The sequence below is a fragment of the Arachis ipaensis genome, chromosome B10, assembly GCF_059453495.1.
Source record: "Arachis ipaensis isolate K30076 ecotype BB chromosome B10, ASM5945349v1, whole genome shotgun sequence".
Classification (NCBI taxonomy): domain Eukaryota; kingdom Viridiplantae; phylum Streptophyta; class Magnoliopsida; order Fabales; family Fabaceae; genus Arachis; species Arachis ipaensis.
The window spans coordinates 93008960-93081048 of NC_142435.1; the positions used below are offsets into that span (position 1 = coordinate 93008960).

The following is a 72089-nucleotide window of genomic DNA, read 5'->3' on the forward strand; positions in this document are numbered from 1 at the left end:
TCATTAGGGGTAGTGAGGAATTGAGGTCTCTAGCCCAAAGCCAGAAAGTTCCTGCTGTGGGGGATAATCTTCTTGCATTCTACAGCAGGTGGCTTCTCATCAGCATCCTCCCAAGGCACGTCAGCCTGACAATTGAGCTAGGTAATCAGATATAGAAAGGGGAGAGTGCCTCTGACGTGGACCCTGGCCACGTAGTACCGGATGAATCGTGGCAGGTACAGGTCCTTACCCTCCATCACACACCAGAGGAGGGTGATCATAGCGGCAGGTAGCTCTGTCTCATGAGTACTCGGCATAATAAAGTTGCTCAGGATCTGGTGCCAGAGCCGAGCTTCATCATTTAAGTATACCCGCTTGATTCCCTTAGGCATGGTGGTGTTCTAACCCATGACCCATGGGACAGTCGGGTCAAGGGCTATCTGTGCCTTGACCGCATCCCAGTCAAACTTCATGAAGCGCATGTCTTCCTCAGCCTTTTGGTAACCATCAAGCTGATCGGATTTAGGCTGAAGCTGCAGAATATCCTCAATGGCCTCTTCAGTGACCAGTATCTGCTTCCCTCTTAGGTTCACTGCATCTAGGGAAGTTTTGAAGTAATTGCAGTAAAACTCTCTTACCCAAGAAGCATTGACCTCTGTCAGGTTTCTCTCCAGGAAGAACCAGCCTCTTTGTTTGATCTTATTGGAGGTGTATTACTAGAGTTCTTCCAGAATTTTCAGAATCTGCTCCAGGTACAGGTTCCTGGAGGTTTCAAACACCGGATACTTCAACTCGCAGTATCTGTTTGCAAACTTAGTGGGATCGGTGGCAGGGAGTAGCTAGTCAGCCTTCTTCTGCGGGGTAAAGTGTTTCTCCCGCCAGGAGTCATCATGCATGATGTCCAGGATGGACATAGAGGATTCTCCTCTTTTCCATTTGCCAGTTGTTGCCTTTCCTTTTCCTTTTTTTTGAGTGTCAGACATCCTGAAAAACAGAAATCTATGAGATAATAAAAACAAAAAAACAAGTAGGCAAATAATAAAATAAGAACAAAGTGGCAAAGGAGCAGTAGAATTATTAAACGAGTTAAAGAATTGTGCATTTTGGATTGGTTCGGGAATAAAAAGTCGAGATGAGAAATTTCAATCCAAAAAGTAATAGAATTCATGTTAATTAGGAAAAACCAGAAACATGCCTTGAGTTAAAAAGTAAAAGTGAAGAGTGAGTAAAAAAGCATAGGGGATGTTAGAAAGGTTAAAAGTGGTTTTAAATTGAAAAGTGGTTAGAAAACAAAAATCAATGAGTTAGTAAAAAGAAAGTTAAGGTAAGCGGCATGATGATTGGTTTCTAAGTAACAAGAATTTCACAATTTGAAGCAACAGAAAACTCATATTTAAGCAAGGAAATCAAGGTGTTGATGATTCATATAGATATTCCAACAACGAAAATTTGAAATCAAATCATCAATAATGTGATTTATTAATCGGGGAAACAAAAGGAATAAAAATGATGGCCCGTGCATTCATGAATTGGTTTGGTGAAAGCTAAAGAAAGCAAAATTGAAAATGCCAAAACCAAGACATGAATGAGAATCAAAACGATTTACAAAAAATTGGGCAGCATTCCGGCTAAAATTGGATGTTCCCGGAAAATAAACAGCAAGCAGAATAGTTCATATAAACTAAAATAAACTGCAAATAGATATAAATAATATGAACATGAAAGAGCAGTCGCAATAGCAGCATGAACAGTAAGAACATCATATGAACAATACTTAGATCATAGCAACAGCAGAATTGCAAAAATTATAAAACAAGTAGCAAGAACAGCACAATTAAACAGGCCTAGATCCACTAACCATATCCTATGCTACCTAACCACATAGAATCCACTACAACATGCATATCTAACTAGCCTAAATTTGAACATAAACGGAAAAAAATATGCAATTAACTACGAATTGAAAGAGTGGCGTTTGGCGAAAACTGGTGGGCGTATGAATGAAAGTAGGGCAAAGAGATGGTAGGGGGTGGTTGTGGTGGTGGCTGGCGCGGTAGTTGAGGTGCGGTTGGCGCGGCGGTGGTGGCTCTTCGGAGGCAAGGGGTTTCGGGTAGGGGTAATGAGATTAGGGGTTAAGGGGGAAAGATGGGACGGGGTGAGGGTAGTGGTGGTGGGTGGAGGCGCGGCGGTGATGGTGGCGCGGTGGGGGTGGTGGTTGCGGAGGGGGCAGCGGTGGTGGAGGGAAGAAGAGAAGAGAATAAGAAAGAGAGGGAAGGAAGAAGGTGGTGGTGGTTGTGGGTGGCGAGGGTGGTGTGGCGGTTGAAGGTGGTTGGCTGGGGGTGGTTGCGGTGGAGAGGGGGTGCAGAGAAGAGGAAGAAGAAAGGGGTTGGGGGGGCGCGACAGGGTAGGGTTTGTGCGTCACTGGGGAGGTTAATGAATTTGAATCCACGCGATCGTGTGGGGCACGCGGTCGCGTGGCGGTGGTGGAATGGGGGTTGACGCGATCGCATGGGTGGCGCAATCGCATAGAATGGGTAAAAGGATGAATGACGCGATCGCGTGAGGCACGCGATCGCGTCACTGGAAATTGTGCTAAACGCACAATTCCAGCGTCATTTCAGCGCAACTCTCTGTCTCCACTGGGGTGTCATGATATCCGTGCTACGCAAACGCGTCGCTCACGCTATCGCGTGGGATGAGTGTTGTGCAAGTGACGCGGGTTCCTTCAGGGACGCGACCGCGTGGGTCGTTTTGTGCGAAACGCACAACATCCGCACGATTCCAGCCCAACTTTCTGGGCGTTGGATCTTTACGCCGATTTCCAGATCACGCGGCCGCGTGAATGACGCGGACGCGTGGGAGGTGGTTTTCGCAACTAACGCGATCGCATGAGGAATGCAGTCGCGTCGCACGCCTTCTTTTTTTAATGCAATTATGCAATTATGCAGTATGCAATGCTAATGAATAATATTCAGGTTCAATTGAAAAAGAATAAATAACATAAAATAAAACTGAAAAAGAAACGACCATACCATGGTGGGTTGTCTCCCACCTAGCACTTTTATTTAAAGTCCTTAAGTTGGACATATGGTGAGCTTCCTGTTATGGTGGCTTGTGCTTAAATTCATCCAGAAATCTCCACCAATGCTTGGAATGCCAATAGCCTCCGGGGTCTCAAACTAGGCATGTAAAGCTTCTGAGCAGCTTTAAACAGATTCTCAGGCTCCCGGGGTGACGAATGTCAGAATAGATTCCAGAATCCCAAACTTTGCTTTTAAATCCACCTTTGTCTTGATCTATATTTTTCCATCCGGGCGGTTTAGAAATTAGATTCTCACCAAGATAACCAAACGTTTTCCGAGATCCATTCGATTGAACATGATGCCAATCCGTGCACTTTGAGTTGAAGCGTGGAACCTTATTGAACCTTGTGCACCAGCTCTGAGTGTGAGCCATTTCCCTCTTACTCTTAAAGCCGTAGAGAGCTCTAAGTTGGCCATCTGTTTCAAGCAAACCATATTCAAGTGGAAAAGTAAAGATAAAGGTTAAGGATTGTACCCACTTTAAGCTTGTATTAGGTGGTAATGGCCTTGGGATAGGTGTTTCCAGTGGTTCTGTAAGCACTACTCCCTTGTGCTCTTCTGTGAATTTTGCCACTTCCTGGCAGAATTCTTCAAATGCAACATCGTCCTGATCAAAGTCTTCTATGTCTTCTGCATCACTCAAGTCATAAGCTGGAGGTTGAGAGAAATTTACCTCCGCATCTTCTTCGTATTCACTTGGATAAGGTTCTTCAATCTCAGAGAATTCACTTGCGGATGCAAGTTCATTACTAGGAGAACTTGACTTGTGACTATCATCATCAAGAAAACTTGCTTCTTGGATTATTCCGTCTAGTTCTTCATAAAAGACTTGCCTTGGGGGTTGTGCACTATCCTCCTTAGCATCAATTGTAACGTCCTTGACAGAATTCTCCACAATTCTGGATTCCCATGGAAGTTCAGCGTCTCCTAAGTCTTCAACCAACTCTTCTTCTTCTATAATGACAGCTTCCTCTACTTGTTCCAGTACGAAGTCATGCTCTGTTCTGTCCACTGGAGTTTCTAGTATCTCCTTCATGCTACGCTCTTCATTAGATTGTCCACATGGGGTTGTGGAAGGTTCTTGAATGTTCGAACGTCTAGAAGATAATTAACTGATTGCTTGCTCCAGTTGATGAAGGGTTGTTTGAAGTTGATCTACTGTTTCCTTGAGGCGAACCTGTGATTCTGGAGGTGATGGATTTGGACATGGTACATAGGGAAGTGGTGGTGTTTGGGAGTAATCGGATTGGAATTGGGGTAAATAAGGATCATATGGTGGTGAATGGTGAAAAGGCGCTTATGAGTATGGCAGTTCAAAGCTATGTTGAGAGGGTGGTCTATATGCACAGGGTGGTGCTTGTTGGTAGTTACAAGGTTGTCCACCATATCTGTCAGCTTGGTATGCATTGTAGAATAGCCTTTGTCCATGATATCTTGGAGGATGTTGTTGCCTAAAGGGTTGATCAAATCCTCTTGGCTCCATCCATCTTTGATCTCTTTGACCTTGATGCATATTCCTGTTATAGCTTTCACTCCTTTCAACAATATTAAAACCAAACTCAAAGCAAGAGGGGTGAGAATGCATAGTAGCTAATAAAAATTAAAAAGCAAAAATAAAAAAAGATAAATAGGCAAAATAAAATATTTACAATAACCAATAATAAGGCACACGTTTGCAGCTCCCCGGCAACGGCGCCATTTTGACGTTAGGAGTTTTGCTGGTAAAGAATTTTATAAAAATAGTCGCGTTGTAAGTATAGTTTCTAAGCCAACAGAAAATCCCTTCGTACAAACGTTTTGGTTGTCACAAGTAACAAACCCCTAAATAAATTGATAACCGAAGTATTTAAACCTCGGGTCGTCTTCTCAATGAACTGCAGGAGGGTATGTTCTTATTATTGGTTATGAAGATTTGTAAATTGGGGTTTTGAAAGTAAGGAGCAAGTAATTTAAATGACAGGTAAAATAAATAAATAACTGTAAAATAAACTCTTGGCAAGGTATGAGAAATTGGAAGTCCTATCCTAGTTATCCTTATCAATGGAGATGAGAATTGAATCTTAATCCCACTTAGTTAGCCTTTACTAAAGCAAAGGAAGATTAAGTGGATTAATTAGTCTGATCTTCAGGTCCTAGTCAATTCCTAAGAAAAAACTGAAATTATTGAAGTTCAATTCAATTAGCAAAGATAACAATTATCAATCACGTTGAGTTTGATAACTCCTGAGTTACTGATTTCTTAACCAAGGCCAAAAGGGAAAATGTAAATCTACTGGAATAAAAATATCTTCAGATTGGAAGCAATAGTAACATAAATAAAAGAGAGCAACAATAAACTGAAATACTTCAAATAACATTAATTAAGAGAATTATCTGTAACATAGGAAAGTTCATAAATTAAATTGAGAAAATAAATAATTAAAATGAATGTTGAACCTGATAAAAAGGGACAATCATGAAAGCAAGAAAAATCCAAGATCCTAATCCTCTCCTCTCTCTAAAAACTACATCTAAATCATGAAAAGTGAATAATTAGAGACTCTCCCTGAATGGATGCATTCCCCCACTTCATAACCTCTGATCTATGCCTTCTGGACTTGGATTTGGGCCAAAAAGGGCTTCAGAAATTGCTGGGAGCATTTTCTGTAATTTCTGGTGCGTGGCCTCTGTCACACGTCCGCGTGGGTCACGCGGTCGCGTCATCTGGAGTTTTCCTTACCACGCGTTTGCTTCGGTCATACGTCCGCGTCATCTGCGTTTTGCTCGTGGCGCCCGATCGCATCATTCACGCGTTCGCATCGCGCTCTCTTCGTGCTGGGCATGCGGCCGCGTCGTCCACGCGTTCGCATCGCTGTCAGTTTCTTCAAAAACTCCATTTTGTGCTTTCCTTCCATTTTGTATGTTTCCTTTCCATCCTTTTAAGTCATTCTTGCCTTAGAAGATCTGAAACTACTCAACACACAAATCACGGCATCGAATGGTAATAAAGGGTAATTAAAATAATTATTCTTAAAGCATAGGAAACATGTTTTTCACATATCTCACAAAATAAGGAAGGGAAAGTAAAACCATGAAATTAACATGAATAAATGAGTGAAGGATTGAATAAATCACTTAAATTAAGCACAAAATATATCATAAAATATGGGTTTATCAGACACCCCACCATGGTAACATTGTTCCAACTTTATCTTTTTTGTTTATAGCTTTTTGAATTAGTTGCTTTCTTGTGGTATGATGATTAGCTTAGTTTTGATTTGGTAATTTTTTTGGATTGAATAAGTTGAATTGCTTGCGGATCATGAATTTATGCTTGTTTGAATGATTTGGGGTTGGTATGTTGTTATGCTATGGGAGGGAACCTTAGTTTTGAAAAGAAAAATTTTTGAGAAACAAGGCACCTGTGCATGCACACAAAACTGCATTTTTCACCTCCTGTGCGAGCGCACGACTTTGTGCGCCCACACACCCTTTGCAGCACCCTCTGGTGGCAGCGCCAGCACGGCTTGTGCGTACGCGTTGCCCTCTTTTCTGAGCCCTGTGCGTGCGCATTGCCTTATGCGTACGCACATAGTTCCCTTATTGCACTTCCTGTGTGGCCGCACAGACGTGTGCGCCCGCACACCGATTGACAACCCCTCTGGTGGGAGTGTCGTCATGAGTTGTACGCGTGAACAACCTCCCCATATCATGGTTCTTGTGCGTGTGCACGGACCTTGTGCGCACGCACGCCTAACTCTGTACCTCAAGCGTTCTCCAAAAAAAAAGGGAGATAAAAAAAGAAAAGCTTTCTGTGCGTGCGCACGCCTTTGTGCGCCCGTACGCGTTGTTGCAACCCCTCTGGTGGGAGCACCGCACGCTCTGTGCGCCTGCATCCCTCCCTCCTTTTCTCGATCTGTGCGTACGCACCAGCTTATGCGTACACACACACCCTTCTATCTTGTGAACCCTGTGAGCGCGCTCCTTTCTGTGCATCCGCACATGCTTTTACGCTCCCTCTAGTCGCGGCGATCGCATGCTGTGTGCGTTTGCAAACCTTCTAATTTCTCCCTTCTGTGCGTCTGCACAGGCTTTTGTGCACCCGCACGCGTCTCGTTTTAGGCGTTAACAGGGTAACCTTCCCTATTGAGTAGCATTTTCATTTCTTTCTTCTTTCCACTGCTACTGCTCCTCTCAACCTCAGCCCCCCTTCTAAGCGACCTTGCCGCCGGCCACCGCCGCCGTCAAGCCACTGCCCTCTCTCTCTCTCTCACACACTCTCTCTCTCTTACTTCTCTTTTATTTTCTTTCTCTCTTTCCTTTCTCTTTTCTCTCTTTACCACCAGTGAGTTTTCCCTCTCCGACGTTTTTTCCGGCGAACTTAACCGCATCAAATTCGCAGTGGCTATAAGAAGTGCCATTGTTTCCTTACCCATTCTTGCTTGTTTCAACCTTTAATTTTCAGGTTCTTATTTTCCTTTCCCTTTTCTTTTTATTGTTGATTTTTGCAATTGTTTTTATTTTCTTTTCACGTTGCTTAGATTAACTTTATTGCTTTTCTTTGTCTCTTTGTATTGCAAGTGTTGATATTTGACCATGGGTTGCTTATGATTGAATTTGAGCATTAATTGTGATAAGTTTGCACATTACATATGACATATTTGATGAAATGCCTCAACGAATATTTTGTTTGATTCATATGACATGACCATCATATGTGTTCAATTTATCTCTTGTTAAGCATATTGTATGAATTGTGCAACTTAAATTATGACTTTTGATGGTAATTAAGTGAATTACCAATACATTCCCTTGTTTGTTGATGTCCAATTTTAGTTAACAAATGCATTGTGTTATATGAGACTCAATTGTCATTGTTCATCTTCGGTAATCATTTTATAATTGTTCAACTTTAGATGATGTCTTGATCAAACATCTTTTGGCCTCAACTTAAGAACATTGCACATGTGGTTACCACTTCTTGAGAATGAGCAATTGACACTTCACTTTGAGTGAATGGTTATTGTTGTTGTACACTCTTTTGCCTCTGAATTTCTTGCCAACAACCTCAATGACCATTCCATTCAAAGCGTGTTAATGAATTAATTGGTGCGAGCTTGAAGTTGCTTTTATGTCTATGCTTTAGCCTTGTAACTTCAGCATTTATTTGAGAAGCAGTGAGCTTTGACCGTTAAACAGTGTGGTTGCCGTGGTATTCGGCCGGTGTGTGTGTTCCACCCGTGCGCACCATTGGAATATACATGCCATGTTTTTTTGTAAATCACACTAATTTATAAGCTTCTTTTAACATTGTTAGTTCTTCCTCAGTGATTTTATTTCATTGTTGCCCTATGATCTCGAAAATATTTTATTTCTATTTTCAGGATGAGAAAGAAGGGTAAGGCACCGGTTACTTCGCCGGTTGAGCAAACTACCGATCGCTTTCCTGATGTTTGGTGGGATCGCCAAGGTGATAAACCGAGTACCTTGGTTAACCAAAGAGCCGACTCTCAATACGAAGCTATTGAGAAGCGCACAATCCATTGCGAGTGGCCATTGAAGGTTCCAAGTCAATACAAGGCAACTATTTACCAAAGTATTGCCTCGCTTCATTGGGGATTTCTCGAGCGATAACCCATTGAAGTCAATGAAACTATGGTGCGGGAATTCTAAGCGAACTACCAAGCTTGGGAACCGAAGTCAATATTCCTCCGGGGAAGGATGTTGGATACATCCGATCAAGCTCTAGAAGCTATTCTGAGCATCCCCCACATTCCGCTTGACAAGGATGATTATTTCAAGATAAAAGTGGATGTGTTCAAAGGAAGAATATCTCTGACTCCCATTCTTTAGAGAATAGGCCGTCCTGGAGCATCTTTGCAGTATAACAAAGGGAGAAATTCTATTTCCACTAGTATTGCATACACTAATTTGAATGCTGAAGCTCGTATATAGCATCAGATTGTGGCGGATTACATCATCCCGAGCACCCACACTACCCATGTGAGATTTAGAACTGCTTTGCTACTGTGGGCTATTATGGAAGGGAAGCATATAGCCATTGTACCTTTATTGCGCAAATCAATTTGGAAATTGGTTGAGAAGAAGAATATCATCATTCTATTTCCGTTAATGGTGATGCACCTGGCAAACGCAGCAGGGGTAGAGAGGCAACCAATGGATATAATGTTCGAGTTTCTAAGAGGCAACAAGTTCATTCCGAGGGGGGAATTGGATGGATCGTCAGAAAAGACACCCTCGAAGAGGAAGGCACCCGTAGCACCACCATCAAGTCTACCAACCTCATCGACTCCTTTACCGGTTTCCCGGCCTCTTCCGGATTTATTCCAAGATATCTTGCACGATATCCACTACATGGAGCACTTGGAGCAGAAGCGTTTTGAGTGGATAGTCGCAAAGCTAGAAGGAAGAAACCCTGGCCCAGCTCCTGAGGCATCATCCGGGCTAGTTGGGGAGGAGTATGATGACAGTGACCTGCCCATTCCCGATACCACCAGCTAAAGGTGGTCCCCAAGTTCTCATTCTCCCGGATCCTAAGCAAGCACGGAGGATCGTGCAAGAACTAAGTGTGAGGGAGGATCGATTTCATGGGGGTAAAAATTTCTTTTCTCAAAACACTTTGCAATGCTCTTTTAGTTCTTTTTACTTAATTTTAGTAGCTTTATCTTTATTGCATCTTAGTTATTTTGTCTGTATATATCTCTTTATAGTTCATAGTTATATGGTAGTTAATGTTTGCATGTTGCATGATAGAATGAATAAGTTTGGTGAAACACCAAGGAATTTCCATGAAATCTTACTTAGGGCATACCATCGGTTGAATTGATGAAAAAATTTGTGTTTTCTAACTTGCTTAAATTTTTTTGTTTGTGGAACATAGGAAAGAGCTAGAACAACATACCTTGTAAAATTTGAGCCTTAATAGATGGTTGCATTTTTCAACCATAATATTTTTTCTGGTGTGATTTTACTCCTTTTTTGTTGTGATCATTGATTTGCATGATTCTTTATATCCTGTATTTGTTGTTTGGATGCATTTCGCATGATTGAGGCCATCTTTGATGTTAAACTTACCAACCTATATGGCCAACCCTTGTACTCACCATTGTGTACCCCTGTTGAGCCTGTAATTCCCTTTTGTTCTGATTTCAGCACATTATTACCCCTTAAACAAAAAATCATTGATGTCCTTGAATTACTCTTTGATTAGCTTGGGTGGATTAGTGTGTATATTCTAAGTGTGGGGGGAATTGTTGGGAATCATTGGTGATAAAGGCATGGAACTCATTGTGAAAATTTGGCAATTGAAAAAAATGCCCATGTGCTCTTTGTTTTAAGTCATATGCATCTTTTGTGCAAATAAACACAAGAATTAAAAAAAACTGTGCATAATAGAAAGTGAAATAGGAAGTTGAAATAAAGGATGCATATGTTCATGTTTTGAAAAGAAAGCGCATGAGTAAGGTGAGATAGGAAGAATTTGGGTAGCTAGGTTGCATTGTTAATGAGTATATAGGTGATATAGGATTAGGTGGACACTTAAGCTAATCAAAGAACTAATTCTTTAAGTCCACTTAACCATATTTATCCTACCTAAACACTGGCCCCATTATAACCCTCAAAAGACCTCATGATATTTGTCTTTCATGCATCAAATACTAGTTGACTGTTAGATGAAGTGCAAATCTTTGAAAAGCATGATAAAAGGAGAATTGAGTGATTAATACCTTAAACACTGAGCGAATCGAGTGAATACACATCCGGTGAGGGGTTCGATCGCTCAATTCTATGCTCTTGCATCTCATGTTGTATCTTCTTGCAAGTTGGTTGTTGATTAGTTTTGAAAAGTTCAATTCAATTCCTTGGATATTGGTTTTAATGCATAAAATCTTTGCATTTGCCTGATGACAAGTCATCTTATGCTAGTTTTACAAGCATTTTTCATTTGTTTCATGAGGTTTTATGCACTTTCTTACACAATAAGTAAGTGATTGGAGTGAATTTTCATGATTATGTTGAATCAATCAAACATCATTTATTTTACACAAAATCATAGGTTTTATGCTAGAATTAATTGATTTTATGAATGATGCAAAGATCTTGTGATTTTGGTGAGACTTTGATTGGTTGTTTGGTTGCTTGTAGGTGAAGAAATGAGAAAGAAAGGGATGCAATCAGGGAAGCGCTACGTTCTCTTTGTGAACGCTGATAAACCCTAATTTTGTGGTTTATATTGTGTAGAATTTGGGAGGTTTTGTCAATATTTTTCACACTTATTCACAAGAATTGCATGGTTTTGTGTTCTCTTCCTAATATTGCTTTATGATGAAAAACATGCTTCTTTTGCCTTAAAATCGCTATATTTTGATCCTCTTTTATTACCATTCGATGCCGTGACATGTTTGTTGAGTGATTTCAGAATTTATAGGGCAAGAATGGCCTAGAAGAGAGAAAAGAAGCATGCACAAGAGGAAGGAATATGAAGATTTGGATTTTGGGTACTTCAGCATGGGCGCGCACGCGTGATGCCAGGGCATTTTGGCCAGTTTCACTGACTGTTTCTTTACTGTTTTAGGGTAGTTTCATTCATTTTCTTAGTTAATAAGCAAGTTTTGGGTAGATAATCACTTACATCTTGATTCAAGCAAACATTGTGAATTTTGAATGATTTCATGAGAATTATGCATGAATTGAATGATAAAGTGGATGATGCATGATCTCATGAGTTAGAACCTAGCTTTGATGCACTTTACTTGCTTGATTTCAGGATAAAGGAAGCAAGGAAGATGCCACATTAATGGCCACATTAGTCTAACTAACGTGACCATTAACGTGGAATGGGAGCTAGCTTGCAACGTTAATGAGAAAAGTGATCGCCAATAACGCCTTCGTGAGCCATCATAGCCCACGTTAGTTGCCCCGTTAACTATATTAACGTGGAAGAGAAGTAAAGCTCCAACGTTAGTGGTAAAAGTGAATACCACTAACGTTGAAAAAAGGGGCACACTTAGCCATGTTAAGAGTCACGTTAATTACATTAACGTGAACTCTAACGTGGAAGGAACAAAGAAGTGCCAACGTTAGTGACACTCACCTTTGTCACTAACGTTGGACCAAGCCACTATTAGCCACGTTAGTTACCACGTTAACTACATTAACGTGGAAGCTAACGTGGAGGAAAGAAATGATGAGCCAATATTAGTGACACTCACCTTTGTCACTAATGTTGGAGATGGCAATCACCACCACGTTAATACAATTAACGTGAGGCACTAACGTGAGAAGGGGCGTTTGGAGCGTTAGTGACAAAGGTAAGTGTCACTAACGCTCTCGAAGCTGAGGCATACCCACGTTAGGGGTCACGTTAGCAACACTAACGTGGACTCTAACGTAGGAAGGAAAGGCAACAAGAAAACGTTATTGAAAAAGGTGAATGCCAATAACGTTTGTGAAGGACCAAGAGGCAACGTTAGTGATCACGTTAGTGCCACTAACGTTGAAGTTAACGTTGACAATCTTGGGTTAGGAACGTTAGTGAAAAAGGTGATCGTCACTAACGTTCTCAAACCCACATTTTCACTTAACGTTAACACCACTAACGTCCTAACTAACGTCCATGCCTAACTCACATTTTCTCTGCAAGCAAAGCTGAGCCTACTGAAGACTGCAACTGCTTTAACTTAAGATCCAAAGGCCCATATCCAAGACTTGAAGAGCCAACTAGTAGATCAGAAGAGTAGTATATATAGGAGTAGTTTTGAACTAGTAAAGGGAGCTTTTGGCATTTTGGAGAACTACACTCTGTATACTTTACTTTCTCTGTAACTTCTAGTTTTAGTTTTCATAATGTACTTTACACTTACGCTTTCCATTCCCAGAGCTATGAACAACTAAACCCCTTTCATTGGGTTAGGGAGCTTTGTTGTAATTTGATGGATCAATAATAGTTTTCATTATTCTTCTTCTTTCTTTTCTCTTGATTTTACTAGAAATCTTTCAATCTTCATCCTATTGGGTAGTTAACTTGGAAAAGAAGCTATTCATACTTGGATCTCTTCGGACCTTGGAAGAGGAATGAAGAGATCATGCTAGAAATGCTTTCTCATGTTGGACCAAATTGGGGTTTGGATGGATATGGTGACATATAATCCTACCAATACTTTGATTTGGGAATATGTGTGGTATAATCAGTGACGATACTTCATCTCTTCTCATGAGCAATTAGACCAAGGAATTGGCTATTGATCAAGATTTGAAAGATTGGGTTACCAAGGAATTGGAATCCAATCACTTAAGATTGCCAAGGAGATCAATGAATGCATTGATTGAGGAAGAGATGAGAATGAACTTGATCCGGAGAATACAACATCTCCTGAGCCCAATGAATCTCCCATTTCTGATCTTACCCATTCTCTTTACTTTCTGCCATTTACTTTTATGTTCATCTTCCCCATTCCCTATTTAAGATTCTGCAATTTACTTTCCGTTATTTACATTCAGTTCTTTATTTCCAGTAATTACACTTTCTACCATTTACTTTCCTGCCAGTTAATTTTCTGCAACTCTCCAATCAAATTCTTCTTAGCACAACTAGAACATTCCTCCAATTAAAGTTGCTTGATCAATCAATCACTGTGAGATTCGACCTCACTCTATTGGAGTTTTTACTTGACGACAATTCGGTATACTTGCCGAAGGAACTCTGTTGAGAGACAAGTTTCCGTGTATCAAGTTTATGGCACCGTTGCTGGGGATTGATTTTGTATCAACAATGATTAAATTGGTGGATAACTAGATTGAGCATTTTTCTTTTGTTTGATTTAATTTCTGTTTAATTGATTCACTTTCAGATTCAGTTATTTTCTTCCCGTTACCCTTACCCGTTTGTGGTGTTCTCTTATTTGTTACAATTCAATTCACTAACCCACTAACTGTTTGATATATTACATCACTCACACTAACAGCATTTTTAACAAGAATACTCTCCATCTCCCTTTTGCTTTGGCCTTGTTGGTTGTATGACAGGTAGAAGAAGTGGGGCTTCAACTTCTTTTGATTCTGAACCTGAGAGGACCTTCCTTAGATTAAGGAGGGAAGGAAGAGGAAAGAGAGTTGTTGGTGCTAAGGAAGAGGAAGAGTAATTTGAACCAGCCATGGATGAGAATATGGAGAACCATCTTGAAGAAGAGGCTCACAACCATGGCAGAGAAGGTCCAGCGCATCATGCTGGGCAAGAGAGAAGAGTTCTGGGATCCTACATATATCCAAACCCAGGAAACTGCGGAAGTAGCATCCAAAAGCTAACCATACATGCCAATAATTTTGAACAAAAGCCACAGCTCATCACCCTTGTTCAGAACAACTGTTCATTTGGAGGAAGTGTCCAAGAAGATCCCATTCAATATCTCACTACATTCCTGAGGATATGCGATATTGTGAAGTCTAATGGTGTTCATCCTGACACCTATAGACTACTTCTGTTTCCCTTCTCACTCGAGGACAAAGCATCTAAATGGCTGGAATCCTTCCCGAAGGAGAGTTTAACAACCTGGGAAGATGTGGTGAACAAATTCTTGGCGAGATTCAATCCTCTTCAAAGAATCAACAGGTTGAGAGCTGAGGTACAAACCTTCAGGCAACAAGATGGTGAAACTCTCTATGAAGCATGTGAGAGGTTTAAGGACTTGACAGGAAGATGCCCGCCAGATATGTTCAACGAATGGGTGCAGTTACACATTTTCTATGAAGGTCTTTCTTATGAATCAAAGAAGGCAGTAGACCACTCATCTAGGGAATCTCTGAACAAGAAGAAGACCATTAAAGAAGCCATAGATGTCATTGAGACCGTAGCTGAGAATGACTACTTCTATGCTTCTGAAAAAGGCAACACTAGAGGAGTGATGGAGCTAAATAACGTGGATGCACTGCTGGCCTAAAACAAGATGATCACCAAGCAGCTGGCTGATCTTACCAAGAAGATGGAGAGGAACCAAGTAGCAGCAATCACCACCTCATCAGCAACTCAAGAAGGAGTGAATGCAGAAGCAGAGGGTGATCAGGAACAAGCCAACTACATTGGAAACTCACTTAGACAGACCCATGACCCATACTCTAAAACTTATAATCCTGTTTGGAGGAACCACCCAAACTTTGGGTGGGGAAATCAACAAGATCAAGGCCAAGATAAGAGACGTCACAACCCCAACAACAATACGGCTCACCAACATTCCACACAGAGACCATATCAGCACCCACCTAACAACACATCTCAACATCCATAACAAAGCCAAAATGGCCCTTCTCATCCCTCCAATCTCAACTCACAATCATCTGAAGATAGACTCTCAAGGATTGAGACTCTACTTGAAGGCATATGTAAGGAACTCCAAGATAATAAGGTGTTCAAGGAGGAGGTGCGAGCCAATATCAAAAACCAGGGAGACACCATTAAGAGGCTAGAATTTCAAGTGGGATACCTCTCTGAGAAGATTCCCAAACCTACTGACAGCTTCCCAAGTGACACAAAGAAAAACCCAAGAGGTGAAGCAAAGAAAGTACGATGGAAAGAATGCAAGATGGTCACTATAAGTGATAGGGAGACTGAGGAAGAGCTGAACAAACCCTTCGAACACTATGTAAATACTTCAGCAGAGAAGCAGAAAGAGGGTCACCAAGAAACCAAAATTACACAGAAGGAGATGCTGAAACTCTATGCACCTTTTCCCCAAAGACTCAAGGGTGGTGTAGAAAAGAGAATATACTCAAAGTTCCTTGATATGTTTGCATCTCTCCATGTAAATATACCATTCATCAAGGCTCTCCAACAAATGCCCTCATACATTAAGTATATGAAAGAGCTGCTGACCAGGAAAGGCTCACTCAAAGGAGGGCAAATAATAGTGATGAATAAGGAATGCAGTGCTCCTATTCAACCAGAGTTGCCTACAAAAAGGAAGGAACCAGGGAGCTTTCACATCCCCTGTGCCATAGGAGAAACAATATTTGATAAAGGACTCTGTGACCTGAGAGCAAGCATCAACTTAATGCCTTTATCCCTTATGAAGAAGTTGCAGATCAATAAGCTAATGCCCATAGACGTAGTCATCAGGCTGGCTGACAAAACTCAAAAACAAGCAGTAGGAGTGGTTAAAAATGTGTTGGTGAAGGTTGGGAACTACTTCCTTCCCACATACTTTGTCATATTGGAAATGGAAGATAGTCACCTTCACCCAATCATATTGGGAAGACCATTCCTAGCTACAGCCAGAGCGCTCATAGACGTGGAGATAGGAGAGCTAATACTGAGGATACATGACGAACAACTCGCATTCAATGTCTTCAAATCCTCACAAGAAGCAGATCAGGAAAACAAAGAACCAAGGGGAGAGCACGATGAAGCACTGATGGAAGAAACAAGCATTGAAGCATGGTCTCCAGGCTCAAACGAATCCTGGTAATGGCTCCAAAGCTTGGTGCTCTGATCTTAATTCATAATATGTCACAACTTCGATACAACTAACCAGCAAGTGCACTGGGTCGTCCAAGTAATACCTTACGTGAGTAAGGGTCGAATCCCACGGAGATTGTTGGTATGAAACAAGCTATGGTCACCTTGTAAATCTCAGTCAGGCAGATATAAAGTGATAATGGTGTTTTCGAATATTATATAATAAAATAGGGATAGAGATACTTATGTAATTCATTGGTAGGAATTTCAGATAAGCGCATGGAGATGCTTTTCGTTCCTCTGAACCTCTGCTTTCCTGCTATCTTCATCCAATCAGTCTTACTCCTTTCCATGGCTGGCTTTATGTGATACATCACCACTGTCAATGGCTACTTTCGGTCATCTCACGGGAAAATGATCTAATGCCCTGTCACGGCACGGCTAATCGTCTGGAGGCATCACCCTTGTCAATGGCTTCATCTTATCCTCTCAGTGAATAATATGCTCACGCACCCTGTCACGGCACAGCTATTCATCTGTCGGTTCTCGATCATGCTGGAATAGGATTTACTATCCTTTTGCGTCTGTCACTAATGCCCTGCAATCGCGAGTTAGGAGCTCGTCACAGTCATTCAATCATTGAATCCTACTCGGAATACCACAGACAAGGTTTAGACCTTCCGGATTCTCTTGATTGCCGCCATCATTCTAGCTTACGCCACGAAGATTCTGGTTAGGAGATCTAAGAGATACTCATTCTAGCTTAATTCATGTAGAACAGAAGTGTTTGTCAGGCACGCGTTCATAAGGGAGAAGGATGATGAGCGTCACACACAATCATCACCTTCATCACGTTCTTGGGTGCGAATGGATATCTTAGAAGCGAAATAAGATGAATTGAATAGAAAACAGTAGTACTTTGCATTAATCTTTGAGGAACAGCAGAGCTCCACACCTTAATCTATGGAGTGTAAAAACTCTACTGTTGAAAATACATAAGTGGAAGGTCCAGGCATGGCCGAGATGGCCAGCCCCCTAAACGAGATCACAGGATCAAAATACAATCCAGAATGGTCAAAAAGACGCCTAATACAATAGTAAGAGGTCCTATTTATAATAAACTAGCTACTAGGGTTTACATGAGTAAGTAATTGATGCATAAATCCACTTTCGGGGCCCACTTGGTGTGTGTTTGGGCTGAGCTTAAGTGTAGCACGTGCAGAGGCCATTTGTGGAGTTGAACGCCAGTTTCTGTGCCAGTTTGGGCGTTCAACTCTGGTTTTGGATCCTAATCTGGCGCTGGACGCCAGATTTGGGCAGAAGGCTGGCGTTGAACGCCAGTTTACGTCGTCAATTCTTGGCCAAAGTATGGACTATTATATATTGCTGGAAATCCCTGGATGTCTACTTTCCAACGCAATTGGAAGCGCGCCATTTCGAGTTCTGTAGCTCCAGAAAATCCACTTTGAGTGCAGGGAGGTCAGAATCCAACAGCATCAGCAGTCCTTTTTCAACCTCTGAATCTGATTTTTGCTCAAGTCCCTCAATTTCAGCCAGAAAATACCTGAAATCACAGAAAAACACACAAACTCATAGTAAAGTCCATAAATGTGAATTTAACATAAAAACTAATGAAAACATCCCTAAAAGTAACTAGATCCTACTAAAAACATACTAAAAACAATGTCAAAAAGCGTATAAATTATCCGCTCATCAAAGCACAAGCTGTACACCTGGGAATCCCTTTGGATGATGAACAAGACAGTCAACAGTTGTCACAGCTAAAGGAAAACTAGGAGGAACCTAAACCACCAAAGTTATATGAGACCAGCAACAAAATTTCCTTGGAAAAAGAAGCCACAAAGAGCAGGGCAACATCAAAAGGAACAAAGAAGAAGGCACCAAGGAGATGGAGGAACAAGAAGATCCCTACAGAGGACTTCTCTCCAGGGGATAAAGTGATCTCAGCCTATTTTCCAGTAATCCCACCTCATCTCCCCACCATCCCATCTCAGCTACCTAAAGTGTTCACCATCAACAGAGTTCTCTCCTTAGAATATGTGGAGATTCTTGATGAAGCCAATGGAGATAGATTTACTGCGAGGGGGGAAGATTTGAAGCATTACCAACCACCTTGACAAAGTCAGAACATCAAGCTAGTGACGCTAAAGAAGCGCTTCATGGGAGGCAACCCATGTTTTATATGCTTTAAAGTAGTTAATAATGCAAGGTTCATGAATTCCAAATCAACTTTGACATATACTTGAATGAATCCTTTTATGCAGCACATAGTGAAGAACAAGTTTGGTGTTCAAGGCATACTAAGAAGAGCATAAATGCAATTTATATCATGTTACTCTTAGAGCCTTGAACAAAACTTTGTACACCACATGGACACAAACTAAGTTTGGTGTCACCAATGTTACATACATGAACAATTAAAAAGTCAGTTGGTTTGCATTCATGAATAGCAATTAGTTAGTTAGAAACAAAAACTTTAAAAAGTAGTTATCCGAATTTTTTTTAAATTTTGCCGCCACTTTCCACAATTCCATTAATCACATCCCTTTTGTTTTGTAGGAGAATTGATGAGACAATTGAAGGAGGAGGGTTCGGCCACCACAAAAGGAGAGGACTATACACGTGTCTTCAAGGGGAATACATTGGGAAATGTTGCCATGCAACATTGAAAGAATGACACGCTTGGAAATCGAACCAACCCCATCATAAAGTTGATAATCCTTGTGCTCATCCCATGCTAAACCCCATCCGTTCATCATACACCCACTCCATCAATCCACACCTTTCATTCACTCACTACTTCCCTATATAAGTGGTTCTTATTCCATACTCCCTTTTACATTCCAATTCCATTCTTTGTACTTCCCACTTTCGAAACCCAACTCCTACTACCCTATCTTAATCGGTTGAAGTCCATCATTAACCAATAATTCTCAACACCTTCCCATCTCAAAAATCACTGATGGCATCATCAAGCTCCAAAAAGTGAAAGGGAAAGACACCAGTGGAGAGCATTCTTTTTGACGAAGGAAGGTTCAAGACCACTTTCCATGAGCTTCAATTCGAACGTATCAAGCACAAGAAGGTATTGCCAGAGCTGACGTTCCAAATCAACTATGATGAGTGCCTACAGATTGGGGAAAAGATTGAACAGAGGGGTTGGCAAGATCTCATGAACCCAGAAACAAGAATAAATGCAAATCTCATTAAGGAGTTCTATGCCAATGTGGCCAGGGAAGACAATACCAAGGCTCCAACCTTCAAAAGTTACGTGAGAGGAACAGAGGTGGACTTCAGTCCTAATGCGATCATGAGGACTCTTCATCTGAAATCACAACCCTCTGATAAGCCAAGCTACCAAGCAAGGATAAGTAATGGGCCAGAAAATGATGAGCTTGAAGAAATTATAAATGACATGTGTGTCATAGGATCAGATTGGGAAAGGTATGCAGATAAGAGGCCACGGTTCATCAGAAGAGGAGACCTCATCCCGGAAGCCAAGGGATGGTTTGAGCTCGTGAGAAGATCTATCCTCCCAGCCTCAAACAATTCTGAAGTCAACATTGCTCGAGCTACCATGCTACATTATATTATGAGCGGTGGAGACATCAATGTACATGAAATCATAGCCGAGGGAATCCAAGAAGCAGCCGAAAAGAGTGATCCGAGCGCTCGGCTTTTGTATTCCAGCACCATCACGAGACTATGTAAGAAAGCCAAGGTGATCTTCAAGGACAGCAATCCAAATTGGGTAAACCCTGGGAGGTTAGTTACGCTACAGCGTATAACTTATGTGGCACCCGCCCAATAACAAAGAAGGCCTCAAATAGGGAAAAGAACATCACAAGAAGGACCTCACCGAGAAGAATCTCATCAAGAAGAATACCAACAAGAAGAGTACTACGATCCAACCAACATGAGCTTGAATCACATTCACGGAGCCATTGAGGAGCTAGCAAGGAGTTATATAGATGGACAAGAACAACAACTACACATTCAAGCCAAAAGGATGGATCGTCTAGAAGAACTGCTCTCTAATTGGATAGGTCAGCAGAGGGAGTGGCAGAAGCAACAAATGGAGCAGCAACAGGAGCAATACTCCCAGCTCACTCAAGCCATCAATTAAGTGACTGAAAGGCAAGAGCGTCAAGATAAATGCCTTCAAGAACTCAACCAACGTCAGCTAGCTCAAACAAAAGCATTCAATGAGTTCAGCGTGCTTAATGAAGGACGGCAACTACATAGGGAAGAGTTCAACATAAACACTCAAGCCAAGTTGAACTATATGATTGGGAATATGCATAATTTGCACTCTGCAATCCCTAGGTATGATACAGTCTAAAAAGATCTAACAGAACAAGAGGAAAGGAAGGTGAAACAGCAGAAGGAAACATTGAAAAAGAAGATGGAAGATGCTGGCTTCTGAAAAAAGTTGATTGGAAAAAGCAAGGGAAGTGGGGGTTCAAGCACTCAAGAAAGACACAAAGAGGACAAATAAGAGGGAGAGCATGAGCAACCCTAGGAGTAAAAGGTGGTGGAGTTCCCTCATTGTTCTATCTTTTTCAAGTTTTAAATAAGGAAAATCATGTATGAAATAGAACATGTTTCCATGGTAGTTTAGGATTTTCAATTCTGCCTTTAAGTTTGCATTGCTTAGGTCTATGCTTGCTAGTCTAATGTCACTACTGCATTTTCAACTTGCCTACTTGTATGCTTGTCCTCTAAGTCAAATAAAAAGAGATGTTATGAAAGACCAGAGTGAGGTTCATATTGTGGAGTAAGTTCTTAAGCTTGTGGTGTAGTAATTACTTAGCTAAGTTGGTTCACCAACAAGGTAGGAAGGCAACTATCTGTCCTGAATCATATGCTTGAAACACACCCCATGAGACTAGCTAAATAACAAGATCCTAATAAGAAAAAGGAAAAGAAAAATGAAAGTTGAGAAATAAAGAAAAAGAATAAGAAATAAGGCTAGGCACCAAGGGTTGAATCTTAAGGCATATGTCTGTGGTGCTCCTGTGTAAAGGATCTACTTGGATGAATAAGCTCTCAGGGGTGCCTTATCACTTGGTAACTTGGATTAACTAACCCGGGATTATCAACTGAAAGTCCACTATCAAGAGTAACCTTTGCTACAGAACACTTAGTAACCCAAAGAGGTGCTAAACACCAAGGTCTCAAGTAAGAAAATAACAAACCATGTGCCTGTGGTGTGTATATATGGGGGAAAGAGACTTGAAAGAGTAAGTCCTTAGGGGTGTCTTAACACCCAGCACCTTGGACCAACTGGTTCGGGAGTGCTGACTGAAAGCTTATCTTAAAGAGTCGCCCTCTCACAAAGCACCTAGTCTAAGAACACAATTAGACCTTGAAAAGATAAGGGGATCAATAAATAAAAGTCTCATAGGATGCAATCAAGTGAGTATTCCAGGGCATGATAAAGGTCTGAAATCTAGTGAAGGAATGAACCTAAGTTGCTATGCATGAAACCCCATAAAACCAAGGACATGACTTCCACAATTATGACTCATTTCTCTTGGCATTTCATTCATCATTCTCATGTTTCAGTACTTGCTTAGGGACAAGCAAGCTTTAAGTTTGGTGTTGTGATGCCAAGGCATTTTGGCCAGTTTCACTGACCGTTTCTTTACTGTTTTAGGGTAGTTTCATGCATTTTCTTAGTTAATAAGCAAGTTTTGGGTAGATAATCACTTACATCTTGATTCAAGCAAACATTGTGAATTTTGAATGATTTCATGAGAATTATGCATGAATTGAATGATAAAGTGGATGACGCATGATCTCATGAGTTGGAACCTAGCTTTGATGCACTTTACTTGCTTGATTTTAGGATAAAGGAAGCAAGGAAGGTGCCACATTAATAGCCACATTAGTCTAACTAACGTGACTATTAACGTGGAATAGGAGCTAGCTTGCAACGTTAATGAGAAAAGTGATCACCAATAACGCCTTCGTGAGCCATCATAGCCCACGTTAGTTGCCACGTTAACTACATTAACGTCGAAGCTAACGTGGAAGAGAAGTAAAGCTCCAACGTTAGTGGTAAAAGTGAATACCACTAACATTGGAAAAAGGGGCACACTTAGCCACGTTAAGAGTCATGTTAGTTATATTAACGTGAACTCTAACATGGAAGGAACAAATAAGTGCCAACATTAGTGACACTCACCTTTGTCACTAACGTTGGACCAAGCCACTATTAGCCACGTTAGTTGCCACGTTAACTACATTAACGTGGAAGCTAACGTGGAGGAAAGAAATGATGAGCCAACGTTAGTGACACTCACCTTTGTCACTAACGTTGGAGATGGCAATCACCACCATGTTAGTGGCCACGTTAATACAATTAACGTGAGGCACTAACGTGAGAAGGGGCGTTTGGAGCATTAGTGATAAAGGTAAGTGTCACTAACGCTCTCGAACCTGAGGCATGCCCACGTTAGGGGTCACGTTAGCTACACTAATGTGGACTCTAACGTAGGAAGGAAAGGCAACAAGCAAACGTTATTGGAAAAGGTGAATGCCAATAACGTTTGCGAAGGACCAAGAGGCAAGGTTAGTAGTCACGTTAGTGCCACTAACGTTGAAGTTAACGTGGACCATCTTGGGTTAGGAACGTTAGTGAAAAAGGTGATCGTCACTAACGTTCTCGAACCCACATTTTCACTTAACCTTAACACCACTAACGTCCTAACTAACGTCCATGCCTAACTCACATTTTCTCTACAAGCAAAGCTGAGCCCACTGAAAACTGCAACTGCTTCAACTTAAGATCCAAAGGCCCATATCCAAGACTTGAAGAGCCAACTAGAATATCAGAAGAGTAGTATATATAGGAGTAGTTTTGAACTAGTAAAGGGAGCTTTTGGCATTTTGGAGAACTACATTCTGTATACATTACTTTCTCTGCAACTTCTAGTTTTAGTTTTCATAATGTACTTTACACTTACGCTTTCCATTCCCAAAGCTATGAACAACTAAACCCCTTTCATTGGGTTAGGGAGCTCTGTTGTAATTTGATGGATCAATAATAGTTTTCATTATTCTTCTTCTTTCTTTTCTCTTGATTTTACTAGAAAGATTTCAATCTTCATCCTATTGGGTAGTTATCTTGGAAAAGAAGCTATTCATACTTGGATCTCTTCGGACCTTGGAAGAGGAATGAAGAGATCATGCTAGAAATGCTTTCTCATGCTGGACCAAATTGGGGTTTGGATGGATATGGTGACATATAATCTTACCAATACTTTGATTTTGGAATACATGTGGTATAATCAGTGACCATACTTCATCTCTTCTCATGAGCAATTAGACCAAGGAATTGGCTATTGATCAAGATTTGAGAGATTGGGTTACCAAGGAATTGGAATCCAATCACTTAAGATTGCCAAGGAGATCAATGAATGTACTGATTGAGGAAGAGATGAGAATAAACTTGATTCAGGGAATACAACATCTCCTGAGCCCAATGAATCCCCATTTCTGATCTTACCCATTCTCTTTACTTTCTGCCATTTACTTTTATGTTCATCTTCCCCATTCCCCATTTAAGATTCTGCAATTTACTTTCCTTTATTTACATTCAGTTCTAACCAATGTTGATGCACATGTTTACCCATTCCTTGTGAGACGACCCGAGGTTTGAATACTTCGGTTACTTTATCAGGGTTGAACTTGTGACAACCAATTCCTTCTAAATTTGATTCACGGATTATTTGTCGGTTGAGGACTATACTTGCAACGTGAAAAATCTTGTGAAATTCCTTATCGACGGTATCCGTGCCATCAAATTTTTGGCGCCGTTGCCGGGGAGTGGTTGCAACATATGCCTTGATATTGGTTATGTGAATATGTGAATATTGTAGATAGTTTACTTTCTTTCAATACTTAGCTATAGTTTAGATTTCTTTTGTATGTGTGCTATGACTCCCAAGTTTGATGACTCAGTCTCAATCAAATTCTAGCTTAGCCGAGTTTGACCCTGAGATTGAAAGAACCTTGTTACACACTCGGCAAGCTAGACGGCGGTTGGATTATACGGCTAGTACTTCGGCCTCTCTTGAGGAACATACCGAATCACTAGACAGTACCGAGAGTGACTTGGAGTCTGCTACTTCCTATTCTTCTGTTGGCACTACTAATACATCTTTGCATCCTACAAGTGAGCCATACATGGCGGAGCCACGGCGGATCACTTTGCATGAGCAAGGAGCTCCGGATATTATACTTCAACCTTTGCAAGCAAGGTATCCCAACCTTGATCCAAACTTTGAGTTGAAGAGTAGTTTGATAAATCTACTTCCTAAGTATCATGGGTTGCCGGGTCAAGACCCCATCCGACATCTAAGAGATTTTCAAGTTGCTTGTTCTACGGCTCGAAGGCATGGGGCCGATGAGTTGGCTATTATGGTTTTTTCCTTTCCTTTCTCTCTTGAAGGGCAGGCAAAGACATGGTTTTATTCACAACCGGATGAGATTGTGACCAATTGGAATTTCTTGAGAAGAGAGTTTCTAGATAAATTCTTTCCACCGGAGAAGACCGACTACATCCGGAAGGAGATTTCGGGTATAATGCAAAAGGACCAAGAGAGTTTGTATGAGTATTGGACTCGGTTCAAGAGGCTATTGGAATCTTGTCCACACCATGGATTGAATACTCACTTGCTCATTAGTTACTTCACCGAAGGTCTTTGTGCGGAAGATAGAAGATTGCTCACCGCTTCTAGTGGCAGTTCCCTTTCAAAAAACAAGACGGAGGGAGAAGCTTAGAAATTGATAAATGATGTTGCTGAGGCTACACAACATGTAAGGGTGAGAAGTAATCCTCTCAAGGGTGTGGTAGAGCCATCCCCTTCCGAAGCAAGCTTAACCAACGCGCTTGGGGACATGACCACTATCCTCACGCAAATACAAAAAGATCAAAAGAAATACTACTCCATCCAAGCCATCCAAGCCCCACCTCAAGTTGCTTCACTTGAAGGCCTTCCTAGTGGTTTGTGCTCTAGCACCACACATTACACCGATCAATGCCATCAAATTCAAGAGGAGCATGCCCTTGTCGTAGCCAATGTGAATCACAACAACCATCCGCCCTATCCTTCTCAAGGCCAAAATAACTACTCTCATGGTAGTAATCAAAATCAAGGGTGGAGGGATAATGCACAAGGGAGCAATCAAAACCAAAGATGGAATAACTCTTCTTCTCATTACAACAACAACCAATCTTCATCACAATACCACCACAACAACAACAACTACCAAGCCAACCAAAAATACCACAACCAAAACCAAAACAACTACACCAAATACAAGCACCATACCATAGACAACAATTCAACTAAATCTCTTCATCTTTCACCAATCAAGTTGATGAGCTTAGAGCCGCTATGGAGAAACGGGACGAGAGCAACAAGGCTCAATTCGATGCCATAAGTGCTAAATTAGCCAATCTCACCGACATGATCTCAAAGATGTCCATGTCCTTCTCCAACAACACCAACCAACCCTCAAACTCTTCTAGCCTCCCTTCCCAACCCCTTCCAAACTCCAAGGGCGGTTTCAACGCCATCACTCTACGGTCGGGGACTATATTGGAGGAGATACCTCCTAGGGTCATGAAAGACATTCATAAAGAAGAAGTAGTTGTTGAAGCTCCGCATGAAGAGGAGGAGGTACACAAAAGGCATGATGAAGAAGGAGTAAGCCTTAAGGAACCCAAGAGGAAAGCTATAGTGGATGAGTCCATTTCTATCCTATTCCCTTCATTGGTGAAGAAAGCAAAGAAGACCCCGGAATTTGATTTGAACATGCTTCAAGTGTTCAAGAAAGTTGAGGTAACCATACCACTTCTTGATGCTATCCAACAAATTTCGAAGTATGCAAAATTTTTGAAAGACTTGTGTACACACAAGGATAGGATAGGAGAGTTGGAGACATTATCCTTGGGTAGTTCAGTTTCATCCTTGATGGAACCTATTCCAAAAAAATGTGGTGACCCTGGACCCTGTTTGGTGTCTTGTTGTATTGGTGGGCACACTTTTCATGACTGTATGTGTGATCTAAGAGCTTGCGTAAGCATCATGCCACTTTCTATTTTTGTGCGGTTGAATTTAGCTCCATTAAAGAAGTCGGCGGCGAAGTTTGCCTTAGCCGATAAGAGTGTGATCACAATGATGGGAATAGCAGAAGAGGTACTTCTGGCAATCAAGGACTTGATCTTTCCGGTTGAATTTTACATCCTTGAAATGCCTCCAACAAAAAATAGAAGCTCATCCTCCGTTCTACTTGGTAGACCCTTCCTTAAGACCTCTAAATTCAAGTTAGATACTTCACCGGAACATATTCCTTTGAGGTTGGAGACAAGACTATCAAGTTCAATTTGGAAGAAGCCATGAAGCATCCTCCCGAAGAGCATTCCTTTCTCCGATGTGATGTAATCGATGAAGTGGTAGCGGAAGTGCGAGAAGAAGACCACAACAAGTTATGCTACCCTATTGTTGAAGAGACGGATGACCAAGAGGATGAACAAGAGAAAGTTGTTGAAAGTGAACTCCTTGAGCTGGATGAAAAGGAACCTCAGCTTGAGGCAAAGAGTGAATCGAAGCCTCTTCCATCTCATTTGAAGTATCCTTTCTTAAAGGACAACCAAAAGTTTCCGATCATTATTGCTAGTGAGCTTTCTAGTGAAGAAGAAGAAAAGCTCCTAGATGTTCTCAGAAAGTACAAGAAGGAAATTGGTTGGAGCCTAGCCGATATTGTGGGGATTGACCCCCGCAAGTGCATGCATCATATATTTCTCCAAGAAGGAGCTAGGCCGGTTAGGCAACCGCAAAGGAGGCTCAACCCAAACATCCTTGATGTGGTAAAGAAGGAAGTCACAAGGCTACTTGATGCGGGTATCATATACCCAATTTCTGACAGTGAGTGGGTGGGCCCGGTCCAGGTTGTTCCCAAGAAATCGGGCATCACTGCCATTAAAAAGGATGATGGTGAAGTGGTCACCAAGAGACTACAAAATGCATGGCGAGTGTGCATCGATTATAGAAGGTTAAATGCCACTACAAGGAAGGACCACTACCCTTTGCCCTTTATCGATCAGATGCTGGACCGTTTGGCGGGTAAATCCCATTATTGCTTTCTTGATGGATTTATTGGTTACTTTCAGATTTACATTGCTCATGAAGATCAGGAAAAGACCACATTCACTTGCCCTTTTGGCACCTTTGCCTACAAAAGGATGCCATTTGGACTATGTAATGCACCTGCTCCCTTTCAGCGGTGTATAACCAGTGTCTTTTCCGATCTAATGGAGAATTGTCTGGAAGTGTTTATGGATGACTTCAGTATTTATGGAACTTCATTTGATTGTTTCTTAGAGAACTTGGCCAAGGTCTTAGCTAGATGTGTTGACACTAACCTTGTCTTGAATTTTGAAAAATGTCACTTTATGGTAAGACAAGGAATAGTGCTAGGACATGTGGTATCTAGTGAAGGCATTTCTGTAGACCCAGCCAAGGTCAATGTTATCACCACTTTACCTCACCCCTCATCTGTGAGGGAGGTCCGCTGGTTTTTGGGACATGCAGGATTCTACAGGCGCTTTATTAAAGATTTCAGCAAAATTGCTTTGCCATTATTGCGCCTACTCCAAAAGGATGTGGACTTTGAGTTTGACAGTGCATGTGTGAAAGCGTTTGAAGAGTTAAGGAGAGTTCTCACCATAGCACCGATTGTGCGAGGCCCCAACTGGACGCTGCCATTCGAGATAATGTGCGATGCGTCGAACCATGCTTACTCTTCTAAAACATTGGATGCAGCACAGTCCAACTATACCACTACAGAAAAGGAACTCCTAGCTATTGTTCATGCTTTAGATAAATTCAGATCTTATTTGCTAGGGTCCAAGATAGTGGTATACACGAATCATGCAGCTTTGAAGTATCTGTTGACAAAGAATGAGTCAAAACCTAGACTCATACGTTGGATCTTGCTTTTGCAAGAATTCAACATTGAGATTAGGGACTGGAGTGGGTCTCAAAACTTAGTTGCGGATCATTTAAGCCGCCTTGAGAATTTGAAATTTGACCCATTTCCGATCAATGACTCATTCCCATTGGATAGTTTGCATGCTGTGTCGGATAGCTTTCCTTGGTTTGCCCCAATGGCGAACTACTTGGTTGCGAAAATCTTCCCTCCCAACTTTTCTAAAAACCAAAGGGACAAGTTGAGGAGTGACTCCAAATACTACTGATGAGCGGATAATTTATACGCTTTTTGGCATTGTTTTTAGTATGTTTTTAGTAGGATCTAGTTACTTTTAGGGATGTTTTTATTAGTTTTTATGTTAAATTCACATTTCTGGACTTTACTATGAGTTTGTGTATTTTCCTGTGATTTCAGGTATTTTCTGGCTGAAATTGAGGGACTTGAGCAAAAATCAGATTCAGAGGTTGAAGAAGGACTGCTGATGCTGTTGGATTCTGACCTCCCTGCACTCAAAGTGGATTTTCTGGAGCTACCAAACTTCAAATGGCGCGTTTCTAATTGCGTTGGAAAGTAGACATCCAGGGCTTTCTACCAATATTTAATACTCCATACTTTGTCCGAGTTTAGACGATGCAAAAGGGCGTTGAATGCCAGTTCTACGCTGCAGTCTGGAGTTAAACGCCAGAAACACGTCACGAACCAGAGTTGAACGCCAGAAACACGTTACAAACTGGCGTTCAATTCCAAGAATGACTCTCCACGTGTAAACTTCAAGCTCAGCCCAAGCACACACCAAGTGGGCCCCGGAAGTGGATTTATGCATCAATTACTTACTTTTGTAAAACCTAGTAGCTAGTTTAGTATAAATAGGACTTTTTACTATTGTATTTACATCTTTAGTTTCATCTTCGGATCATCTTTGGATTATCTTTTGATCTATTGATCACGTATGGGGGCTGGCCATTCGGCCATGTCTGAACCTTTCACTTATGTATTTTTCAACGTTAGAGTTTCTGCACTCCATAGATTAAGGTGTGGAGCTCTACTGTTCCTCATGATTTAATGCAAAGTACTACTATTTTATATTCAATTCAACTTATTCCGCTTCTAAGATATCCATTCGCACCCAAGAACATGATGAATGTGATGATTATGTGACGCTCATCATCATTCTCACTTATGAACGCGTGTCTGACAAACACCTCCGTTCTACATGCAAACAAGCTAGAATGAGTATCTCTTAGATATCTAATACAGGGGACCAAGTCTGAGATATTAGAATCTTCGTGGTATAAGTTAGAACCCATGGATGGCCATTCCTGAGATCCGAAAAGTCTAAACCTTGTCTGTGGTATTCCGAGTAGGATCTGGGATGGGATAGCTATGACGAACTTCAAACTCGCGAGTGCTGGGCGTAGTGACAGACGCAAAAGGAGGGTGAATCCTATTCCAGTATGATCGAGAACCTCCAGATGATTAGCCGTGCCGTGACAGAGCATTTGGACTTTTTTCACAGAGAGGATGGGATATAGCCATTGACAACGGTGATACCCTATATAAAGCTTGCCATGGAAAGGAGTAGGAATGATTGGATGAAGACAGCAGGAAAGCAGAAGTTCAGAGGAACAAAAGCATCTCTATATGCTTATCTGAAATTCTCACCAATGATTTACATAAGTATTTCTATCTTTGTTTTCTGTTTATTTATTATTATTATTCGAAAACTCCATAACCATTTGATATCCGCCTGACTGAGATTTACAAGATGACCATAGCTTGCTTCATACCAACAATCTCCGTGGGATCGACCCTTACTCACGTAAGGTTTTATTACTTGGACGACCCAGTGCACTTGCTGGTTAGTTGTATCGAAGTTGTGACAAATTATGAATTAAGATTAGAGCACCAAGTTTTTGGAGCCATTACCAGGGATCACAATTTCGTGCACCAAGTTTTTGGCACCGTTGCGGGGGATTGTTCGAGTTTGGACAACTGACGGTTCATCTTATTGCTCAGATTAGGTAAATTTTTTTTCGTTTTCTTTTCAAAAAAAAAATTTCCTTTTGTTTTCGTAAATCATTCAAAATTTTTAAGAATGAATTCTAGAGTTTCATGGTAACATGTTGAAGCCTGGCTGGCTGTAAAGCCATATCCAAATTCTTTTGGATTGAGGCTTCCACTTGTCAACATAAGGAGTTGGATGAAGTATTAGCTGTTGCATGCCTGATTTATATCCTAAAGCTGGCTGGCTATTAAGCCATGTCTAACCCTTGGATTGGAGTTTTAGGCTAACATTGAAAGATTCCTGGAACTCTTATTAAAAATTTTTGAATTTCTTATTTTCTTTTTCCTATATGTTTTTCGAAAAAAAAATATACAAAAATCCAAAAAAAATTAATAAAATCATAAAAAGAAAAAAATATTTTATGTTGTTTGTTTGAGTCTTGAGTCAATTTTTAAGTTTGGTGTCAATTGCATTTTTTCTAAAAATTTATGCATTTTTTCGAAAATTCATGCATTCATAGTGTTCTTCATGATCTCCAAGTTGTTCTTGGTAAGTCTTCTTGTTTGATCTTGATGTTTTCTTATTTTGTGTCTTTTGTTGTTTTTCATGTGCATCTTTGCATTCATAGTGTCTAAGCATTAAAGATTTCTAAGTTTGGTGTCTTGTATGTTTTTCTTTCATTAAAAATTTTCAAAAATAAGTCTTGATGTTCATCTTGATCTTCAAAGTGTTCTTGGTGTTCATCTTGACATTCATAGTGTTCTTGCATGCATCATGTATTTTGATTCATAATTTTCATGTTGTGAGTCATTTTTTATGTTTTTCTCTTTCATGATTAAAAAATCAAAAATAAAAAACAATATCTTTCCTTTTTTCTCTCATAAATTTCGAAAATTTGGATTGATTTTTTCAAACATTTTTAAAATTCAATTGTTTCTTCTGAGTCAAATCAAATTTTCAATTTAAAAATCTTATCTTTTTCAAAATCTTTTTCAAAAATCAAATCTTTTTCATTTTTCTTATTTATTTTCAAAAATTTTAAAAATATTTTTCAAAAATCTTCTTCTTAATTTTATCTCATAATTTTCGAAAATATTATCAAGAATTAATGTTTTTATTCAAAAATTTCAAGTTTGTTACTTACTTGTTAAGAAAGATTCAAACTTTAAGTTCTAGAATCATATCTTGTGATTTCTTGTGGGTCAAGTCATTAATTGTGATTTTAAAAATTAAATCTTTTTCAAAACTAATTTCTATCATATCTTTTTAAATCTCATCTTTTTCAAAAATTTGATTTTAAAATATCTCTTCTAACTTCTTATCTTCTTATCTTTTCAAAAAAATTGAATTTCAAATCTTTTTCAATTAACCACTTAACTTTTTATTTGATTCTTATCTTTAGTAAAACTGCCCAACTAACTTTTTACCTTTAATTTTCGAAAATCCCTTCCCTCCTTTTTCAAAATTTCTTTTTAATTAACTAATTATTTTAATTTTTTATTTTGATTTTATTTCATTCCTAATTTTCGAAAATTACTAACCTTTTTCAAAAACTACTTTCGAAATTTAACTTTAAATTTTAATTTTTAATTTTTGAAAATCCTCTCACCTCTCATCTCCTTCTATTTATTTATTCATCTACTAACACTTCTCCTCACCCAAAATTCGAACCCCTTCTTCTCCTCTGAGTTCGAATTCTTCTCTTCTTCATTCTTAATCTTCTTTTCTTCTACTCACACAAGGGAACCTCTATACTGTGGTAAAAAGGATCCCTATTATTATTTTCTGTTCCTTTCTTTTTCATATGAGCAGGAGCAAAGACAAGAACATTCTTGTTGAAGCAGACCCTGAATCTGAAAGGACTCTGAAAAGGAAACTAAGAAAAGCTAAAATACAACAATCCAGAGACAACCTTACAGGAATTTTCGAACAGGAAGAGGAGATGGCAGCCAAAAATAATAATAATGCAAGGAAGATGCTTGGTGACTTTACTGCACCAAATTCCAATTTCCATGGAAGAAGCGTCTCCATCCCTACCATTGGAGCAAACAATTTTGAGCTTAAACCTCAATTAGTTTCTCTGATGCAACAAAACTGCAAGTTTCATGGACTTCCATCTGAAGATCCTTTTCAGTTCTTAACTGAATTCTTGCAGATATGTGATACTGTTAAGACTAATGGAGTAGATCCTGAAGTCTACAGGCTCATGCTTTTCCCTTTTGCTGTGAGAGACAGAGCTAGAATATGGTTGGATTCTCAACCTAAAGATAGCCTGAACTCTTGGGATAAGCTGGTCAAGGCTTTCTTAGCCAAGTTCTTTCCTCCTCAAAAGCTGAGTAAGCTTAGAGTGGATGTTCAAACCTTCAGACAGAAAGAAGGTGAATCCCTCTATGAACCTTGGGAGAGATACAAGGAACTGACCAAAAAGTGTCCTTCTGACATGCTTTCAGAATGGACCATCCTGGATATATTCTATGATGGTCTGTCTGAATTAGCTAAGATGTCATTGGATACTTCTGCAGGTGGATCCATTCACCTAAAGAAAACACTTGCAGAAGCTCAAGAACTCATTGACATGGTTGCTAATAACCAGTTTATGTACACTTCTGAGAGGAATCCTGTGAGTAATGGGACGCCTCAGAAGAAGGGAGTTCTTGAAATTGATACTCTGAATGCCATATTGGCTCAGAATAAAATATTGACTCAGCAAGTCAATATGATTTCTCAGAGACTGAATGGAATACAAGCTACATCCAACAGTACTCAAGAGGCATCTTTTGAAGAAGAAGCTTATGATCCTGAGAACCCTGCAATTGCAGAGGTGAATTACGTGGGTGAACCCTATGGAAACACCTATAATCTCTCATGGAGAAATCACCCAAATTTCTCATGGAAGGATCAACAAAAGCCTCAACAAGGCTTTAATAATGGTGGAAGAAACAGGTTTAGCAATAGCAAGCCTTTTCCATCATCCACTCAGCAACAGACAGAGAACTCTGAACAAAATACCTCTAATTTAGCTAACTTAGTCTCTGATTTATCTAAGGCCACTCTGAGTTTCATGAATGAAACAAGGTCCTCCATTAGAAATTTTGAGGCACAAGTGGGCCAATTGAGTAAGAAGATCACTGAAACCCCTCCTAGTGCTCTCCCAAGCAATACAGAAGAAAATCCAAAAGGAGAGTGCAAGGCCATTGATATAACCATCATGGCTGAATCCAAGGAGGAAGGGGAGGACGTGAATTCCAAGGAGGAAAACCTCCTGGGACATCCAGTGATCAACAAGGAGTTTCCCTTTGAGGAACCAAAGGACTCTGAGGCTCATCTAAAGACCATAGAGATTCTATTAAACCTCCTTACGCCCTTCATGAGCTCTGATGAGTATTCCTCTTCAGAAGAGAATGAAGAAGTTACTGAAGAGCAAGTTGCCAAGTTCCTTGGTGCAATCATGAAGCTGAATGCCAATTTATTTGGTAATGAGACTTGGAGAGATGAACCTCCCCTGTTCACTAATGAACTAAATGCATTGGATCAACTGAGATTGCCTCAGAAGAAACAGGATCCTAGAAAGTTCCTAATACCTTGTACCATAGGCACCATGACCTTTGAGAAGGCTCTATGTGACCTTAGATCAGGGATAAACCTCATGCCACTCTCTGTAATGGAGAAATTGGAAATCTTTGAGGTACAAGCTGCTAGAATCTCATTAGAGATGGCAGACAATTCAAGAAAAGAGGCTTATGGTCAGGTAGAGGATGTGTTAGTAAAGGTTGAAGGACTTTACATCCCTGCTGATTTCATAATCCTAGACACTGGGAAGGAAGAGGATGAATGCATCATCCTGGGAAGACCCTTCCTAGCCACAATAAGAGCTGTGATTGATGTTGACAGAGGTGAACTAGTCCTTCAATTGAATGAGGACTCCCTTGTGTTTAAAACTCAAGGTCATCCTTCTGTAAACATGAAAAAGAGGCACAGTAAGCTTCTCTCAAAACAGAGTCATACAGAGCCCCCACAATCAAACTCTAAGTTTGGTGTTGGGAGGCCACAACCAAACTCTAAGTTTGGTGTTGAACTCCCAAATCCAAACTCTAAGTTTGGTGTTGGGAAGTCTCAACAATGCTCTGAACATCTGTGAGGCTCCATGAGAGCTCACTGTCAAGCTATTGACATTAAAGAAGCACTTGTTGGGAGGCAACCTAATTTTTATTTATCTAATTTTATTTTTATTTTATTGTTCTTTCATGTTTTATTAGGTTCATGATCATGTGGAGTCACAAAATAAATACAAAAATAAAAAACAGAATCAAAGACAGCAGAAGAAAAATCACACCCTGGAGGAAGGGCTTACTGGCGTTTAAACGCCAGTAAGGAGCATCTGGCTGGCGTTCAACGCTAGAATAGAGCATGGATCTGGTGTTGAATACCCAAAACAAGCAGCATCCTAGCGTTCAGACGCCAGAAATGCACATTGTGGAAAGCTGGCGCTGAATGCCAGAAACAAGCATAGAACTGGCATTCAACGCCAGAAACATGCTACATCTGGGCGTTGAACGCCCAGAACAAGCACCAATTTGGCGTTTAAACGCCAGAAATGCATGCAAAGGCATTTTACATGCCTAATTGGTGCAGGGATGCAATTCCTTGACACCTCAGGATCTGTGGACCCCACAGGATCATCTCAACATCTGTGGACCCCACAGGATCCCCACCTACCTCCACTCATACTCTTCCCTCTTCTCATTCATCCTCTCTTCCCAATAAACACCCTTCCCCAAAACCCTTCACCAATCACCTCAAGCTCTCTTCCCCAAAACCCTTCACCAATCACCTCAAGCTCTCTTCCCTACTACCCCCTCACCACTCACATCCATCCACTCTTCTCCATAAACCTACCTCATAAACCCCACCTACCTTCAAAATTCAAAATCACTTTCCCACCCAAACCCACCCTAAATGGCCGAACCTAACCCCTCTCCCTCCACTATATAAACCCCTCCATTCTTCTTCATTTTCACACAACACAACCCTCTCTTCCTCTTCTTGGTCGAAACACAAACTTCTCTCCCTCTCCTCCATTTATTCTTCTTCTTCATCTCTTCTTTCTTCTCTTGCTCGAGGGCGAGTAATATTCTAAGTTTGGTGTGGTAAAAGCATAAGCTTTTTGTTTTTCCATTACCATTGATGGCACCTAAGACCGGAGAATCCTCTAGAAAAGGGAAAGGGAAGACAAAAGCTTCCACCTCCGAGTCATGGGAGATGGAAAGATTCATCTCCAAAGCCCATCAAGACCATTTCTATGATGTTGTGGCCAAGAAGAAGGTGATCCCCGAGGTCCCTTTCAAACTCAAGAAAAATGAGTATCCGGTGATCCGACATGAGATCCAGAGAAGAGGTTGGGAAGTTCTAACAAACCCCATCCAACAAGTCAGAATTCTAATGGTTCAAGAGTTCTATGCTAATGCATGGATCACTAGGAACCATGATCAAAGTAAGAACCCGAACCCAAAGAATTATCTCACCATGGTTCGGAGGAAATACTTAGATTTTAGTCTGAAAAATGTGAGGTTGGCGTTCAACTTGCCAATGATGGAAGAGAACGCACGCCCCTACACAAGAAGAGTCAACTTTGATCAAAGGTTGGACCAAGTCCTCATGGACATATGTGTGGAAGGAGCTCAATGGAAGATTGACTCAAAAGGCAAACCGGTTCAACTAAGAAGATTGGACCTTAAGCCTATAGCTAAAGGATGGTTGGAGTTCATTCAACGCTCAATCATTCCCCCTAGCAATCGGTCTGAAGTTACTATAGACCGGGCCATCATGATCCATAGTATCATGATTGAGGAGGAAGTGGATGTTCATGAGATTATACCTCAAGAACTCTACAAGGTGGCTGACAAGTCCTCCACTATGGCAAGGTTAGCTTTTCCTCACCTCATTTGCCATCTATGCAATTCGGCTGGGATTGACATAGAGGGAGATATCCTCATTGATGAGGACAAGCCCATCACTAAGAAAAGGATGGAGCAAACAAGAGAGCCTATTCATGGATCTCAAGAGACGCATGAAGAAGCTCATCACCAAGAAATCCCTGAGATGCCTCAAGGGATGCACTTTCCTCTACAGAACTTTTGGGAGCAAATCAACACCTCCCTAGGAGAACTGAGTTCCAACATGGGACAACTAAGGGTGGAACATCAAGATCACTCAATCATCCTCCATGAAATTAAAGAAGATCAAAGAGCTATGAGGGAGGAACAACAAAGACAAGGAAGAGACATAGAAGAGCTCAAGGACATCATTGGTTCCTCAAGAAGGAAACGCCACCATCACTAAGGTGGACTCATTCCTTGTTATCAAATTAACTGTTTTTCTTTTTCTTTATGTTAAGTGCTTATCTATGTTAGTGTCTTATTACATGATTATTAGTATTTAGTAACTTTGTCTTAAAGTTATGAATGTCATATGAATCCATCACCTCTCTTAAATGAAAAATGTTTTTAATTCAAAAGAACAAGAAGTACATGAATTTTGAATTTATCCTTGAACTTAGTTTAATTATATTGATGTGGTGACAATACTTTTTGTTTTCTGAATGAATGCTTGAATAGTGCATATGTCTTTTGAAGTTGTTGTTTATGAATGTTAAATATGTTGGCTCTTGAAAGAATGATGACAAGGAGACATGTTATTTGATAATCTGAAAAATCATAAAAATGATTCTTGAAGCAAGAAAAAGCAGTGAATACAAAGCTTGCAACAAAAAATGGCAAAAAAAAATAGAAAGAAAAAGAAAAAGCAAGCAGAAAAAGCCAAAAGCTCTTAAAACCAAAAGGCAAGAGCAAAAAGCCAATAACCCTTAAAACCAAAAGACAAGGGTAAATAAAAAGGATCCCAAGGCTTTAAGCATCAGTGGATAAGAGGGCCTAAAGGAATAAAATCCTGGCCTAAGCGGCTAAACCAAGCTGTCCCTAACCATGTGCTTGTGGCGTGAAGGTGTCAAGTGAAAACTTGAGATTGAGCGGTTAAAGTCAAGGTCCAAAGAAAAAAAAAGAGTGTGCTTAAGAACCCTGGACACCTCAAATTGGGGACTTTAGCAAAGCTGAGTCACAATCTGAAAAGGTTCACCCAGTTATCTGTCTGTGGCATTTATGTATCTGGTGGTAATACTGGAAAACAAAGTGCTTAGGGCCACGACCAAGACTCATAAAGTAGCTGTGTTCAAGAATCAACATACTGAACTAGGAGAATCAATAACACTATCTGAACTCTAAGTTCCTACAGATGCCAATCATTCTGAACTTCAATGGATAAAGTGAGATGCCAAAACTATTCAAGAGGCAAAAAGCTACAAGTCCCGCTCATCTGATTGGAGCTATGTTTCATTGATAGTTTGGAATTTAGAGTATATTCTCTTCTTTTTATCCTATTTGATTTTCAGTTTCTTAGGGACAAGCAACAATTTAAGTTTGGTGTTGTGATGAGCGGATAATTTATACGCTTTTTGGCATTGTTTTTAGTATGTTTTTAGTAGGATCTAGTTACTTTTAGGGATGTTTTTATTAGTTTTTATGTTAAATTCACATTTCTGGACTTTACTATGAGTTTGTGTGTTTTCCTGTGATTTCAGGTATTTTCTGGCTAAAATTGAGGGACTTGAGCAAAAATCAGATTCAGAAGTTGAAGAAGGACTGCTGATGCTGTTGGATTCTGACCTCCTTGCACTCAAAGTATATTTTCTAGAGCTACAGAACTCCAAATGGCGCGCTACCAATTGCGTTGGAAATTAGACATCCTGGGCTTTCCAGCAATATATAATAGTCCATACTTTGCTCGAGTTTAGAAGACGCAAAAGGGCGTTGAACACCAGTTCTATGCTGCAGTCTGGAGTTAAACACCAGAAACACGTCACGAACCAGAGTTGAACGCCAGAAACACGTTACAAACTGGCGTTCAACTCCAAGAATGACCTCTCCACGTGTAAACTTCAAGCTCAGCCCAAGCACACACCAAGTGGGCCCTGGAAGTGGATTTATGCATCAATTACTTACTTCTGTAAACCCTAGCAGCTAGTTTAGTATAAATAGGACTTTTTACTATTGTATTTACATCTTTAGTTTCATCTTCGGATCATCTTTGGATTATCTTTTGATCTATTGATCATGTATGGGGGCCGGCCATTCGGCCATGCCTGAACCTTTCACTTATGTATTTTTCAACGGTAGAGTTTCTGCACTCCATAGATTAAGGTGTGGAGCTCAGCTGTTCCTCATGATTTAATGCAAAGTACTACTGTTTTATATTCAATTCAACTTATTCCTCTTCTAAGATATCCATTCGCCCCAAAGAACATGATGAATGTGATGATTATGTGACGCTCATCATCATTCTCACTTATGAACGCGTGTCTGACAAACACCTCCGTTCTATATGCAAACAAGCTAGAATGAGTATCTCTTAGATATCTAATACAGGGGACCGAGTCCAAGATATTAGAATCTTCGTGGTATAAGTTAGAACCCATGGATGGCCATTCCTGAGATCCGGAAAGTCTAAACCTTGTCTGTGGTATTCCGAGTAGGATCTGGGAAGGGATGGCTGTGACGAACTTCAAACTCGCGAGTGCTGGGCATAGTGACAGACGCAAAAGGAGGGTGAATCCTATTCCAGTATGATCGAGAACTTCCAGATGATTAGCCGTGCCGTGACAGAGCATTTGAACCTTTTTCACAGAGAGGATGGGATGTAGCCATTGACAATGGTGATGCCTTATATAAAGCTTGCCATGGAAAGGAGTAGGAATGATTGGATGAAGACAGCAGGAAAGCAGAGGTTCAGAGGAACGAAAGCATCTCTATACGCTTATCTGAAATTCTCACCAATGATTTACATAAGTATTTCTATCTTTATTTTCTATTTATTTATTATTATTATTCGAAAACTCCATAACCATTTGATATCCGCCTGACTGAGATTTACAAGATGACCATAGCTTGCTTCATACCAACAATCTCCATGGGATTGACCCTTACTCACATAAGGTTTTATTACTTAGACGACCCAGTGCACTTGCTGGTTAGTTGTATCGAAGTTGTGACAAATTATGAATTAAGATTAGAGCACCAAGTTTTTGGAGCCATTACCAGGGATCACAATTTCGTGCACCAACTACATTTGGGATGACCCTCACTTGTTGAAGAGGGAAGTAGACCAAGTAATTCGAAGATGTGTGCCGGAATCTGAAATTCAACCTATTCTTGAAGCTTGTCATTCGTCCGAATGTGGTGACCACTTTGGCCCACAAAAGACAGCTAAAAAGGTGTTGGATTGTGAATTTTGATGGCCAATCTTATTCAAGGATGCTAACTGGTTCTGTGTGTCTTGCCATCAGTGTCAGAAGTCGAGAAACACGTCCCAAAGGGATGAGATGCCACAGCAACCTATGTTGTTCTGTGAGATATTTGATGTATGGGGTATTGACTTTATGGGACCGTTTCCCAACTCAAGTGGGTATCTATATATTCTGTTAGCGGTTGACTACGTGTCAAAGTGGGTGGAAGCAATACCTACCCGCCTTGACGACACCAATACCGTCATTTTTTTATTAGAAATCACATTGTATGCCGTTATGGGTTGCCACGAGCAATCGTGAGTGACCAAGGATCCCACTTTTGTAACAAGAAAGTAGAGGCACTGCTCAAGCGCTATGGGGTATTGCATAAGGTTGCCACTGCTTGTCACCCACAGACCAACGGACAAGCAGAAGTGTCCAACCGGGAGATTAAGAGAATCTTGGAGAAAGTGGTAAATCCACAAAGTAAGGATTTGAGCTTCCGGTTAGGAGATGCACTATGGGCGTATAGGACGGCCTAGAAGACTCCGTTAGGGATGAGCCCCTTCCAGATTGTCTATGGTAAGGCATGCCACCTTCTGGTGGAAATTGAGCACAGAGCCTATTGGGCGGTAAAGCAGTGTAACATAGATTTCACCAAGGCGGGTGTGGCCAGGAAACTACAACTAGAGGAGCTCGAGTGCTTGAGGATGGAGGCATATGAGAATGCCCGGATATACAAGGAGAAGACTAAAGCCTTTCACGATCACCACATCCGGAGGAAGGATTTTCAAGAAGGTGATGAGGTTCTCCTCTACAACTCGAGGCTGCGATTTATGCCTGGCAAGCTCCGTTCTAGATGAGAAGGACCCTTCAAGGTGAAAGAGATAAAGCCCTATGGAGTGGTAGAATTGTTTGACCCTCAAAGTGACACAACTTTTAAAGTGAATGGACATAGAGTGAAGAAGTACCATGGCTACAAGTCACCAAGAGAAGTGGAAGTGCTCCTACTTGAGGATGCACCAAAAGGAGGGGAAGCTTAAGCGAAGGACTGTCCAACTTAAGGATGTTAAAGAAAAGTGCTTGGTGGGAGGAACCCCACCGTGGTAAGATCTTCCTTGTGTATAACTTCTTGCTTTTAGCTTTAGATTCTTGTGAATTTTGTTACTTCTTGATATTGTTGATTGCCTAGGAATGCTAGTTTTATTGTTCTTGTTGGATAACTAGGATGTTCATATAGAATTCATCATTTTGGTATGGATGAATTGTTGAAGTAGAGAGAATGCTATGTTTTGAATAGTGCATGAATTTGTGAGTGTTTTCTTGACTACTAGCTTAAACACCTGCCAAGAATATGTTAGGATAGCCCTTTCTATGTTGTTAAATAAAAAAAAGAGAAAGGGAAAAAAAGGCATCCGAGTGAGAGCGTGCTGTGCGTGCGCGTGCCGGTGGTACATTTTACACTCCTAGTACAAAAGCCAGAGAGTTATGCCCACGTTATGCCCACTTCGTGTCAGGCCCCCATGCACCAGCGTGCGTGACGCCTGCGCGCCCCTCCATACTTAGCCATCGACGCACAAGCACACTGTGCGCGTGCGCGTCAGTTGTGCCATTTGAACTCTGGTGCACGAATTATAAATCACACTTTTCACAATTCGTACCACTAACCAGCAAGTGCACTGGGTCGTCCAAGTAATAGCTTATGTTAGTAAGGGTCGATCCCACGGAGATTGTTGGCTTAAAGCAAGCTATGGTTACTTTGTAATTCTTAGTCAGAAAATTAGTAATAAAAATGATTGGGTTTACGAAGAGTAAATAGCATAAATTAAATAATACTTGTTATGCAGTAATGGAGAACAGATTGAAGATTTGGAGATGCTCTGTCTTCCAAATCTCTGCTTTCCTACTGCCTTCTTCTTCACGCACGCAAGGCTCCTTCCATGGCAAGCTGTATGTTGGTGGATCACCGTTGTCAATGGCTACCATCCGTCCTCTCAGTGAAAATGGTCCAAGTGCGCTGTCACCGCACGGCTAATCATCTGTCGATTCTCACTCATGTTGGAATAGGATCCATTGATCCTTTTGCGTCTGTCACTACGCCCAGCACTCGTGAGTTTGAAGCTCGTCACAGTCATCCCATCCCAGATCCTACTCGGAATACCACAAACAAGATTTAGACTTTCCGGATCTCAGGAATGGCCGCCAATAGTCCTAGCCTATACCATGAAGACTCTGATCATGAACCAAGAGGCTAAGAGATATACACTCAATCTAAGGTAGAACGGAAGTGATTGTCAGGCACGCGTTCATAGGTTGAGAATTGTGATGAGTGTCACGGATCATCACATTCATCAGGGTGAAGTGCGAGTGAATATCTTAGAATAGAGACAAGCATGATTGAATGGAAAACTGTAGTAAATGCATTCATTCATCGAAACACAGCAGAGCTCCTCACTCCCAACCATGGGGTTTAGAGACTCATGCCGTCAGAAATACAATATGAAACGTGTAAAATGTCATGAGGTACATTGTAAGTCTCTAAAAGTTGTTTTTATGCTAAACTAGTAGCTAGGGTGTGCTTGGGCTGAACATTGAGCTTTACACGTGTAGAGGCTTCTCTTGGAGTTAAACACCAGGTTGCAGTCTGTTTGTGGCGTTTAACTCTGGTTTGTAACCTGTTTTTGGCGTTTAACTTCAGAATAGGGCAGGAAGTTGTCGTTTGAACGCCAGTTTGCATCGTCAAAACTCGGGCAAAGTATAGACTATTATATATTGCTGGAAAGCCTTGGATGTCTAATTTCTAATGCAATTGAGAGCGCGCCATTTGGGTTTCTGTAGCTCTAGAAAATCCATTTCGAGTGCAGGGAGGTCAGAATCCAACAGCATCTGCAGTCCTTTTTCAGCCTCTGAATCAGATTTTGCTCAGGTCCCTCAATTTCAGCCAGAAAATATCTGAAATAATAGAAAAACACACAAACTCATAGTAAAGTCCAGAAATGTGAATTTTTCTTGAAAACTAATAAAAACATAGTAAAAACTAATTAAATTATACTAAAAACGACCTAAAAACAATGCCGAAAAGCGTATAAATTATCCGCTCATCACAACACCAAACTTAAATTGTTGCTTGTCCCCAAGCAACTGAAAATAAAAGAGGATAAAAAGAAGAAAATATACTATAAATTCCAAAATATAAATGAAACTTAGCTCCAATTAGATGAGCGGGACTCGTAGCTTTTTGGCTCTGAACAGTTTTGGCATCTCACTTTATCCTTTGAAGTTCAAAATGATTGGCATATATAGGAATTCAGAATTTAGATAGTGTTATTGATTCTCCTAGTTTATTACGTTGATTCATGAATATAGCTACTTTATGAGTCTTGGCCGTGGCCCTAAGCACTTTGTTTTCCAGTATTACCACTGGATACATAAATGCCACAGACACATAATTGGGTGAACCTTTTCAGATTGTGACTCAGCTTTGCTAGAGTCCCTAATTAGAGGTGTCCAGGATTCTTGATAAACCACTATTTTATGGTTTATCTTGTGCTCAATTGAGTGGTTTTTATCAACTCTTTACCCATTTATTCATACTAATCGCATGCTTTATGTTTTCCTTCCTGATTTTGTGCTATGATTGAAACCATGCTTCTTTGGCCTTTATATTGCGAATATTAATCCTCTCTTATCACCATTAGATACCTTGATATGTGTGTTAAATGATTTCAGAGATTATAGGGCAGGAATGGCTCAGAGGATGGAAAGGAAGCATGCAAAAGTGGAAGGAATACAAGAAGTTGGAGAAATTGCTAAGCTGTCCAGCCTGACCTCTTTGCACTCAAACGGCTATAACTTTATCTATAGAGGTCCAAACGACGCGGTTCCAGTTGCGTTAAAAAGCTAACGTCCGGGGCTTCGATTTGATATATAATATGCCATAGTTGCCTTGATGCTAGGTGACGCGAACGTGTGCTCCACGCAGACGCATCGCAGTGACAAAAATCAGCGTGGCAGATTTCTTCTCCAGCGATTTCTGGGCTGTTTTCGACCCAGTTTTCGACCTAGAAAACACATATTAGAGGCTATAAAGTGGGGGAATCCATTCATTCATAGAAATATGCTTTCATAATTCAAAATTTTAGGATTAGATGTAGTTTTAGAGACAGAGGTTCTCTCCTCTCTCTTAGGATTAGGATTTCAACTTTATTATTTCAACTTACAACTTCAATCACAGGTTCAATGTTTCTTTTATTTATTTTTCCAATTAATTTATGAATATTCATGTTAGATTTGATTTCTTTTATTAATGCAATTTGAGGTATTTTCAGATTTAATTTTGCTTTGCTTTATTTACATGAATGCTTTTAATTTAATTTAGAATTCTCCCTTTTGGCTTTGGTTAAGTAATTGGTAACGCTTGAGCTGTCAAATAAAGCAGTGGTTGAAATTGGGAGTTGCTCCAATAACTCTAGTCTTTCCATAGGAATTGACTAGGACCTGAGGATTAAGCTAATTAATCCACTTGATTTACCTTCATAGTTAGAGGTTAACAAAGTGGGATTAAAATCCAATTCTCGCCACAATTGATAAGGATAGGACTCCCAGTTCTAATACCTTGCCAAGAGTTTATTTTGTTATTACTATTTTATTTTTCTTATCATTTAACATACTTCTTCCTTACTTTCAAAACCCTCAATTTACAAGACTCATAACCAATAATAAGAACACCTCCCTGCAATTCCTTGAGAAGACGACCCGAGGTTTAAATACTCGGTTATCAATTTTAAAGGGGTTTGTTACTTGTGACAACCAAAACTTTTGTAAGAAAGGTTGATTGCTTGGTTTAGTAACCATACTTGCAACGAGAGTTTACTATAACCTCTAAACCATCAATCATCAGTTCTTCAAAATGGCACCGTTGCCGGGGAATTGTAAACGTGTGCCTTATTATTGGTTATTGTAAATATTTACTTTTTGCTTGTTTATTTATTTTTATTTTTGTTTTTATTTTTGCTTTTTTTTATAAATTAAGAGGTTATTCATTTTTATTTAGTTATTAAAATTTTTTTTTTCAAAAATTTATTCTTCGTGTTCATCTTGATCTTCAAGTTGTTCTTAGTTGTTTTCTTCATTTTGATCTAAAAATTTTAAGTTTGGTGTCATTTTATTGTTTTTCTCTTTCCTCACTAAATTCAAAAATTCAAAATTTAAAACTCAAAATTTCAAATTTCAAATTTCAATTTCCCAAAATTCAAATTAAAAAAAATTTAAATTCAAATTTCAAAATTTCAAATTTCAATTTTCAAAATTCAAATTTAAAATTTTAAAAATCAAACCTTTTCAAAATTTAAATCTTTTTCAAAACTTTATCTTATATTGTTGACTTTTTCAAAATTCAAATTTCAAAATTCAAATTTTAAAATTTCAAATTTCAAATTTCAAATTTTAATTTTCAAATTCAAAATTTAAATAACCTTTTAATTTAAATTTGTTTTTGTTTTCGTTTTTAATTTTTAATTACTATTATGAGTTCTCACCCCTTTCGCTTTGAGTTTGGTTCCAATGTTGTTGCAAGGAATGGAAATTATAACAGGAACATGCATCAAGGTCAAAACAATCAGAGATAGAAGGAGCCACGAGGATCTGATCGACCCTTCCGGCAACAACACCTTCCACAGTACCACAGACAAAGACCATTCCATGATGCATACCAAGACAATAGTTATGGTGGACCCTTCCGTGACAACCAACATCCACCAAATTACTATAGTCAAGAGCCATTCCAGGGGGCATACCAAGATGATAGATATGATGGACCCCCATCATATGCCTATGAACCTCCTCAACACAAGTCTGAACCACCACACTCACAAGCTAACTACCACCATTCACCTCCATATGACCCTAACCCGTATCCACCAAACCAACCACCTTATGAGCCAAATGAACCCTCCTATCCACCCCAAACCTCCATGGAGAAAGCACTTACCGATCTAAACTCTACTATACAAGCTCTCGTCGCCCAAATCGGACCACCAAATACCTTCAACAATCAACCCTCAAGCTCTAGTGCACTTCCTTTTCAACCACAGAATGATCTCTCCATCCCATCACCACCATCCATGGAAGAGCACCCACATCTATCAATCCAAGTGCAACATGATTCTAATGATGCTATTGACATGGAACAAGAGAGAAGGGATCATCTTCGCGAATCCATACTCCATAAGGAGCTAGAGGAGGCCCTAAAGGAGCCACCACCTCCATATACATCATGTCCATATCCATCTACCCAAGAGCCATATGATCCTAATCATGATACCCAAGCGAAACAAGAATCAACGGACCGTCTCAAGGAAACAGTGGATCAATTTCATGCAACTCTATATCAACTAAATCAAGCGATAAATCAATTAGCTTCCCGACGTTCAGACACTCAAGGAACCCCCATGACTTCATGTGGACAATCTAATGAAGAACGTAGCATGAAGGAGACATTAGAAACTCCAGTGGACAATAAGGAGCATGAATTTGTACTGGAACAAGTGGAGGAAGCCGGAATTATTGAAGAAGAAGAAATGGTTGAAGACTTGGGAGATGCTAAACCTCCATGGGAAAGTCATGACATAGAGCCTCCTTCCAAGACGGTTGCATTTGATGTTGAGGAGGGTGTACAACCTCCAAGGCATATCATGGTTAAGGACTTGGAAGAGGTTGATCAAGAGATGGAGATTTAAGAAGAAGAAGCACAACCTCCCATGCCCTTGGTAAGTAATGAAGAAGAGATTGAATTGGAAGAAAGCTACCAAGAGGAAGAGGTTAAAATTAAAGAAGTTTGCAAAGAGGTGGAAGTTGTCAAAGAGCACAAGGGAGTGGAGCTTGAAATCGCCTTGCCGAAGTTATTGGAGACCCCTCCCCCTAAGTTGCCATCATCCTTCACAACATTCAAGTGGGTAAAATTCATATCTTTTAGCTTTCTCATTCCACTTGAATATGGTTTACTTTAGACAGATGGTCAGCTTAGAGCTCTTTGTGGTGTTAAGAGTAAGAGGAAGATGGTCAGTGGTAAGAGTTGTCATGCAAAGTTCAATATGGTTGCCTGCTCCAAATTGAAGTACAAGGGTTGGTGTAAAGCTCAACTGAATGGGTCTAGGAAGTTGTTTGGCCGCTTTAGTGAGAATTCAAATTGCTTGCTACCGGGATGGAATCATGATGATCAACACAAAGACGGGTGTAAAAGCAAAGTTTGGGATCCTGGAGTCTGTTCTGACATTCAGCACACTGGAAGCCTGAGAACCTGTTTAAAACTGCTTAAGGGCTTTACGCGCCTTGTTTGAGATTCCGGAGGCTACTGGAATTACAAACACTAGTGGAGATTCCTGGATGAGTTCAAGCACAAGCCACCATAACAGGGAGCTCATCAAATGTCCAACTTAAGGACTTTAACTAAAAGTGCTAGGTGGGAGACAACCCACCATGGTATGATCGTTCCTTTTTCAGTTTTAATTTTAGTCTGTTTTTGAGTTTTGATTGAACCTGGAATCATGCATAGCATTCATATTAAGCATTGCATTCTGCATACTGCATTAAAAAAAAACACGCACGTGATGCGGCAGCGTCGCTGACGCGTCCGCGTCACCAGTGCATTGTAAAGAAAAGAAAGTGAACAAAGAGTCACGCGAGAGCGTGGCTGGAGGGGTGCCTTTGGCACAAATCACCCCACGCGACCGCGTCACTGACGCGTCTGCGTCAAATGGGAAACATGCCTCTCACGCGTCCGCGTCACTCACGCGGCCGCGTGACCTGAATTTTGACGTAAAAAGGGTGCACGACCGAAAGTTGTGCAAGAGTGGTGCTGGATTGGTGCTGACCGCACAATTTTTACCACACGGACGCATGGCTCACGCGATCGCGTCGACCACGCGACCGCGTCACCCTAAAATTTGGCAATATGAGCTTCAAACAGAAAGTTGCGCGACCGCAAGGCAGCCCTCGCGCTAATGGCACAGATCGATCCACGCGACCGCGTGGATGACGCGTCCACGTCATTTCATAGAAGCGCTATCCGCGCGAACGCGTAATCCACGCGTCCGCGTCACATGCGGCCCACAGCTTATCCAGATCAGCCAAATATCTTATCTTTTCTTCTCTAATCCTAATTTCTTATATCTTTCTTCTTTCTTTCTTACTTCATCTTTTTAAATTCTCATCTCTCTTCACTTTCATTCTATTTTATTTAATTTATTTGCATACTTTCATCCATTGCATTTAATTTTGGGTATATTTTTATTTTCTTTTCTAAAATTATTTTTTTTTTCAATTGGTGTTAAATTTTCTTTAACTGTTGCATCTTCTCTTGAATTATTTTAGGTGCTTAGTGACTTGTTTAATTCTGATTGAGTAATATTATTTAAATCAATGTGAATCTTTTATATCTGTATTACTTTTACATTGACATGAATTTATATTATCTCTCCTTCCCCACTCTCTTCCCCATTGTTGCAAATTTTGCACCATTGGTATGCCATGTGCTTCTATTATTTTCTCACGTACATGTTGAAGCTTCCATGTAAATGAGACCCTTTTTATTTGGCATTAACACCCATATTTTATTTATGTCCTTATCTTTATTTCTGGGTTACTTTCCTTCTTTTTCTCTTCTTTCAGGATGGCCACCGAGGAATGGAAAGGGAAAGCTTCTAACTGGGGAGACAGGCAAGTCAATCTGCACAATCTATAGAGAAAGACATCATTTGGAGCAGCCCATCCACCTGTACATCTTAGCATGCACCGAGGACGATGCAATCTTTAAGTATGGGGAGGTCGATACCAATCTCCATGGGTTAGCTATTTTCTTCTTTTCAACACCATTGTTTTATTTTCTTTGTTTGTTCATTGTTGCATTTGCATGGTTAATTGCATGTTTATTTGATTTTGTGCATTTAATTACTACTTGGATGAAGTAATATTTTCTTTTTCAAGAAATTTTTATAATATTTCACTAATTTAAATTGAAAAATTTTTGTGTTAAACTTGTTTGAAGTTGTATTTGGAACATGGTTTTTGAGTCAAAGAACACACAACCTGTGAGATTTTGAGCTTATTTACATGGTTACATTATTTAACCATAAATTTTTATTCTTGTGTGTTTTCTTCTCTATAATTGCAATCTTTGCTTTGTTCCATTATATATGTCCATTATTTAGTGTATTTACATGCTTGCATATGATTGAGGCCATTATTTGTTATTAGCTCACTTATCCCAAATAAGCCTACCTTTTACATCACCCTTGTTAGCCACTTTGAACTTTTTAACCCCCTTCTATTTCATAACCACATTACTAGCCTTAAGAAGAAAAACAAATTAAAAATTCCAAGTTGAATCCTTGGTTAGCTTAAGATAGATATTGTGTATAATTTAAGTATGGAGAATTTTATGGGAACATGGGATGATATGAAAAAGTAGGGAATTAAATTGAATAAGTTATATGAAAATTTGGGAAGCATGCTCATGTGAAATCAAAATAATTAAATTACCATGTGCATTAAAAAAAAATAAAAAATATATATATTAAGTAATTAAACAAGGGGATACAAAAAAAAAGAGAGAAGAAAAATAATATTACCCCAAATGCAAAATAAAAAGAATCAATGCACATGGGACAAAATTCAAAAATAAGTTTGATACATGAGCATGTAATACAAAAGTGGAAAAATTTGGGTAGCTAGGTAAAGTATTTTAAAATTGTATAAAGTATGTATATGTTAGGTGAGATCTTAGACTAATCAAGGATTCACTTTGTAAAGCTCACTTGGCCATACATATATCCTTACCTTTATCTCAGCCCCATTACAACCCTAAAAAGACCTCATGATGTTTGCATTGGTACATTAAATATTTGTTGATTGGTTAGATGAAGAATAAAGTTTTAGAAAGCATGACTAGAGAAGAGTAGAGTGATTAACCCTAGACACTTGAGAGATTAGAGTGATATACACTACCAGTAAGGGTTCAATGCTTGATTCTATGTTCCCTGCTTTCATGAGCTATCTTCTTACAAGTTTACTTGTCTTTTACTATATAATTTGAATTAGTGAAATCTGATTTATGTCTGTCTTGAAGAGCTTATTTACTTTTAACTAAGTAAGTAGAAATATTCTTCATGTAGTTGCATTCATATAGATAGGTTGCCTTTCATATTAATCTACCATTCCTCTTCATCTTTATAGCTTCTCTTGAGCTTAGCATGAGGACATGCTAGTGTTTAAGTGTGGAGAGGTTGATAAACCACTATTTTCTGGTTTATCTTGTGCTCAATTGAGTGGTTTTTATCAACTCCTTACCCATTTATTCATACTAATCGCATGCTTTATGTTTTCCTTCCTGATTTTTTGCTATGATTGAAAACATGCTTCTTTGGCCTTTATATTGCTAATATTAATCCTCTCTTATCACCATTAGATGCCTTGATATGTGTGTTAAGTGATTTCAGAGATTATAGGGCAGGAATGGCTCAGAGGATGGAAAGGAAGCATGCAAAAGTGGAAGGAATACAAGAAGTTGGAGAAATTGCTAAGCTGTCCAGCCTGACCTCTTTAAACTCAAACGGCTATAACTTTAGCTACAGAGATCCAAACGACGCGGTTCTAGTTGCGTTGGAAAGCTAACGTCCGGGGCTTCGATTTGATATATAATATGCCATGGTTGCCTTGACTCTAGGTGACGCAAACGTGTGCTCCACGTGGATGCGTCGCAGTGACGAAAATCAGCGTGGCAGATTTCTTCTCCAGCAATTTCTGGGCTATTTTCGACCCCGTTTTCGGCCCAGAAAACACAGATTAGAGGCTATAAAGTGGGGGAATCCATTCATTCATAGAAATATGCTTTCATAATTCACAATTTTAGGATTAGATGTAGTTTTAGAGAGAGAGGTTCTCTCCTCTCTCTTAGGATTAGGATTAGGATTAGGATTTCAACTTTATTATTTCAACTTACAACTTCAATCACAGGTTCAATGTTCCTTTTATTTATTTTCCCAATTAATTTATGAATATTCATGTTAGATTTGATTTCTTTTATTAATGCAATTTGAGATATTTTCAGATTTAATTTTGCTTTGCTTTATTTACATGAATGCTTTTAATTTAATTTAGAATTCTCCCTTTTGGCTTTGATTAAGTAATTGGTAACGCTTGAGCTGTCAAATAAAGCAGTGGTTGAAATTGGGAGTTGCTCCAATAACTCTAGTCTTTCCATAGGAATTGACTAGGACCTGAGGATTAAGCTAATTAATCCACTTGATTTACCTTCAGAGTTAGAGGTTAACAAAGTGGGATTAAAATCCAATTCTCGCCACAATTGATAAGGATAGGACTTCCAGTTCTAATACCTTGCTATTAAAATCCACATATTTTATTATCACTATTTTATTTTTCTTATCATTTAACATACTTCTTCCTTACTTTAAAAATCCCCAATTTACAAGACTCATAACCAATAATAAGAACACCTCCCTGCAATTCCTTGAGAAGACGACCCGAGGTTTAAATACTCGGTTATCAATTTTAAAGGGGTTTGTTACTTGTGACAACCAAAACTTTTGTAAGAAAGGTTGATTGCTTGGTTTAGTAACTATACTTGCAACGAGAGTTTACTATAACCTTTAAACCATCAATCTTCAGTTCTTCAGTTCTTAAGCACACTCTTTTTTGCTTTGGATCACGACTTTTTCCGCTCAGTCTCAAGCTTTTCACTTGACACCTTCACGCCACAAGCACATGGTTAGGGACAGCTTGGTTTAGCCGCTTAGGCCAGGATTTTATTCCTTTGGGTCCTCTTATCCATAAATGCTCAAAGCCTTGGATCCTTTTTATTTTACCCTTGCGTTTTGGTTTAAAGGGTTACTGGCTTTTTGCTCTTGCCTTTTGGTTTAAAGAGCTCTTGGCTTTTTTTGCTTGATTTTCTTTTTCTCTTTTTTTTTCGCCATTTTTTTTTCGCAAGCTTTTGCTTTTCACTGCTTTTTCTTGCTTCAAGAATCAATTTTATGATTTTTCAGATTATCAAATAACATTTCTCCTTTTTCATCATTCTATCAAGAGCCAATAATTTTAACATTCATAAACAACAAATTCAAAAGACATATGCACTGTTCAAGCATTCATTCAGAGAAACAAAAAGTATTTTCACCACATCAAAATAATTAAACAAATTTCAAGGATGAATTCGAAATAATGTACTTCTTGTTCTTTTGTAATTAAAAACATTTTTCCTTTAAGAAAGGTGATGGATTCATAGGACATTCATAGCTTTAAGGCATAGACACTAGACACTAATGATCATGTAAGAAAGACACAAACATAAATAAACATAAAGCATAGAGAACGAGAATACAAAAATAAATGAAAAAGGAGATTAAGGAACGGGTCCACCTTAGTAAGGGTGGCGTCTTCTTCCTCTTGAAGAACCAATGGTGCTCTTGAGCTCCTCTATGTCTCTTCCTTGCTTTTGTTGCTCCTCCCTCAAAGCTCTTTGATCTTCTCTAATCTCATGAAAGGTGCCTTATGGTTATGGAAAATTAAAAAGCGGGGCTTTTTTCACACCAAACTTAAAATGTTTGCTCGTCCTCGAGCAAAAGAAGAAAGAAAGGAGGAGATGGAGATGTATGGTGGGTTCGGCCAAGAGAGGGTGATAGTGTGTATGAGGGGTTTATGATGGATGGCTGTGAGTGGTGAAAATGGTATGGAAAAGAGGGTGGGGTAGGTGGGGATCCTGTGGGGTCCACAGATCCTGAGGGGTCAAGGACTTAGCATCCCTGCTCCATTTAGGCGTGTAAATGCCCTTAGAGTGCAATCCTGGCGTTTAATGCCAGACTGCTGCTTGTTTCTGGCGTTAAACGCCAGCTTTTCTCCCTTTATTGGCGTTTAACGCCAAGTTGGTGCTTGTTTCTGGCGTTAAACGCCAGACTGTAGCTTGTTTCTGGCGTTTAATGCCAGCTTGATGCTTCTTTCTGGCGTTAAACGCCAGTATGATGCTTCTTACTGGCATTTAAATGCCAGTAAGCTCTTCCTCCAGGGTGAGCTATTTTTAATGCTGTTTTTGATTTTGCTTTGATTTTTGTAACTCCACATGATCATCATCCTAACGAAAACATAAAATAAAAATGGAAAACAGAAAATTAACATAGATAAGTAAAAATTGGGTTGTTGATAAACCACTATTTTATGGTTTATATTGTGTTTAATTGTGTGGTTTTATCATGATCCTGACCCACTTATTCATTAAAATAGCATGCATTTATATTTCCTTCCTGAAATTATTACACGAGTGAAAACTGCTTCCTAGAAACTTTTAATTATACATTTTACTTCTCCTTTATTCCATTCGATGCCGTGATCTGTGTGTTAAGCGTTTAAGGCTTTATAAGGCAAGAATGAGTTGGAGATTGAAAAGGAAGCTAGCAAAAATGGAAGGAACACAAGAAATTGAGGAGATGACCAGCGAGAAGCGACGCGGCCGAATGGACGACGCGACCGCGCGGAGAAGATCAAATTGCAGTGACGCGGCTGCATGGATGACGCGACTGCGTGAAATGGAAAATCACGAGCGACGCGGAGGCGTGGACGACGCGCCCACGTGGTGAAGCGAAACGCGAATGACACGTCCGTATGAGCGACGCGATCGCATGGCATGCGCGATCTGTATAATTTGCAGACTCGCTGGGGGCGATTTTGGACCCTATTTTGACCCAATTTTTGGCCCAGAACAGCAGACTAGAGCCAGAGAACATGCAGAAACCAGAGACAACATTCATTCTACACAGTTTTAGTTTTTAGATCTAGTTTTACTCCTCCTCTAGGTTTTCTCTCTACACATTCATAGTTCTTAGGATTTAATTTTCTCTTACTTTTTTTGGCATTAGAACACTGAGAAGAGTTATTACCTCATCAAGACTTCGTCATTCTAGTTCGTTTTCTTTACTTGGCTTCACTATTCCATGTTCTTTGCTCTGTTAATTTTACCATTGGAATATTTTTAGGATTATTTAATACAAGGATCACCTTTATTTTTAATTGACTATTTCAATTTTTATTTACAATGTCTTCCTTTAATTCCTTTTTATATGCTATGAATTTTATATTCACAATGAGCGAGTAGTTCCCTAACTTGATGGGGAATTGATTGAAAGGAACCCTTGAGTTGAGAGGCTTGAAAGAAAAATTGTAATTGGGTTTATGGTTAGATTGCCTCCTAATCACTAACACCAATCCCTTTTAATTAAGTGGATTGCGACTTGTGAACGGATGTAGCATTCCAACTTGTTTGACTTTCCTTTACCTAGTGAAGGATAACTAAACAGGACAACCTTCAATTGTCAATTAATCCTGAGAGCATTCCAACAATAATAGGGATTCCAACTAATCAATTCCCAGTCAAGGCTTTTATTTACATTATTCAAATTCACCAATTTAATTTCCTGTTTGCTCAATTCAATCCTTTTTGAAAATCTCTAATTAATAAAATAGCACACTTTTCTGTAACTCATTGGGAGACGACCTGGGATTCATACTCCCAGTATTTTAAATTTCAATTTTCTGTGACACCTTTCTAAATTGAGTGGTGGATTTCTGGCGAGTTAAGAACTATACTTGCAACGTATATATTTTAAAAATTTTTAATTCGCCAATTTCTGCCCGCATCAATTTTTGGCGCCGTTATCGGGGAGTTGCAATAGAGTGCTAAACTTATTAATTAGAATTTATTTATTTACATTTTATTTTATTTTGCTACTATGAGCTGCATGTTTCTTTCGCTAGATGACGCGTTCACTTCCTGATCCACGCTTGCCAGTATTCGATCCTGAGATTGAAAGAACCATCTCACGAATAAGGCGAGCTCAGCGTCGGTTAGTCCTCTCTGAGGGCGGATTTGAAATGCTATCTGAGGGAGAAACCAGCCCCCATTCTACTGATTCGGTTGATTTACGTACAGGTAACATGGCGACAGCCAGAAGAGTTACCATCCAGGAGGAAGGAGCCCCTGATTTTACAATGCAATTGTTTCAAGCGCATCACCCAGCGGTGGCTATAGATTTTGAAATAAAGACCGCACTGCTCAATTTGATGCCCAAGTTTCATGGCTTACCTGCTCAAGAGCCTATCAAGCACCTGAGAGATTTTCAAGCAGCCTGTTCTACTGTCAGGCGTGATGGTGCTGATGAAACTTCAATTTTGCTGAAAGCTTTCCTGTTTTCTCTTGAGGGAAAAGCAAGATAGTGTTACTGGGAGCGCTTCAATAATCTTCTGGAAGCATGCCCCCACCACAGGATCGACAAGATAGTGTTACTCAGCTATATCACACAGGGCATGAGGCCCCAAGATAAGACCACATTGGAAAGTGCTAGCAATGGGTCTATGAAGAAGTACAAAACCACTTATGAGACATGGCAATTGATCAGCGACTTAGCTGAATCTACTAGGAACCACAGGCAGAAACAAGGCCGTTCAAAAGCCGTTGCAGAAGTATCCTCTAGCAGAGAGACTACTGCTCTAGCTCAGAGTATCTGTGAAATGACCAACTTGCTGAAGCAGATGCAATTGAATTAACAACAAGTTCAGCAAGCTCAACCTTCTCCAGCATAGCAAAGCCAACAATTAGTCCCATAGAGAGTTTGCAGAATTTGTGCTGATTATAGCCATTATACTGATGAATGCTCGCAACTCCAACAGGAAGACAACATGGTGGCATCCACTCATAACTTTTATGATCGCCCCAACCAAGGGTACAATCAAGGTGGAAATAATAACCATGGATGGCAGGACAATTCTAACCAGAATTGGAGGGACAACAATAACAGAGGAGGCAGAGAAAATCAGGAAAATCAGTGGTGGAATAATAACAACAACAAGCAGCAGAACCAACCTTACAGAGCACCTCACCTGAGGCAATCCCAAGGACCACAGAATGCCTGATGCAGGCAGAAATTGGTGAATTAAAAATTATTAGAATATATATGTTGCAAGTATAGTTCTTAACTCGCCAGAAATCCACCGCTAAATTTAGAAAGGTGTCACAGAAAATTGAAATTTAAAATACTGGGAGTATGAATCCCAGGTCGTCTCCCAACGAGTTGCAGAAAAGTGTGATATTTTATTAATCAGAGGTTTTCAAAAAAGGTTGAATTGAGCAAACAGGAAATTAAATTGGTGAATTTGAATAGTGTAAATAAAAGCCTTGACTGGGAATTGATTAGTTGGAATCCCTATTATTGTTGGAATGCTCTCAAGATTAATTGACAATTGAAGGTTGTCCTGTTTAGTTATCCTTCGCTAGGTGAAGGAAAGTCAAACAAGTTGGAATGCTACGTCCGCTCACAAGTTGCAATCCACTTAATTAAAAGGGATTGGTGTTAGTGATTAGGAGGCAATCCAACCATAAACCCAATTACAATTTTTCTTTCAAGCCTTCCAACTCAAGGGTTCCTTTCAATCAATTCCCCATCAAGTTAGGGAACTACTCGCTCATTGTGAATATAAAATTCATAGCATATAAAAAGGAATTAAAGGAAGACATTGTAAATAAAAATCGAAACAGTCAATTAAAAATAAAGGTGATCCTTGTATTAAATAATCCTAAAAATATTCCAATGGTAAAATTAACAAAGAAAAGGACATGGAAGAGTGAAGCCAAGTAAAGTAAACGAACTAGAATGACGAAGTCTTGATGAGGTAATAACTCTTCTCAGTGTTCCAATGCCAAAAAAAGTAAATGAAAATTAAATCCTAAGAACTATGAATGTGTAGATAGAAAACCTAGAGGAGGAGTAAAACTAGATCTAAAACTAAAACTGTGTAGAATGAATGTTGTGTCTGGTTTCTGCATGTTCTCTGGCTCTAGTCTGCTGTTCTGGGCCGAAAACTGGGTCAAAATAGGGTCCAAAGTCGCCCCCAGCGAATCCTACAGATTATGCAGATCGCGCATGTCACGCGATCGCGTCATCCATGAGGACGCATCGTTCGCGCTTTTCCTCCCCACGCGTTCCAGTCCGCGCGGTCGCGTGAGCCATGCGGCCGCGTCACTTCTCGCTGGTTATCTCCTCAATTTCTTGTGTTCCTTCCATTTTTGCTAGCTTCCTTTCCAATCTCCAACTTATTCATGCCCTATAAAGCCTGAAACGCTTAACACACAGATCACGGCATCGAATGGAATAAAGGAGAATAAAAATTCATAATTAAAAGTCTCTAGGAAGCAGTTTTTAATTATGTAATAATTTCAGGAAGGAAATATAAATGCATGCTAAATTAATGAATAAGTGGGTAAGAATCATGATAAAACCACACAATTAAACACAATATAAACTATAAAATAGTGGTTTATCAACCTCCCCACACTTAAACATTAGCATGTCCTCATGCTTAATTGAAGGAGATGAAGTAAATAAGTATGAATATGCAGAAACTCATGCAATGCAATGCAATCCTATATATATGAATGCAACTATATGATTCCTGTCCACTTGATCAAAAGTAAATAAGCTCTTCAAAACAATTACAAATCAAATTCCACCAATTCTATCATTATACAGTAAGACATATAAAAGTGCAAGAAGATAGCTTATGAAAGCAGGGAATATGGAAATTCAAGCATTGAACCCTCACTAATGATGTATGTACGCTCTAATCTCTCTAGTGTATAGGGTAATCACTTTATCCTTCTCTAATCATGCTCTCTAACTTTTGTTCTTCTCTTAACCAATCAACAATAGTTAATATACCAATGCAAACATCATGAGGTCTTTTCAAGGTTGTAATGGGGCCAAGGTAGGTAGGGATACATGTATGGTCAAGTGAGCTTATAAATTGAATCTTTAATTAACCCAAGCTTCAACCCGACCTATATAACTTGCATAACCTTAGAATTCATACCTAGCTACCCAGAATTCCCCTTTTACATTCCATACTCATGTATCAACTTTTTATTTTAATTTTTATCATATGTGCATTGATCTTTGAATTCTTAATTCAGCATTGGGGTGATTTTGTCCCCTCATTTATTTATAGATTTTTTTTAGATAGACATAAAAATAAACATAGCTTATCAATGCACATAGATTTTTAATTCTTATAGTTTCACATGAGTAGGTATCCAAATTCCCATTGTATTATCATGACACATTCCCTTAATAACTTTTGTTCCCACAATCTCCCATATTTAACTAGCACACACAATTCTATCTTAAGCTAACCAAAGATTCAATTTGGGATATACAATTATTTTTCTACTTAAGGCTAGTAATGTGGTGAAATATAGAACAAATGGGATTTAAAGGCTCAAAGTGGTTAACAAAGGTAATTGAAAAGGGTAGGCTTAATTTGGATAAGTGAGTTTAAACAAAAGATGGCCTCAATCATATGCAAGCATACAAATATAATAAATATTGGACATATAAGATAAAACAAAATATAGATTACAATCATAGAGAAGTAAACACACAAGAATAAAATAATTATGGTTAAATAATGTAACCATGCATAAAAGCTCAAATCTTCACAGGTTGTGTGTTCTTTAGCTCAAACATCATGTTCCAAATACAACTTCAAGCAAATTTATCATAAAAATGTGAAAAATTAGTGAAATTTTGTTCCAAAGATAGAGTCTTAGAAGAAACTTATTGTCTTTTCAATCAAGTAGAGCATGCATGCAACTAACCTATTACTATGCAATTTGTCCTATTCTATAAAAGAAAGAAAAACTAACTAAAACATCCTAATTTATTGGTGCAAGGGAAGAGAAATTACCTTCGGAAGTTAGGTACTGACCGACATTCCCACACTTAAGGCTTTGCACCGTCCTCGATGCCATCTGTCAGGAACAGGAGTAGGCTGGTAGCAGTATCTCCACAGTCGGGACTGTCATGACTCCCTGTGCTGGTAAAAGAAGTGGAGTCCGGGGTGTCTGAGTCCTTGAAGTGTCCCTTGAGTAGCTCCTTGAGGTGTTTGAATCGGCGCTCGTTACGGCGCTCTCTTAACTTCGCTTTCTGTTCTTGCTGATCCAATCTTCTGATTATTTCCTGGAGCAGTTCATCAGTTATAGGTGCTTGTGGTGGTGAAAAAGTGATATCTTCAACCGGAGCAATGGCTGCTGAAAGTCTGAGGTATTTCCCATTAGGGACATACTGATCATCTCGTGGGAGCATGGCTTTGGTGTCTCCAGTTCTGTAGGAGACTCCGGCTACTGAGACAAGATCTGAGACCAAGGCGGGAAAGGGTAAGTTGCCCGCTGATGAGTATTTTGGTGAAAAATAAATTTCTCCCAAAACACACAAATCTAACCGGCAAGTGCACCGGGTCGCATCAAGTAATAAAAACTCACGGGAGTGAGGTCGATCCCACAGGGATTGAAGGATTGAGCAATTTTAGTTTAGTGGTTGATTTAGTCAAGCGAATCAAGATTTGGTTGATGGTTTTGTGACTTGGAGAATTAAATTGCATTGAAGTAAAGAGAACAAGAAATAAATTACTGAAACTTAAAGAACAAGAAATTAAATGGCAGAAACTTAAAGTGCAAAAAAGGTAAATCGCGGAATCTTAAAGTGCAAGGAATGTAAATTGCTTGAAATGTAAAGGGGATCGGGACGTGGCTTTGCAGAAATTAAACAAGGAAAAGTTAAATTGCATCAAACAAAAGAGTAAAAGGGAATTAGGATTGGATCGGATCTTATAGCAGAAAAGTAAATGAACATGGAAAGAAAGAAACAGAATGTAAATTGGGGATTTGGATCTCAGGACCCAGAGACTAGAAAACTAAGTCTAGATCTCAATGCCTTCCTAGATCCAATAAGAAAAATCGCAAAGGAATTGTAAATTGCAAGAGAATAGATGAGAATCCAGTGATGGAAACAGAAATTCAAATTCAGTAAATAAACAGAGAGATCCAAGGTTGAGATTGAAACAGAATTTCTTCAATTCTCCAACCCAAAATCCAAGACAATTGTAATTGAAATTGAAAGCAATAAAACTGAGAGAAAGTGAAGTGAATTCTCCTTCCCCAAGACAAAGAAATTAAAGTTCACTCAATCACAAAAACTCTCTGAAAACTCTTATGAAAATTCCAAAAAGAAAGCTCCCCTAAGAACTTGAATTCTATCCTATTTATACACTTTCTTCAAATGATCTTCAAGCCTTGAGTTGGGCCTTTGCTCTTGGTGGAATTGGGTTGAAAGAGGCCTTGGTTGATTGCTCTTGAAGTTTGAAGAAGAACCAAAGTGAACCAATTGAACCGGTTTTGAGGTTAGCAAAAGTTGGACCAAAAGTTTAACTTTGGCTCCAACTTTTCATAGCAGCCAGCACATTTTGCTGGTATGAACGTTGGTGCCAACGTTAGGGGTCTAACTTTGACCCTAACGTTGGCAATGCCTTGTGTGCTAGTGGCACCAACGTTAGCCACCAAGTTAGGGGGCTAACGTTGGCGCAAACTTTTGCTCCTTCCCCATTGTAATTCATGTGCCAACGTTAGCCTCCAAGTTAGGGGGCTAACGTTGGCGCAAACGTTGGATGGCCAGGGAGGAATTCATGTGCCAACGTTAGCCTTAAAGTTAGGGGGCTAACGTTGGCGCAAACTTTTGGTGCCCAGGGGAGAAATCCATGTGCCAACGTTAGCCTCAAAGTTAGGGGGCTAACATTGGCGCAAACTTTTGAAGCCCAGGGGAGAATTTTCAAGTTCCAACGTTAGCCTCCAAGTTAGGGGGCTAACGTTGGGGCTAACTTTTCAACCAAAAGTTTGTGCAAAAGTTTGATGCTAACTTTAGGTCCAGCTTCTTGCTTCCTGGTTCAATTTCACTTATTCCATTGTCCTCTCTTCACTCCTAGCCATTCCTTCTTGCTTCAACCTTTCTCCAAGCCTTCTTCACCTATCATTAATCAACCAAACTCATCAAAGCTATGCTCAAAATCATGAGATATTCAATCTTTCATAATATGCAACAAATATAGCATAAAACCTCATGAAATGGCATGAATTCATATATGGTTGGTTCAATCAAGGGAAACATGAAAATCTACTCAATTAGCTTGCTTGTAGCTCAAGAAAGTGCATAATTCTAATGAAAACAAGAGAAAAAGACTAGCTAAAATAGGCTAGGATGACTTGTCATCACAATATCAAACTTAAAGCTTGCTTGTCCTCAAGCAAGAAATGAATTATGCTCAGAGATTCTTTCAATTAAGATGGATTGAGGAACACTTGTAAAGTACAGTGAGTGAAGTGATCAAGTAACAATGGGGTGAACTCTAAATCATATACTCATGCAAGGGCTTCAGTGCTCACTAGTCCTTACATATTGGGAGTCGTAGGTCTTAGGATTTTCATCCAAATGGTATCATGGAGATCTCTTTATATGTAATCACCTTGAAGCAGCTTATAGTTTCTGTGCTCTGGCCTCGACTCTAAGTATCATGTCTCAAGGCGGCTCTTTAGATAAGCTTTCAATCAATACTCCTAAACCAGTTGGTTTTAAGGTATTAGGTGTTAAAGCACCCCTAAGGATTTACTTGCTCAAGCCTCTTTCCTTGACACACTTCAACCACAAGCATTTACTAGGATAACAACTCTTTGAGTTTTTGTTTCTTTCTTTCTTTTTTCTGCCTAGTAATTGATGCTCAGAGCCTTGGGCCATATTCTTTTTGTTTTTGTATTTTCTTTTCTTTCTTTTGTTTTGTTTGCTGCTTCTTGGATCAATAGATTTTTGAGAATCTCCACAATACTTCTTTGAACTTCATGTCCCGCCTATGAGCTCCCATGCAAGTTTTCACAAGCATGCAACCTCAATACATAATCATATAACTAGAACCACCACTTCTCCTAATCTTTTGCTTGCCTCAAAATTGTTTAATTCCTCAATCCTTCTTTTTAAAGAACTTTCATGTGATGTATTTCTTGAAAATTGAGTGCAAACAAGTTTTGAAGATGAGAATGTTGTGAATGATCAAACATCTTGCTTATTTAATTATAAAGAAAGAAATTATACTATGCAGGCAGGCAGGGGTATATAGAAAGAAAATTATACTATACAGACAGGCAGGGCAATTAAGGATACAATCTAACTTTCAATTACAGCAATATTTGATGCAAAACAATGACTTAACAATACAACCTGTTGAAGTTTACTTGCTTTCCTTCTTCTCATCATCATCATTGCTGGCCTTTAGGTTCATCTTTTGTTTCTTTGGTTGATGATGCTTAATCCTTCCAACAGCTTGTATGTACCTCTGCAATGATATTGAAAGTTGCTTGTTCCCCAAGCACTTGGAAACAATGGTTAATTTTCATGATTTATTTGCGGGCCTTTTGAACTTACTTTGGTGTGGGAACACCAAACTTAGTACCTTGCCAATGCATCAGATTAACCATGTGTGAAACTCTTTTTCTTTTTTAAAAATGACAAAACTGAAAACTAGGAAACAGCAGAATAGTTAACTAGTTTATCCAACATGCTTGAAGCCAGCATTATGCAGAAAATGAGAATGTGTTTTATGATGGGATTTTGGTGAAACACCAAACTTAGAATCTTTCATTCTCCTTATATTGTTTTGGTGTGCAACACCAAACTTAGCTTCTTGCAATGTAGATAAACTAATTAACCTTTTTATTGAAATAGCTATGAAAGGAAAACTACCTCAGGTTAGGTTGCCTCCCAACAAGCGCTCTTTTATTGTCACTAGCTTGACATCCTTCACTCTGTGCTCATGGAAGTTGAGGCTTCTGTTGCCTTAGGTTTCCTCCTCTTGCTATGGGCTTCCTTCCCTCTGTTTCTCTTTCCATACCCTTCTTATTTTCCTCCATGACTCCCTTCTCTTTCAACACAGCATCCTTTTCATGGCTCTTTGGGTTCAGAGTCCCCTTTTTCTCACCCAATTCAGCAAGGTTTTGCACTAATTGTTCCACCTGCCTTTCAAGTCTTCTGAGTGAAGCCTCCTGGTTCTTGCTTATCATCTCTTGATGTTTCTTTATTTCTTCCCGCTCTATTGCCATCATTTCTTAAATTTTGATGGACCTTTCCATCAGCATTTCTAGAATATAGATCCTTTGAAAGGTTGGAAGTGGTTGTGGCAATTGTGGTGGTTGATGAAGGTCATTTTGAGCGAAAGGTGAGGTAGGACGAGGTTGGAAGTATGTGTGATTGTTGTTGTGGGGGTGTGTTTTAAGTTGGTTTTTGAAGTTGGGATTGTTGCAGTTGAAGTCCCTTGGTCTTTGGTTTTAGTTCTCAACCCCCCTCCCATTAGAATGAGTTCTCCATGGTGGATTGTACACATCATTCTGAGGTCTGTTCTGGAGCATGCTGGAGTGATTGCTTGGAGCTTGTAGTTGCTCATAGCTTTGTTGCTCATGGTTAATGGCCCCAAAGCTTTGTTCAGCTTGATTACACCCATATGAGCTTTGAGTCAGGTTGTATGTATGTACTACAGCATGTCTCAACTCAATGATTTTTCTAGCCATCATATCTAATTGTTGTAGAGTCTGCTGATGCATCTGCTTGTTTTGGCTTATTACTGCACGAGTACCTTCAATTTCTTTCTCTTCTGGATGCACTTCTGCCTCTTGCTTAACAACTCTTTGTGATGGGTTAAATTTGACTAGGAGTCCATTCATCAGTTCTTCCCATCCGATAATGCTTTCTTGTGGAAAAGCTTCAAACCATTGGGCAACATCATTCATGGCTATGGATAGTTGCTTCGAACTATGGGTTACATTATCATCCATGGTGGGGGTATTACTCTCATGATTGCTAGGATTTGTTGAGTTCCCTTCCATGATCTGCACAGTCACAACCAATTCAAGTGAAGATAGAGCATATTCAGGCCAGGATATGATTGAAGGATCAATTGACACAAAGTATCAAACAGTTGGCAAACTTGAGAGAGAAATGAACGAAAACCACTCCTCTCGTTTGTTTTTCAAGCTATGAAAATCATATTCAGCAGGATGAGCCAAGGAAATTTCACTCTATTGCTAGAATGAGGTTTCTATTAGCTCAGGCAAAACTTCAAACAGTTAGTGGGTTAGTCAAAAATTAAAGAAAAAGTGCTTGATCTAAATCACCACCTCACTTAATCATTGTCAATCTAATCAATCCCCGGCAACGGCGCCAAAAACTTGATGAGTATTTTGGTGAAAAATAAATTTCTCCCAAAACACACAAATCTAACCGGCAAGTGCACCGGGTCGCATCAAGTAATAAAAACTCACGGGAGTGAGGTCGATCCCACAGGGATTGAAGGATTGAGCAATTTTAGTTTAGTGGTTGATTTAGTCAAGCGAATCAAGATTTGGTTGATGGTTTTGTGACTTGGAGAATTAAATTGCATTGAAGTAAAGAGAACAAGAAATAAATTACTGAAACTTAAAGAACAAGAAATTAAATGGCGGAAACTTAAAGTGCAAAAAAGGTAAATCGCGGAATCTTAAAGTGCAAGGAATGTAAATTGCTTGAAATGTAAAGGGGATCGGGACGTGGCTTTGCAGAAATTAAACAAGGAAAAGTTAAATTGCATCAAACAGAAGAGTAAAAGGGAATTGGGATTGGATTGGATCTTATAGCAGAAAAGTAAATGAACATGGAAAGAAAGAAACAGAATGTAAATTGGGGATTTGGATCTCAGGACCCAGAGACTAGAAAACTAAGTCTAGATCTCAATGCCTTCCTAGATCCAATAAGAACAATCGCAAAGGAATTGTAAATTGCAAGAGAATAGATGAGAATCCAGTGATGGAAACAGAAATTCAAATTCAGTAAATAAACAGAGAGATCCAAGGTTGAGATTGAAACAGAATTTCTTCAATTCTCCAACCCAAAATCCAAGACAATTGTAATTGAAATTGAAAGCAATAAAACTGAGAGAAAGAGAAGTGAATTCTCCTTCCCCAAGACAAAGAAATTAAAGTTCACTCAATCACAAAAACTCTCTGAAAACTCTTATGAAAATTCCAAAAAGAAAGCTCCCCTAAGAACTTGAATTCTATCCTATTTATACACTTTCTTCAAATGATCTTCAAGCCTTGAGTTGGGCCTTTGCTCTTGGTGGAATTGGGTTGAAAGAGGCCTTGGTTGATTGCTCTTGAAGTTTGAAGAAGAACCAAAGTGAACCAATTGAACCGGTTTTGAGGTTAGCAAAAGTTGGACCAAAAGTTTGAGCCAAAGTTAGGGGTCTAACTTTGGCTCCAACTTTTCATAGCAGCCAGCACATTTTGCTGGTATGAACGTTGGTGCCAACGTTAGGGGTCTAACTTTGACCCTAACGTTGGCAATGCCTTGTGTGCTAGTGGCACCAACGTTAGCCACCAAGTTAGGGGGCTAACGTTGGCGCAAACTTCTGCTCCTTCCCCATTGTAATTCATGTGCCAACGTTAGCCTCCAAGTTAGGGGGCTAACGTTGGCGCAAACGTTGGATGGCCATGGAGGAATTCATGTGCCAACGTTAGCCTCGAAGTTAGGGGGCCAACGTTGGCGCAAACTTTTGGTGCCCAGGGGAGAAATCCATGTGCCAACGTTAGCCTCAAAGTTAGGGGGCTAACGTTGGCGCAAACTTTTGAAGCCCAGGGGAGAATTTTCAAGTTCCAACGTTAGCCTCCAAGTTAGGGGGCTAACGTTGGGGCTAACTTTTCAACCAAAAGTTTGTGCAAAAGTTTGATGCTAACTTTAGGTCCAGCTTCTTGCTTCCTGGTTCAATTTCACTTATTCCATTGTCCTCTCTTCACTCCTAGCCATTCCTTCTTGCTTCAACCTTTCTCCAAGCCTTCTTCACCTATCATTAATCAACCAAACTCATCAAAGCTATGCTCAAAATCATGAGATATTCAATCTTTCATAATATGCAACAAATATAGCATAAAACCTCATGAAATGGCATGAATTCATATATGGTAGGTTCAATCAAGGGAAACATGAAAATCTACTCAACTAGCTTGCTTGTAGCTCAAGAAAGTGCATAATTCTAATGAAAACAAGAGAAAAAGACTAGCTAAAATAGGCTAGGATGACTTGTCATCACCCGCAATTTGTACGTGTCCCATGGCATTCCGGATATGTCTTGGTAGATTCAGAGGCTGGTCTGTAAGGATGCACCATAGTAGAACGGCCATGTCCACAGTGAAGGAAGACTCGTGAGTGCTCGAAAAGACGTAATTGGACATGTTCTGTGCCCATACGTGAGCCTCCAAGGTAAGTGCTGAAGCCAATATACCCTTAGGGCGGGTACGATGGTATCCATAGATCCAACGGTTGCCAGGTAGTGCGATAACTCTGAGAACAGCTTCCCAGTCAAATTGGTACATCTGGCGCTTGAGTGCGGCTTCTTGAAAGGCGTCCATTCCTTCTGGAATAGGGGGAAGACTCAAAGCTTGTTGAATAGCCTCTTCTATAATGGGGACTTATTTTTGATGGACAAAGACAGATTGCAGGGTGGGCAAGTAGAAGTTAGAGTAGAACTCGACTACCCAAGAAAGATTAACCTGCTTCTGTTGTCTCTGTAGGAAATCCCATTGTCTTTGTTCAATTTGCGGCTCAACAAAATTGGCAATATTGGGCGGGAGGATAAGAAGGTGTTCGTTGTTGTAACTCCTTTCAGCTAGAATAGGGAACATCTGCTCATAGTAGCGATTTGGAAATCGCGCAGTGTCCCTTGCTGGAAAGGCTTTCTCTTTTTCATCAACCTTGATGATCCTCTTAACTCTTTTTGTTGAGGGCTTGACTGTAGTTGAAGAAGGCTCTGCCACTAGTGCTCTTTTAGTTCCTCTTCTTGCTGGAAGTTTGGGAGTAGCTTTCTCTTTTCCTTTTTTGGTGGCCATCCTGAAAAGGGAAGAGAGAGTAAATTGAATTCAAAGAGATATATAGCAATGAAGAGAACGAAAAAGGATGGTTATAAATGCACATTAAAAGGTAAATGATGTTAACACACGCTCATGAGTACATGTGAAAGATCATTAATGGAAAATAGTTAGTGCATATGATGACAAGTGAATGCACGGTGTTTATTGGCATGCCGGCAAAGGGCATGAGTAGCATAGGCCAAGCATCACTTTGTAGCAAACCATCACGTTTGTATTGACAATTAAATTCAATTAATATAATGGTAAAGGGAATTTGTGAAATGCAAGCATTGAATAGTAGAATAACATAGAGAAGTGCATAATGCCATATGGGCTTTTTCACGAACACATAGCATGCATGGTAAATAAGGTATAGAAAGGATTAAAGTGAACATGCAAGCAACCCTTTAAAGAAAATAATATATAATTTCCAAACAATTTGCAACAATCCACAAGCATATAATGAAGAATAATGACTCAAATAAAATTCCAACACCATGTAAAAAGGAAAGAAGAAGAAAGAAAATATGAATAATGAAAAGAAAAAGAAAAGAAAAGAAAATAACTTATAAAATAAGAAGAATGATAGAAAAGAAAAGGATGAAGAAGAAAATAAAACCTTGTTAATGGAGGTGAGGGAGAGAGAGTGAAAGGTGAGATAGAAGGAAGAAGGGAGAAGGAAGAAATAAGGAGGGAAAAGAAAAATTAGGATTTGGAGAAGAGAAAGATATCATATATGGCAAAATTAGGAAAACTGTGCGCCGCAAGCGACGCGATCGCATGGGGCACGCGGTTGTGCGACTTGCGCTTAAGGTGATTGACGCGGTTGCGTCGGCCACGCGGTCGCGTGACCCAGTTTGTGCCAGTGGCACGAGGGTTGCCTCGAACTCGCACAACTCTCTGTTCAAAATCATTAAATGCCAAATATTAGGTGACGCGATCGCATGGGGCATGCGATCGCGTGAGTGGGCAGTTTATGGGGTACGACACGGCCGCGTGGGGCACGCGGTCGCGTGAGGGTGATTGCGCATCCAGCGTCAATCCAGCACCACTTTAGCACAACTTTCAGCTGTGCACCCTTTCAACGTCGAAAATCAAGGCACGCGGCCGCGTGGGGCACGCGGTCGCGTGGGAGGCCATTATGCCCATACGACGCGGGCACGTCAGCGACGCGGTCACGTGGGTTGATTTGTGCCATTGGCACGCCTCTAGCCACGCTCCAGCATGACTCTCTGTTCGTTTTTATTTTTTTCTCCTCTCCTTGCCACGCGGACGCGTCGCGGATGCGGTCGCGTCGCATGGCACCTTTCCCTTTTTTTTATATATATGCAGATGCAGATGCACGAAAGTACTGATAAAGAGAAGAGTTATTGAATATGAAAAACTAAAAATAAAGAAAAGAACGATCATACCATGGTGGGTTGTCTCCCACCTAGCACTTTGCTTTAACGTCTGTAAGTTGGACGCTCCACTAGCTCAATCTTCTGCCATGTGGGGATCCTCCAAGAGGAAGATCTCAAGCTCTTTGTTTTTCTGCATCTTCTTGCCATGGTATAGCTTTAGGTGTTGTCCATTAACTTTGATAAGTTCAGAACTTGAAGGATGACTTAGGTGATAAACTCCGTATGGTTCGGCCTTCTCCACTCTGTATGGACCTTCCCATCTGGATCTCAACTTGCCTAGCATGAGCCTCAGACGAGATTTGTAAAGGAGGACTAAATCCCCAGGTTGGAACTCTTTCCTCTTGATGTGCTGATCATGTGCAGCCTTCATCTTTTCCTTGTATAGTCTTGAGTTCTCATAAGCTTCTAGGCGAAGGCTTTCCAGTTCTTGCAGTTGCCACTTCCTTTCAGCTCCGGCGTTCTCCATCCCCATGTTGCACTCCTTGACTGCCCAAAAGGCTTTGTGCTCTACCTCAACAGGGAGATGACAAGCTTTTCCATAAACTAAGCGGAACAGACTCATCCCAATGGGTGTTTTGTATGCTGTTCTATATGCCCAGAGTGCATCTTGTAGCCTGGTGCTCCAGTCTTTTCTATGAGGTTTTACTATCTTCTGCAAGATATGCTTTATCTCTCTGTTCGGCACCTCGGCTTGCCCATTAGTCTGAGGATGGTATGCTGTTGCAACCTTATGAATTATCCCATGCTTCTTCATTAGTCCTGTTAGTCTCCTGTTACAAAAATGGGTGCCTTGATCGCTCACGATTGCTCGTGGGGATCCAAAGCGACAGATAATATGGTTTCTCACAAAGGAAACAACAGTGTTAGCATCGTCAGTGCGGGTAGGAATTGCTTCCACCCATTTGGAAACGTAGTCCACAGCTAATAATATATAAAAATAACCATTAGAATTTGGAAATGGACCCATGAAGTCAATGCCCCAAACATCAAAAATTTCACAGAAAAGCATAATTTATTGAGGCATCTCATCCCTCCTGGATATATTACCAAATTTTTGGCATGGGGGGCAAGAATTACAAAATTCAGCAGCATCTCTAAAAAAAGTAGGCCACCAGAATCCATAGTCCAAGATTTTTCTAGCAGTTCTTTGAGGGCCAAAATGTCCTCCACTCTCAGATGAGTGACAGGCCTCTAAGATGGACTGGAATTCTGATTAAGGAACACACCGTCTAATTACCTGATCAGCGCCACATCTCCATAAATATGGGTCATCCCATAAATAATATTTAGACTCGCTTTTCAGCTTGTCTCTTTGATTCTTAGAAAAGTTAGGAGGAAATGTGCGGCTAACTAGATAATTAGCTACAGGTGCATACCAGGGAGATACCTCAGATACTACTTGCAGGTTATCAAATGGAAAATTATCATCTATAGGAGCAGAATCATCCTTAATGTGCTCAAGGCGACTCAAGTGGTCTTCCACTAAATTCTAGTTACCACTCCTATCCTTTATTTCTAAATCAAATTCTTTTAATAGCAATATCCAACGTATAAGCCTTGGTTTGGACTCCTTTTTAGATAATAGATACTTTAAAGCTGCATGGTCCGAATACACTACTACTCTAGTACCAAGTAAATAAGCTCGGAATTTATCTAGAGCAAAAACAATAGCAAGAAGCTCTTTCTCAGTAGTAGTATAATTGGACTAGGCAGCGTCTAAAGTTTTAGACGCATAAGCAATAACAAAAGGATCCTTACCTTCGTGCTGAGCCAGCGCTGCTCCTACTACATGGTTGGAAGCATCGCACATGATTTCAAACGGCTGGCTCCAGTCTGGTCCTCTCACAATTGGAGCTTGAGTCAGGGCGGCCTTCAGCTTATCAAATGCTTGCTTGCAATCTTCACTGAACTCGAACTCAATATCCTTCTGTAGTAATCTGGATAAGGGAAGTGCTACCTTACTAAAGTCCTTAATAAATCTCCTGTAAAAACCTGCATGGTCAAGGAACGAACGGACTTCCCTCACAGAAGAGGGGTAAGGTAAACTAGAAATAACACTCACCTTTGATGGGTCTACAGAAATGCAATTATTAGATACCACATATCCTAATACAATCCCTTGTTTTACCATAAAATGACATTTTTCAAAATTCAATACAAGGTTTGTATTAACACATCTATCTAATACTCTAGATAATCCATCTAAACAAAGGCTAAAAGAATCATCATAAACGCTAAAATCATCCATAAAAACCTCCATACAGTCCTTAATAAGATTAGAGAAAAGACTCATCATACACCTTTGGAAAGTAGCTGGTGCATTGCACAAGCCAAAGGGCATTCTCTTGTAAGCATAAGTCCCAAAAGGACATGTAAAAGTGGTCTTTTCCTGATCCTCAGGAGCTATATGAATCTGAAAATAACATGTGTAACCATCTAAAAAGCAATAATGTGATTTACCTGACAGACGATCCAGCATTTGATCAATAAATGGAAGTGGGTAGTGATCCTTACTGGTAGCTTGGTTGAGACGCCTATAATCAATGCAGACTCTCCAAGCATTCTGAACTCTAGTTGCTATGAGCTCTCCATGCTCATTCTTCACTGTAGTGACTCCAGACTTCTTGGGCTCACTGTCTGAAATGGGATAGATGATACCTGCCTCTAATTGTCTGGTCACTTCCTTTTTGACAACTTCCAAGATGGTGGGATTCAATCTTCTTTGGGGTTGACGGACAGGTCTTGCTCCCTCTTCTAAAAATATTCTGTGCTCACATACTTGAGGGTTGATGCCTACTATGTCTGCCAAACTCCACCCAATTGCCTTCTTGTACCTCCTCAGTACATCAAGTAACTGCTCTTCCCGTTGAGAAGTAAGTTCCCTTGCAATGATAACTGAAAACTTCTGCTCATCTTCGAGATAAGCATATTTGAGATGTGGGGGAAGAGGTTTCAGTTCCAACTTCTGATCATGGGTAGGCTCTGGATTGTCTGGAGCTTGTGAAAATGCTGAGGTGCCCTCATTGTCAGTCGAGAGGGTCCCCACACTTGGACCTTGTCCAATGTGCCTCTCTTCTAACTCTTCCTTGTGAACTTCAGCTACAGTTTCATCTATGACATCACACTGGAAGATGGAATGATCTTCTGGAGGGTTGTTTATGACTCCATTCAGATTGAAGATTACTATGCGGCCATCTATTTCAAAAGAGTATGTTCCTGAAAAAGCATCCAATTTGAATTTTGAAGTCTTCAGGAATGGTCTTCCAAGTAGGATTGATGATGGCTTATCTGAGTCATTATGGGGCATCTCCAAGATATGAAAATCAGTGGGGAATGTAAGCCCTTTAATGTTCACCAAAACATCTTCAGCAACTCCAGCCACTGTAATAATGCTTTTATCTGCTAACACAAAACGAGCTGCCGACCTTTTTAAGGGAGGGAGCCTCAAAGTATCATATATAGAAAAGGAATTATACTAACACACGCTCCTAAATCACACATGCAATCATAAATTACTACTCCACCAATAGTACAACTAACTATACAAGGACCTGGGTCACTACACTTTTCAGGTAATCCTCCCATTAAAGCAGATATGGAACTACCTAAAGGAATAGTTTCTAATTCATGAATTTTGTCCTTATGTATACATAAATCTTTTAAAAACTTTGCATATTTAGGTACTTGTTGAATAACATAAAAAAGAAGAACGGTTACCTCAACCTTTTTGAATATTTCTACCATTTTGGGATCGGGTTCCAACTGCTTCCTGGGCTTCCTTGCAAGTTGTGGAAATGGAATGGGAGTGGTGTTTTCTGCAGTGTATGCGCCTCTTGGTGCTTCCTCCTGTGGTTGGGCTTCTTCTTTTTCAGTTATGTCTTGTATGTCCTCTTCCTCTTCAACATCTTCTATTTTTACGACCTCTTCAGCTGAGGCGTGCTCTGGTGGGCT

General features: G+C 39.9%; 1 non-coding gene across 1 annotated transcript; it reads right to left on the minus strand.

Annotated features, from left to right (window-relative positions):
• Positions 1-32879: 32879 nt before the first annotated feature.
• On the minus strand, positions 32880-32987 carry LOC148580894 (small nucleolar RNA R71). The gene has a single exon (XR_015895742.1). It is a non-coding gene; the product is annotated as a small nucleolar RNA R71 (small nucleolar RNA).
• Between the last annotated feature and the right edge of the window lie 39102 nt (positions 32988-72089).